Raw genomic sequence first — 71,416 nt, forward strand, 5'->3', positions numbered from 1 at the left:
GTTGTTGATCCATCCTCAGTTTTCTCCTATCACAGCCATTAAACTCTGTAACTGTTCTAAAGTCACCATTGGCCTCATGGTGAAATCCCTGAGCGGTTTCCTTCCTCTCCGGCAACTGAGTTAAGAAATGTGCCTGCATCTTTGTAGTGACTGGGTGTATTGATTCACCATCCAAAGAGTAATGAATAACTTCACCATGGTCAAAGGGATATACAATGTCTGCTTTTTAAATGTTTACACATCTACCAATAGGTGCCCTTCTTTGCGAGGCATTGGAAAACCTCCCTGGTCTTTGTGGTTGAATCTGTGTTTGAAATTCACTGCTCGACTGAGGGATCTTACAGATAATTGTATGTGTGGGGTACAGAGATGAGGTAGTCATTCAAAAATCATGTTAAACACTATTATTGCACACAGTGAGTCCATGCAACATATTATGTGACTTGTTCAGCAAATCTTCAGTCTTGAACTTCTTTTGGCTTGCCATAACAAAGTGGTTGAATAGTTATTGACTCAAGACATTTCAGCTTTTCATTTTTAATTATTTTGTAAACATTTCTAAAAACATAATTCCACTTTGACATGATGGGGTATTGTGTGTAGGCCAGTGACACAACATCTCAATTTAATCTATTTTAAATTCTGTCTGTAACGCCCAAAAAATGGAAACAGTCAAGGAGTGTGAATTCTTTCTGAAGGCACTGTATATGAGAAGCATATAAATGGTAAAATACAGATATATTTTATTTAACAAAATGCAGCAGAAAGATCTCATACAGCAAAGACTCTTCCATCCGTTTACGCAGAAACTGAAAATAATTATAAAAAAGACATCTTCTAATCTAGCCTATAGTAGCATTTCAAATAAGATTCATCGTTTCAGATCCACTGTTGCAGCTTTCTTTAAATACAATACAGGATATGATATTATTAGATTTACTTTTGTGGTTCAAAAAGCTCACAAATGCAGAATATGTGTCGGGACGGAATTCAATCGTAACGTTTTAGACTTCAGCATGATTGAATTCGGGTCTCAGGTCAACTCATCAGTTAAGTCTCTGGGTTAGAAGTCAGCGTTTCGGGTAAGGGGTCTAGGGTACGGGACTGAAATAAGGGTTCATAGACAGGTTGAGGTTAGGATGAGGGTCGAGGTTAGGATGTGGATCAGGGTTAGAGATCAGGGCCAGAGGTTACAGGTCAGGGGTTAAGGCGTCCGCATGCTTCCAGAACAGTTCGGAACAGTTTGTACATATATTATGACGCCATTTTGCGATGTTTTTGTTTGTTTTGGACTTCCGAAAGGGTTTTTCAACTGTTCAGGAACACTTCATTTTTTCACGAGGCAAGCCGGAGTTGGTAGCCGGAGTCTGGTATTCGGAGTCTGGTATTCGGAGTCTGGTAGCCAGAGTCGGTAGCCGAAGTCTGGTAGCCAGAGTCGGTAGCCGAAGTCTGGTAGCCAGAGTCGGTAGCCGAAGTCTACACCCCCTCGTCGGAATTGTTCAATGAAGTGCCTGTTGTCATTCAACTCGAGACGACTTGTTCTGATGCAGATCTTTTCACTTGAGAAATACTGCACCAAACATCTTAGTTAGATGTAAAATTGCGCGACTTAGATCTCCTACAAACAGTACTATTGCCGCTTTCTTTTTAAACAAAGGTCTTTTAAGGGATTATGCGAGCACCCTCATTCGAACTAAAGCATGCTGACGCCTTTAGCCTAAGGACAAAGGTAAGGGACCATGACAGAGAGAGGGCCAAGGACAGACCCAGTTCCATGTCCAAGTACAAGCCTCGGCTCAGAGAAGAGGGTGGGCATAGATATAATCAGGGTTAGGATTAGGGTCAGGGTTAAGATGTCAGAAGTAAGCGTCAAATGACATCTTGTTCTGAGGACCTATACATTTATAATCAACTCAAATTAAAGCCTTAAATAACACATTTTGATGCGATAAAACAGTAAAACCTTTAAATCTTACAATCTTTTCTCCATAATGTTTACAAGTTATTTACATATTTGAACAGACTGCTGGTTGGTAGATGTGACCTTTGGACTGTTGAACTTGTTATTGTTGAACCCTTCAGAGGCCTTTGACCTAAAGGCCAGGACTAGAGTCTGAATCTTTCCCGTCTGTCTGTTGTTCACTCTGTCTGTCGGTTCCTATCATTCAGACCACATCTATGGCCAGGCTGAGCACAGAGCTGCAGGGAACATTGATCCTCTGAAGGATTTCTTTGCAATTGAAAAATTCTACATTCAAACTTCACTGGTTCTTCAAGTTGTTCCCAGAGTGGTTCAGTCAGTAGTCTGACCTGGACATTACAGAAGCCCCAATCCAGGGCAAGTCACACGGCAACACAGACCATTTTTGATGCAGCTTATAGACAAGCAATGTTTCCATGATGTATGGACCATATTGGCAGCCATTTTGGATGTTCTCATTCATAATGTTTCATTTCCTGATGCACATTACTTCCTCTCCCAGAGTTCATCACTTCCACTCCCTCCGTGTCCTACACATGCAACACGGCAGACTGGATCGTTGTCTTAGTTGGGATGCACCCCCACAACAAATCCAGGTGTCATGGGGATCATGGGGGTGGCGGGGTGAGAGCCAGGGGTCATGGGCAGAGACCTGGGAGTCATCAGGGGCACATCGTCAGGGGAGCGTCTCAGGGTTAGGGTGTAGTCTGGTGGACAGGTCAGTCGCAGGGTGTCCAGAGTGTTGTAGATGTCCTGTGTGTCCAGCATGTCAAGAGCCTCCAATGTGTGGTGTATGTTGTGTGTGTCGTGTATCTCCAGGGTGTTGTGTTGATGCAGGGCCTCAGCCTCCAGCTGCTTCAGAAGCCCCTGTTTGTGTGGGGTACAGAGATGAGGTAGTCATTCAAAAATCATGTTAAACACTATTATTGCACACAGAGTGAGTCCATGCAACATATTATGTGACTTGTTCAGCAAATCTTCAGTCTTGAACTTCTTTTGGCTTGCCATAACAAAGTGGTTGAATAGTTATTGACTCAAGACATTTCAGCTTTTCATTTTTAATTATTTTGTAAACATTTCTAAAAACTTAATTCCACTTTGACATGATGGGGTATTGTGTGTAGGCCAGTAACACAACATCTCAATTTAATCGATTTTAAATTCAGGCTGTAACACCAAAAAAATGGAAACAGTCAAGGAGTGTGAATTCTTTCTGAAGGCACTGTATATGAGAAGCATATAAATGGTAAAATACAGATATATTTTATTTAACAAAATGCAGCAGAAAGTTCTCATACAGCAAAGACTCCTTCCATCTGTTTACGCAGAAACTGAAAATAATTATAAAAAAGACATCTTCTAATCTAGCCTATAGTAGCATTTCAAATAAGATTCATTGTTTCAGATCCACTGTTTCAGCTTTCTTTAAATACAATACAGTATATGATATTATTTAGTTTACTTTTGTGGTTCAAAAAGCTCAAAAATGCAGAATATGTGTCGGGACAGAATTCAATCGTAACGTTTTAGACTTCAGCATGATTGAATTCGGGTCTCAGGTCAACTGATCAGTTAAGTCTCTGGGTTAGAAGTCAGCGTTTCGGGTAAGGGGTCTAAGGTATGGGACTGAAATAAGGGTTCATAGACAGGTTGAGGTTAAGATGAGGGTCGAGGTTAGGATGTGGATCAGGGTTAGAGGTCAGGGTCAGGGGTTAAGGCGTCCACATGCTTCTGAAACAGTTCAGAACAGTTTGTGCATATATTATGACAACATTTTGCGAAGTTTTTGTTTGTTTTGGACTTTGGCAAGGGTTTTTTCAATTGTTCAGGCACACTAATTTTTTAGCGAGGCAAGCCGAAGTCTACGCCCCCTCGTCGGAGTTGTTCAATGAAGTGCCTGTTGTCATTCAACTCGAAACAACTCGTTCTGATGCAGATTCTTTCACTTGAGAAATACTGCACCAAACATCTTAGTTAGATGTAAAATTGCGCGACTTAGATCTCCTTGGGAAAAAAAACGTCAAAATTAATGAAAGATTTCTTGACTATTTTGGGGAAGTGGCTATGGCATCTCAAAATGGACAAACAGTACTATTGCCGCTTATTTTTCATTTTTCAAACAAAGGTCTTTTAAGGGATTATGCGAGCACCCTCATTCGAACTAAAACATGCTGACGCCTTTAGCCTAAGGACAAAGGTAAGGGACCATGACAGAGAGAGGGCCAAGGACAGACCCAGTTCCATGTCCAAGTACAAGCCTCGGCTCAGAGAAGAGGGTGGGCATAGATATAATCAGGGTTAGGATTAGGGTCAGGGTTAAGATGTCAGAAGTAAGCGTCAAATGACATCTTGTTCTGAGGACCTATACATTTATAATCAACTCAAATTAAAGCCTTAAATAACATATTTTGATGCGATAAAACAGTAAAACCTTTAAATCTTACAATCTTTTCTCCATAATGTTTACAAGTTATTTACATATTTGAACAGACTGCTGGTTGGTAGATGTGACCTTTGGACTGTTGAACTTGTTATTGTTGAACCCTTCAGAGGCCTTTGACCTAAAGGCCAGGAATAGAGTCTGAATCTTTCCCCGTCTGCCTGTTGTTCACTCTGTCTGTCGGTTCCTATCATTCAGACCACATCGATGGCCAGGCTGAGCACAGAGCTGCAGGGAACGTTGATCCTCTGAAGGATTTCATTGCAATTGAAAAATTCTACATTCAAATTTCACTGGTTCTTCAAGTTTTTCCCAGAGTGGTTCAGTCAGTAGTCTGATCTGATCTGCACATCACAGAAGCCCCACTCCAGGGCAAGTCACACGGCAACACAGACCATTTTTGATGCAGCTTATAGACAAGCAATGTTTCCATGATGTATGGACCATATTGGCAGCCATTTTGGATGTTCCCATTTATAATGTTCCATTTACTGATGCACATTACTTCCTCTCCCAGAGTTCATCACTTCCACTCCCTCAGTGTTCTACACATGCAACACGGCAGACTGGATTGTCATCTTAGTTGGACTGGAGAAACTGTCCTCCTCCATCTCTGTCTGTGGTTATACGCGTGTGGTGGAGTGTGTGTGTGTGTTGGGGTGTGTGTGCGTGTGCATATGGGGCAAGTGTGTGTTACTGTAAGGACTAAAGCCCTGCATGGGCTGCATCCCCACAACAGATCCAGGTGTCATGGGGGTCATTGGGGTGGTGGGGTGAGAGCCAGGGGTCATGGGCAGAGACCTGGGAGTCATCAGGGGCACATCGTCAGGGGAGCGTCTCAGGGTTAGGGTGTAGTCTGGTGGACAGGTCAGTCGCAGGGTGTCCAGAGTGTTGTAGATGTCCTGTGTGTCCAGCGTGTCAAGAGTCTCCAGCGTGTGGTGTATGTTGTGTGTGTCGTGTATCTCCAGGGTGTTGTGTTGATGCAGGGCCTCAGCCTCCAGCTGCTTCAGAAGCCCCTCCCCCTGCAGCTGGTGTGTGATATCAGCATTGATGATTTCATGGCGTGGAGGTGGGCGTGGCGGCCTGCGATGTTCCATCTTGCGCTTGTCTTTCTTGTAAAGCAGAGCAGCGAAGGCCAGGATGTTGAGGAAGAGGAGTGAGGCTCCCACTGCGATGGTAACGCTCAGCTCAGTGGAGTAGTCCTCCAAGACGGGGTGGGGGACCTGCAGCTCCTCCCCCTGCAGTGCCGGAGCCTGGGGCGTGGACGGGGGGTTGGGGTGGCGCGTGCTGCCCAAGCCCAGGCCTTTAGACAACCGCTTGGTGTAGGAGTGAGGAGTTGTGTCCTGGGGAGGGCTGTGGGTTGCAGAGGACACGTACTGCAGCAACTCGTTGATGTTGTGGAGGTGGGGAACCAGCTGCAGCCAGAACGCTGTCTTGGTGGCTCTGGAGGTGGAGAAAAGTTTTGGGGTTTGGTTTTGCAGCAGAATCATCATCCATAAAAAGAAAAACTATATTTCACAAGGAATCTGACAAAATATACACAATAACATAAGATAACATCATACATTATAAATTATAGTTATTATACATTAAACAGATAGAAGGGGAAAGTGGCAAGTGCTGCTAGCATGAAGTGCTAACATTGCAAAGTTTAACAAGATATGGCAGCAGCAAGAAAGGCAGGCAGGGAAACATCTACCTGTAGTGGTCTGTGATGATCTGATCTACCTGTAGTGGTCTGTAATGGTCTGTGATGATCTGATCTACCTGTAGTGGTCTGTAATGGTCTGTGATGATCTGATCTACCTGTAGTGGTCTGTGATTATCTGATGTACCTGTAGTGGTCTATAATGGTCTGTGATGATCTGATCTACCTGTAGTGGTCTATAATGGTCTGTGATGATCTGATCTACCTGTAGTGGTCTGTAATGGTCTGTGATAATCTGATCTACCTGTAGTGGTCTGTAATGGTCTGTGATAATCTGATCTACCTGTAGTGGTCTGTAATGATCTGTGATGATCTGATCTACCTGTAGTGGTCTGTAATGGTCTGTGATAATTTGATCTACCTGTAGTGGTCTGTAATGGTCTGTGATAATTTTATCTACCTGTAGTGGTCTGTGATAATTGTATCTACCTGTAGTGGTCTATAATGGTCTGTGATTATTGTATCTACCTGTAGTGGTCTGTAATGGTCTGTGATCATTGCATCTACCTGTAGTGGTCTGTAATGGTCTGTGATTATTGTCTCTACCTGTAGTGGTCTGTAATGGTCTGTGATTATTGTATCTACCTGTAGTGGTCTCTGACACGTGGCTTCAGGCCGATGTGCAGGTAAAGCTGTTCTTTGGGGGTATACTTGGCCCAGGCCACCTCCTCAAAGCGGTTGGGTTTGGTGTGGATGAACTTGGTGTCCTGGGGCACTGGCTGGTTAGGATCTCTGAGACAGAGAAGAAAAACACAGTCAGGAAAAGTTATCTTAAAGGTTAATCATGGTTACTTTACCATTCATTAGGGGAAAGTAAGAGATGTTTCTTAGCGAAAGAGTTATACAAGACAATATCTCACCCTGTCTTGGCGAAGTTGGTCCAGTATGTCATGACCACGGCGCTGAGCATCACATCATTTTTAGAGAAGTTACAGTTGAAGAGGTCTGTGGGTCCAATCAGCGGCAGACCGAACACATATGGCACCTCATCTCCGTGGGCGGAGTCAGCCCAGGCGGGCGACACGTCACTCTGACAGTGGTGGTAGAAGGAGTAGAAGTATGTTGGCGATCCATACTGGGCATGGAGGTCTGCTGTGGCCACCGCCGGCGCCACCCACTGGTGATCAGTGAACAGAGCGACTAGCGTCTTCCGCCGGGTTTCAGAGTTCTCCCGGTCGGCCCAGTCTGTGTACATGAACTTAATGCTCTCTCTCAACGTGTCCTACCGCAAGGATAAAAAAATACCTTGTCAATAAAGCACATGGGAGCATAGATGGATTGCAGTATGCAGAGTCTATTTTTACTTTTTGCTGAACATATTCTTTGCCCTCCAGCAACTGAATAGAAGCACTGGATGTGGATAGACATTTTCCTGCAGCCTACCTTCCCCTCTGGGTAGCCGTAGAGACTGTCCACGAAGTCTGACACGGCAAAGTCAAAATCGTCGCCGGAGACGCCATCCTCACCATTGACCATCCCGTCAACGAACTTAAGCCCCTCCCCCTGGTTCACACCCAGCATGATGTCATAGTTGAGGAACTCCCCCTGTGTGTGAAGAACAGGGTTGTCAATAACAATATTATGCAAAACAGAACATTGTACTGTCTACACTCGGTTTGTTGTTTATATTAAAACATTTTCATTAAATCGATTTTAATCCGAACTAAGTTTTGTTGCTAAGGATTCCACGACGTGGTTAGCCGTTACGGCTGGGACTGCAAGTTTCTGTTCCTTTTTTTGCATGGATTCCGCGAGTGCTAGCTGGCTGTACTACAGACACCTGTCGTCGTCATGGGAAAGACACATTGTTATCTTTTCATAAAACAACTGGTTGCAGTAAAGAGCCAATCTGGATACTAAGGAGATCCTGAGGGAAATCGGCGAGTACCAACAGCTTTACGCTATGGAGGAACAACATACTCCATCATGGAAAGATCCGACCACCTCACAAAATAACTTTAACCAGAAAAAAAAGAAAAACAAATTAATCTACAGACACGGACGATTTACTTACCATTGAGGTAGAGGCTAGTGCTCTGGCTGGAATCCATGCAACACTGGAAAAGTTGTGTGAGGAGGTAGCAGGGCTGAGGGGGAGTTTGGAGTTCAGCCAGAGTGAAATTCTCACGCTCCAAAGAGAAAACAAGACACTCACAGCCAAGGTAAAAATCCACGATTCCAACATGGATTGTCTACTCAGGGAAAACAGGGTGATGAAGGAGTCGCTAGTAGACATACAAAGTCGTAGCATGCATGAGAATCTATTTTTTTCTGGGATTCCTGAGGACGCATCCAATAATCCAGAGGGCGTGATCAGAAAATTAATGCAATCCGCCTCGAAACTTCCTACAGAGACTGTAAACAAGATGGCTTTCCACCGAGTACACAGACTTGGAGCTCGGAGCGACAAGACCAAGAGTCCCCGACCGATCATCGCAAAATTTGAACACTACCAACAAAAGGAGCTGATCAAAAGCAGGGGAAGGGAGCTGAAAGGGACCAAATTCAATCTCAATGACCAATTTCCAAGGGAGATAAACGAACATCGTAAGAGACTGTACCCGGTACAAAGACAACAAAGGATGGATGGTAGGCGTGCCTTTATCATTGTGGACAAAGTCTTTATAGATGGACAGCTATTCCCAGACAGCTCCATAACACCGTGGCTGTACTAAATTCTACAGGGACTTCAGGTTACGAAAAAAAAGAAGGTATGGAAACTGTAAAAATATCAGAACATTATGAAGTGGATATGAACATACACATACTCAATTACATGCTTGCTTACACATACGGACTTATACATACACACACACACCTGATCTCGCTCTCTTCGCACTCTCTCTTTCTCTCTTTTCTCTTCTCTTCTCTCCCTCTATTGTCGAGAACTGTTTATAATTTAATGTGTTTATTGTTTGTCTATCTTTTTATGTATTTGTCTACAAGTTTATATATGTTTACAACAAGCAAGGGGAAGATATCAGAATAGGGGCATTGGGGAATAATAACATATTGTACGGAATACATTTGTACTGTAGTGAAGCCATCTCTAGAGTAATGCAAGGTCTCTTTCATGATCATGTGAAACGTCGATTGCTATGGAAATGCTGGATGTGTTTTTCAATGATGTTAAAGGTAGTTATGATGCAAATATGATGGTGATACGATATGGATTACAATTATCATCATGAGTATTAAGGCTATACGCTACATGTTACACCCATAGACACTCAACCATGCAAATTGGCAGTTATTATTTATTTGGACATCACACATTATAGTCTTACTCTTATACAGACATCGTACACACTCTCACTATATCACATCCAATATCATACACATCAACCTACTCAGATTTGCTACACACATAATATCTTGTCACAATATTCTAACATCTGTGGCATTGGCTCACAGGCAAGGGAATAAAACAAATATTGCTAGAACCTATTTCTTGAATTCTAAATATCAGACATTTGAAAGCTCTAGTTTTGACCTTTATAATACCTCTGATGGCAGTAACTTTACAAGCACTAATTATGGTCAATTTAGACTGAGAATAGTATCTAGATATGGTAAGGGGTGAAATAAGTATAGCCAGTTATAACTGTAATGGTTTAGCAGATTATAAAAAAAGAAGATCAGTCTTTACATGGCTAAAAGAAAAGGAATATACAGTGGGGCAAAAAGGTATTTAGTCAGCCACCAATTGTGCAAGCTCTCCCACTTAAAAAGATGAGAGGCCTGTAATTTTCATCAAAGGTACACTTCAACTATGACAGACAAAATGAGAAAAGAAAATCAAGAAAATCACATTGTAGGATTTTTAATGAATTTATTTGCAAATTATGGTGGAAAATAAGTATTTGGTAAATAACAAAAGTTTATCTCAATACTTTGTTATATACCCTTTGTTGGCAATGACACAGGTCAAACGTTTTCTGTAAGTCTTCACAAGGTTTTCACACACTGTTGCTGGTATTTTGGCCCATTCCTCCATGCAGATCTCCTCTAGAGCAGTGATGTTTTGGGGCTGTCGCTGGGCAACACGGACTTTCAACTCCCTCCAAAGATTTTCTATGGGGTTGAGATCTGGAGACTGGCTAGGCCACTCCAGGACCTTGAAATGCTTTTACGAAGCCACTCCTTCGTTGCCCGGGCGGTGTGTTTGGGATCATTGTCATGCTGAAAGACCCAGCCACGTTTCATCTTCAATGCCCTTGCTGATGGAAGGAGGTTTTCACTCAAAATCTCACGATACATGGCCCCATTCATTCTTTCCTTTACACGGATCAGTCGTCCTGGTCCATTTGCAGAAAAACAGCCCCAAAGCATGATGTTTCCACCCCCATGCTTCACAGTAGGTATGGTGTTCTTTGGATGCAACTCAGCATTCTTTGTCCTCCAAACACGACGAGTTGAGTTTTTACCAAAAAGTTATATTTTGGTTTCATCTGACCATATGACATTCTCCCAATCCTCTTCTGGATCATCCAAATGCTCTCTAGCAAACTTCAGACGGGCCTGGAAATGTACTGGCTTACGCAGGGGGACACGTCTGGCACTGAAGGATTTGAGTCCCTGGCGGCGTAGTGTGTTACTGATGGTAGGCTTTGTTACTTTGGTCCCAGCTCTCTGCAGGTCATTCACTTGGTCCCCCTTGTGCTTCTGGGATTTTTGCTCACCGTTCTTGTGATCATTTTGACCCCACGGGGTGAGATCTTGCGTGGAGCCCCAGATCGAGGGAGATTATCAGTGGTCTTGTATGTCTTCAATTTCCTAATAATTGCTCCCACAGTTGATTTCTTCAAACCAAGCAGCTTACCTATTGCAGATTCAGTCTTCCCAGCCTGGTGCAGGTCTACAATTTTGTTTCTGGTGTCCTTTGACAGCTCTTTGGTCTTGGCCATAGTGGAGTTTGGAGTGTGACTGTTTGAGGTTGTGGACAGGTGTCTTTTTATCTGATAACAAGTTCAAACAGTTGCCATTAACCTGTTGGGGATAGGGGGCAGTATTTACACGGCCGGATAAAAAACGTACCCAATTTAATCTGGTTACTACTCCTGCTCAGTAACTAGAATATGCATATAATTATTGGCTTTGGATGGAAAATACCCTAAAGTTTCTAAAACTGTTTGAATGGTGTCTGTGAGTATAACAGAACTCATATGGCAGGCAAAAACCTGAGAAGATTCTGACCAGGAAGTGGCCTGTCTGACAAGTAGTTGTTCATCTTGGCTCTTTTTATTGAAGACTGAGGATCTTTGCTGTAACGTGACACTTCGTACGGCTCCCATAGGCTCTCAGAACCCGGGAAAAAGCTGAATGACGTAATTCAAGGCCCAGGCTGAAACACACTAGCGCATTTGGCAAGTGCTCTATCAGAGGGCCTTTAGACTGAGGCTCGTGCATGAGGGGATAGCATGCTTTTACTTTCTCTCTCGTTGAATGTAAACAGGCTTTGCCGGTCGGAATATTATCGCTTTTTCACGAGAAAAGTGGCATAAAAATTGATTTTAAACAGCGGTTGACATGCTTCGAAGTACGGTAATGGAATATTTAGACATTTTTTGTCACGAAATGCGCCATGCTCGTAACCCTTATTTACCCTTTCGGATAGTGTCTTGAACGCACGAACAAAACACCGCTATTTGGATATAACAATGGATTATTTGGGACCAAACCAACATTTGTTATTGAAGTAGAAGTCCTGAGAGTGCATTCTGACGAAGACAGCAAAGGTAATAACATTTTTCTTATAGTAAATCTGACTTTGGTGAATGCTAAACTTGCTGGGTGTCTAAATAGCTAGCCCTGTGATGCCGGGCTATCTACTGAGAATATTGCAAAATGTGCTTTCACCGAAAAGCTATTTTAAAATCGGACATATCGAGTGCATAGAGGAGTTCTGTATCTATAATTCTTAAAATAATTGTTATGTTTTTTGTGAACGTTTATCGTGAGTAATTTAGTAAATTCACCGGCAGTGTTCGGTGGGAATGCTAGTCACATGCTAGTCACATGCTAATGTAAAAGCTGGTTTTTGATATAAATATGAACTTGATTGAACAAAACATGCATGTATTGTATAACATAATGTCCTAGGGTTGTCATCTGATGAAGATCATCAAAGGTTAGGGCTGCATTTAGCTGTGGTTTGGGTTTATGTGACATTATATGCTAGCTTGAAAAATGGATATCTGATTATTTCTGGCTGGGTACTCTGCTGACATAATCTAATGTTTTGCTTTCGTTGTAAAGCCTTTTTGAAATCGGACAGTGTGGTTAGATTAACGAGAGTCTTGTCTTTAAAATGGTGTAAAATAGTCATATGTTTGAAAAATTGAAGTTTTTGCATTTTTGAAGTATTTGAATAACGCGCCACGGGATTACACTGGCTGTTGAGTAGGTGGGACGCAAGCGTCCCACCTAGCCCATAGAGGTTAATACAGGTAACGAGTGGAGGACAGAGGAGCCTCTTAAAGAAGAAGTTACAGGTCTGTGAGAGCCAGAAATCTTGCTTGTTTGTAGGTGACCAAATACTTATTTTCCACCATAATTTAAAAATAAATTCATTAAAAATCCTACAATGTGATTTTCAGGATTTTCTTTCTCATTTTGTCTGTCATAGTTGACGTGTACCTATGATGAAAATTACAGGCCTCTCTCATCTTTTTAAGTGGGAGAACTTGCACAATTGGTGGCTGAGGAAAAACAAAAATAACTTGAGGAACTTATTCAAGAACGATCTAATGTAATCTATTACAAAAATAAAGCAAACTGGATGGAATATGGACAAAACTCTTCCTGAATCTCCAATACAGGAACACTAACAAAAATAATTTGCAGAAACTCTTTACTGAAGACTTAGTCATCTATGATTCTCCGAATGATATTTTAAAAGAGGAAGCTAATTATTTTAGGCAGATGTTCTCTTTTCCGTCTCATCCTTTCCCATTGAATGAAGATTATGGTAAGGAATTCTTTCCAAATAATATAAGAAATGGAAAATTAACAAATGTACAGAAAGATCAGTGTGAAGGCCAAATTACAGAGAAATAACTTTTTGAGGCTATTAATTCATTTTAGTCTGGAAAATCCCCAGGGCTTGATGGCATACCGGTAGAGGTATATCAAGTATTTTTTGATATACTAAAAGCTCCATTGTTTGATTGTCAGGTACTCAGCAGAAAGGTCTGATTTCTCTATTATTAAAACAAGACCCAGATGGCAGATATAAAGACCCAGTCTATCTAAAAAAACTGGAGGCCCCTTACACTTCAATGTTGTAATGCAAAAATACTAGCAAAATGCATAGCACTCAGAATTAAAAACAGTTTTACCAGGTATTGTTCATCCTGATCAGACAGGTTTTTTACATGGACGATACATTGGAGATAATATATGACAACTACTAGAAATAATAGAACATCATGAAACATATAAGAAGCCAGGAATGGTATTTATAGCGGATTTTGAAAAGGCATTTGATAAAGTAGGACTGTATTTTATTTATAAATGCCTAGTTTTTTCAATTTCAGTAATTCTCTTATAAAATGGGTTAAAATAATGTATAGCAACCCCAGGTGTAAAATAGTAAATAACGGCTACTTCTCAGAGAGTTTTGAATTGTCAAGAGGAGATAAACAAGGGTGTCCGCTGTCACCATGTCTATTCGTTATGGCCATCGAAATGCTAGCTATTAAAAGCAGATCCAATAACAACAATAGAGGATTAGAAATCCAAGACTTAAAAACAAAGGTGTCCATGTAGGCTGATGACTCAAGTTTTATATTAAGTCCGCAAGCTAGATCCCTGCAATGTCTCATTGAAGATCAAGATAACTTTTCTGTACTCTCTGGACTAAAACCTAATTATGACAAGTGTATAATATTACGTAGTGGACACTTAAAAAATACAACTTTTACATTACCCTGCAGTTTACCTTTAAAATGGCCTGATGGTGAAGTAGACATACTCAGTATTCATATCACAAAATATATAAATAAGCTCTCCAAAATGAATTTCAATAGAAAACTTGTAAAAATAGACAAGCTCCTGCAACCATGGAGAGGTAAATACCTGTCTATTTATGGAAAAAATGCCCTGATTTACTCCTTAGTCATATCTTAGTTTACTCACTAACTTATGGAGCTGCCTACTCCTGATGATTCATTTTTCAAATCATATGAGCAAAAAATATTTTGCTTTATCTGGGATGCTAAACCAGATAAAATAAAACGTGCCTATCTATATAATGAATATGAATTGGGTGGGTTGAGATTATAAAATATAAAAGCACTTTTATTTGAACCCTAAATGGTTCTCAAGTAAATTACTAAGAAAAGCTCATCCATTGTTTAAAAATTGCCTTTTTGCCTTTGTGCAGATTGCCATGTCTTATTTTCGATTAATTGAAAATTATACTTTTTTCAAAGTATCTCTCTTTTTCAAACAAACATTGCAGAGCTGGCTACAATTTCAATTTCACCCCCCTGAAAAGATAGAACAAATATTACAACAAATATTATGGCTGAACTCAAATGTGCTGGTTGATAAAATAACTGTATTTATGGGAAATATGTTTGAAAAGGGTATTTGTTCTTAAATGATATTGTAAATTGGAATTGTAGAGTTATGTCCTTCATGGAGTTATCAGAATTGTACGGAAAGGTCTGCTCAATCCAAGAGTACAACCAATTGATTACAGCATTGCCCCAAAAATGGAGGAGGCGGGTGGCTGCGGGAGGAGGTAGGGAACTGGTCTGTCTGCCCAATATAAAGGATCAAAACTGGCAAAAGAATAAAAATAGCATAAATAGGAAAGTATACCAGTTTCATTTGAGGACCAGGATGTTGACAACTGTGCAATACAGATTGCAAAATAGTTGGGAAGAGATTTTTGATGTACCGATTCCATGGTAGAGGGTGTATGAGTTGATATATAAAACAACACAAGATTCAAGACTTTGTGCTTTTCAGCTAAAATTATTGTATAGAATTCTTGCCACCAACAAAATGTTGAATATTATATTTCGGGCATAAAATCATCGAAGCTCTGCAGATTTTGTTGTGAGGATACAGAATCAATAGACCATTTATTTTGGTATTGCCCTCAGGTAGCCTGTTTCTGGGCTCAGGTTCAGGAATAGGTGAAAATGCATAGCATTGATCTAAAATTGACTCTAGAAATAGTACTGTTAGGAGATCTGGAGAGACCGGGTCAGTCAATTACTAATATACTAATACTCTTAGTAAAAGTATTTATCTTCAACTCGCAATCTGTGGATTGTATTCGATTAGATAGATTGAAATTGTCCGTTAAACATCACAGCATAGTTGAAAGATATGTGTTGTGTAGAAACCTGAAGTGGGTGGCCAGCAGAGATAGATGGGATGGGCTGAGGGAAGCTGAAGGTTGGTATGTGGAATTGGAGACAAGTGGGAGTGGAGTTGCTGTGTGAGAGATAGAATGATGGTCAAAGATGAAAGTTAAAAGGCTGATGCTGTGCAGGTGTGTGTACACATGCATATACACACACTCTCATTCAAATAAACACATACAAGAACACACACATAAATGTAATAGTGCCAGACATGCACACAAACATATACAGTTGGCATTGCTGTTATGATTTTAGTTGCCCTTGATGTCCTTTGTTTTAATTATTATTTTTTATTTTTTGCATTGTTGTTTGCTGTTTTCTTCAGTTTTTTCCTTTTTTCTCTTTAGTTCATTCTCTTGGTTGTTGGTGCATTGGGGGGTTCTTGGGGGTGGGAAATGGAATTAATTGTATTTTTTCTTTTTCTTCCTGGGGGGGACTGTGGGAGGGGTCTCGAATGGTTGAGGGACAGCTATTGGGGACCTGTGGGGGGGATCTTGGAGGGTTCGGGTTCACTTTTTTGGCCTAGTGGTAGATCGGACAACGTGCCCTTGAGCAGGGCATTGACCCTGGATGCTTCTGTGTGTCGCTCTGAATGGGAATCTGTTGGATGACTGGTATGATGTAGTTGTTGAGCGGCTTCACTGCAAGTATATTGTATGTCTTTGAATATTCAATAAATAAATAAAATATATATATATATATTATGTATCCTTAACCCTCATCTCAGAACCCAAAATGAAATCTTGCCAAAACAAATAAACCATATAACTTGTAATACATGTATAATCTACACTGTAATATACAAAACATTAAAAACACCTTCTCTTTACAAGACATAGACTGACCAGGTGAATCCAGGTGACAGCTATGATCCCTTATTGATGTCACTTAAATCCACTTCAATCAGTGTAGATGTGTATGAGTGCCGTTCAAAGGGTGAATGGGCAAGACAAAAGATTTAAGTGCCTTTGAACATGGTATGGTAGTAGGTGCCAGGCGGTTTGTGTCAAGAACTGCAACTCTGCTCAACAGTTTCCTGTGTGTATCAAGATGCAACTCAGTATTAGGAAGGTGTTCTTAATGTTTGGTATACACAGTGTATATAAACCATAGAGTGTTTTATATTTTCTCACCTGCTCCATGAGTATCTGGGGGTCATCAGGGATGACATCACCGTCGATGACAGGTCCGAAGGCGGTGTGGTATTTAGCTGGGGTGATGTTCTGTTCCAGCAGCTCCTGGTAGGTCTTCCCCTGCAGGCAGGCAATCAGCTCTGATGAGTCCTCCAGGCTGCAGCCCACTTTGTCCCCCAGCAGCCTTGCATACTTCCCTGGCTGGTAGTTGACCGCCCAGCTGGACAGGGCTGTCCCACTCTGGATGATCGCCTTCTGGAACAGATCTGATAAACAGCATGCTGACAGAGGTTAGAGGTCAGAGGTTATAGGTCAGGAATTGGAGGTGACTCTTTGAGAAGTGTGACCAGGCTGACAGAAGTTAAGAGGTCAAGGGTAAGGGTTCAGAGGTTGGGTTCAGGGGTTAGAGGTTACTTACCCTCAGAGTAGTGGGACAGAGTTAGCAGGCTGACACAGGAAGCTCCAGCCCCGGAGCCAAACACAGTGACTCTGTCTGGGTCTCCGCTGAATGCAGCAATGTTCTCCTTCACCCAGCGCAGAGCCTGGATCTGGTCCAACAGACCATAGTTGCCTTTAGCTGCCTGGTCACCCGTACTGAGGAAACCTGAAGAAATAACACATAAAAAATACTCACAAATATAAAAGGAAAGTCTAGTAAATATCAAGAGTAAAATTATATTTAAAAATAACACATCAAACAGGAATATCTTATTTAAAAATACTTTTCATCAAAGATATGAACAGCAGGATGTAAATATGGGCTAGGAACTAAAGGGAAACACTACTTCAAAAGGAAACACTAGGTTTGATTCCTTACAATTCTGGGACTACATGTAGTCGGCTCACTGGGGATTGGCTACTACGGCAGATACTTATAAATCTCTCATTAATGATTTTAATAAATCAATAATAACAATTATTACAGTATGCTGTTACAACCTAAGCCTAACGCTAACCCAGTATGTGGCTGCAGTTGTTAAGCCTTACTGTAGACAATATTCATTGTCTTAACACAAGAAAAATCTTGGTGAGATTGACAGACATGTTTTGCAGTGTAGCCAAACCCTGAGGACTCAGTGACTAATGATGTCATGTGACCATGGCTCACCACCAGTCAGACCTGGGGTAGACCTGGGACACCAGAACATCTGCGTGTCACTGAACACATGCACAGACGCAGACGCAAAATGAGTGTGTCACTAATTCACACACCACACTAGGGACATGAGTGTGTCACTAACAGACATATACAGGATGAGCTGAAGCGTGTGGGTGTCACTGAGGGCTGTGCCACAAGATACATGTGACCTTAAATGATCATGTCAGATCACTTCAACCCTCCTCTCCCCCCTTCCTCTTCCCTTTTCCTCCTCCTCCCCTCCCCCTCTTTTCCTCCTCCTCCACTCCCCTCTTTTCCTCCTCCTCCCCTCCCCCTCTTTTCCTCCTCCTGCACTCCCCTATTTTCCTCCTCCTCCCATCCCCTTTTCCTCCTCCACTCCCCTCTTTTCCTCCTCCTCCCATCCCCCTCTTTTCCTCCTCCTCCACTCTCCTCTTCCTCATATCCCCTTTTCCTGCAACACTCCCCTCTTTTCCTCCTCCTCCCCTCCCCTCTTTTCCTCCTCCTCCACTCCCTCACTCCCTCTTTCAGTTTATACTTTCCTCCCCCCTCCTCTCTCCCCCTTCCCTCACCCTCTCTCCCATTCCCTTCACCTCCTTGCCTCTCACCCTGCCTCTCTCCTCTCATCCTTCTCTCATAAGCTTAATTGAACTCCACCTACTGTGAGCCATAAACACAGAGCTGATGGCTCCCCTCTAACCAGGCGTATATATACACACACACACACACACACACACACAGCCACACACACACACACACACACACACACACACACACACACACACACACACACACACACACACACACACACACACACACACACACACACACACACACACACACACACACACACACACACACACGAGATGAATCTGGCTGTGTACAGGCTGCTAGCTTCCCAGTGTCAACACAGAAATGTGACATTTCAACCAGTGAGAGAGTAACAGAAAGGTGATTAGGCGGAATTTAACGACGTGATGATGGTGATGATGATGACGACAATGATGATGATGATGATGATGGTGACTAACCCAGTACTCCCAGTCTGTAGTTGATTGTGATGACGATGACGTTTCCATAGCTAGCCAGGACACTGCCGTCCATCATGCTGCCGCTCCCCTCTGAGTAGGAACCTCCGTGGACGTACACCATCACTGGCCGCAGACTGCCCTCATCATGGATGTCTGGAAACAAACACACACAAGCCATATTTTCAGAGCGCTAAACAGCTCTTGCAGATAGCAAAGAAACATGTGGGTGCATGCATAATATAAGTTGAGGTAGATGCAGTGCATGTGTGTGTGTGTTTGTACATACTACATACCTTCCTCAGTAGGGACGTATATATTGAGGTAGAGGCAGTCTTCACTCTGCTGTGCCAGGTATGCGCTGGCTATGTCCAGGTTGGCAGAGTACCAGAGAGGTAACATCTCTGTCAGCAGGCTGTGTTCCTCTACAGGCTGGGGGCAGACAGGGGAGAACTGGGTGGCGTTTCTCACCCCCGGCCAGGACAGGGGGGGCTCAGGGGGCTGGAAGCGTCTCTCCCCGGTGGGGGGGCGGGCGTAGGGGACCCCCAGGTACTGGACCACAGGGCCCAGCAGGTCAGAGGGCATGGGGGTCAACTGACCCCTCAGTCTGCCCTGGGACGTGGTGATGACTGACTGGCTAGCAGCAGGGGGGAGGGACAGGATAAGGGAGAGGAGAGGGGGGAGGATGCCCCTCAGTTTGGACAGGGACAGGAGCATGGAGAGTACACACAGTAGAGAGGAGGGGAGAAAGAGGAGAGGGGTGGGGGGAGACGGGGGAGACATGTGGGAGGGACGGTGGGAGCGTTGGTGTTCGGATTAGATCAGGACTCCGACTCTGAGTCTAGCACACACTCAAACAGCGATGGTCTCAGAATATGTCTTTCTCCTCCCTGGGTCAGCCACTCACCTCCCAGTTCTCTCCGCACAGTCACACTGCTCTGCCTGGAGGGAGGGAGAGAGACAGAGACAGACAAAGATGGAAAGACAGACCTTGAATTATATATACAGTTGAAGTCGGAAGTCTACATACACCTTAGCCAAATACATTTAAACTCAGTTTTTCACAATTTCTGACATTTAATCCTATTAAAAATTCCTTGTTTTAGGTCAGTTAGGATCATCACTTTATTTTAAGAATGTGAAATGTCAGAATAATAGTAGAGAGAATTATTTATTTCAGCTTTTATTTCTTTCTTCACATTACCAGTTAGTCAGAAGTTTACATACACTCAATTAGTATTTGGTAGCATTGCCTTTAAATTGTTTAACTTGGGTCAAATGTTTGGGTAGCCTTCCACAAGCTTCCCACAATACGTTGGGTGAATTTTAGCCCATTCCTCCTGACAGAGCTGGTGTAACTGAGTCAGGTTTGTAGGCCTCCTTGCTCATTTCTGCCCACAAATTTTCTATAGGATAGAGGTCAGGGCTTTGCGATGGCCACTCCAATACCTTGACTTTGTTGTCCTTAAGCCATTTTGCCATAACTTTGGAAGTATGCTTCGGGTCATTGTCCATTTGGAAGACCCATTTGCGACCAATCTTTAACTTCCTGACTGAGGTCTTGAGATGTTGCTTCAGTATATCCACATAATTTTCCATCCTCATGATGCCATCTATTTTGTGAAGTGCACCACTCCCTCCTGCAGCAAAGCACCCCCACAACATGATGCTGCCACCCCCGTGCTTCACGGTTGGGATGGTGTTCTTTGGCTTGCAAGCCTCCCCCTTTTTCCTCCAAACATAACGATGGCCACTATAGCCAAACAGTTCTATTTTTGTTTCATCAGACAAGAGGACATTTCTCCAAAAAGTACGATCTTTGACCCCATGTGCAGTTGCAAATCGTAGTCTGGCTTTTTTTGGCGGTTTTGAAGCGGTTGCTTCTTCCTTGCTGAGCGGCCTTTCAGGTTATGTCGATATAGGACTCGTTTTACTGTGGATATAGATACCTTTGTACCTGTTTCCTCCAGCATCTTCACAGGGTCCTTTGCTGTTGTTCTGGGATTGATTTGCACTTTTTGCACCAAAGTACGTTCATCTCTAGGAGACGGAACGCGTCTCCTTCCTGAGCGGTATGACGGCTGCGTGGTCCCATGGTTTTTATACTTGCATACTATTGTTTGTACAGATGAACGTGGTACCTTCAGCCATTTGGAAATTACTCCCAAGGGTGAACCAGACTTGTGGGGGTCTCCAATTTTTTTTCTGAGGTCTTGGCTTATTTCTTTTGATTTTCCCATGATGTCAAGCAAAGAGGCACTGAGTTTGAAGGTAGGCCTTGAAATACATCCACAGGTACACTTCCAATTTACTCAAATGAAGTCAATTAGCCTATCAGAAGCTTCTAAAGCCATCATTTTCTGGAATTTTCCAAGCTGTTTAAAGGCACAGTCAACTTAGTGTATGTAAACTTCTGACCCACTGGAATTGTGATGCAGGGAATTATAAGTGAAATAATCTGTCAGTAAACAATTGTTGGAAAAATGACTTGTGTCATGCACAAAGTAGATGTCCTAACCCACTTGCCAAAACTATAGTTTGTTAACAAGACATTTGTGGAGTGGTTGAAAAACTAGTTTTAATGACTCCAACCTAAGTGTATGTAAACTTCCGACTTCAACTGTACATTGAGACTCCTCTTAGCATGTGGGCTGAACTGGGCAAATTCTTTCTTCTACTGCCAGTTGAAAAAAAATGCATGCAAGTTTTGACACAGCCCATAGTGCAAATAAAGGCAGACTGTTAAGTATAGATATGAAGACCTAATTAGAAAAACATCACTGGCCAGAGAGAACAAGCTCTACAACCTTTCAGGGTGCAGAATGATAGAAACTGACATGCTCTCCTCTCATGCACCAACTACAGAGTAAGTGAGAGTAATCTTGGTAGCATTTTACATTGGACTTCAGGCTACAGCACAGAATAAACTGGTAATAACATGGCAATAGCATGGTGTAATTATGTTATTGTTTCAGAGGAATAATCTTTTCTGCCTACATTCAAAATCAACATGCCAACAATCTTAGAGCTGGCAGCATAGTATGTGACAACAACCTGTCGTCAATTAAGGTGGGAAAAACAGATATAAAATACCCCAATGTTACTCGATAGCTACTTCCTCATTGTTATTATTGGTTTCTAAATCTCAGCCCTTGCTATTAAATTCAACCCCCCCACCCCATGTGCATTAACATTTTTAGGACAAGTCATTTTTCTTATTGTATTGGTCTTTCCATTCATGACAATACATGTCATTTGAATTGAATTGATTTTAGGGGGGGTAATATTTGTGTACCACAAATAACATCTAAATGTATCACTTAGCTGAGACTGGTAGGCCTACTGCAGCTGCAACGTCCTATGTCTGGGCCTGTATCAGCTGCATATGGCTGAATATTTTAATCAGAGCCCATTCCTCTCCATTCGCTGCAGTGACACCCCCCAGGTGCTACAGTGGCCATGACACAGGTTGTGCAGCTTAGATCATGACGCTTTGAATCCGGACATATCTAAAGAAAGCAACCTTATCCTTCTGCTATCCAGCTATATTATCTATCTACAGCTTATAGTGAAATACATTTTATAGCGGGTTTTAGTCACAACATTTTCACTGTGATACGCAACATCCGATGAATAGTAATGAGTGTTGTAGCCTACAGGACACCAAACACACACACACAGAAGAACAGGGTGATAAATGAGACTCACCGACACACACGTCATAGCTCCATTGGTCTGTTCATGTGGCTGCTGCGGTAAAAATGTCCGCTGGCAGAGCATTTCATCCTTCACCGCAAAGAAAAGAGAAGAAGGAGAGAGGACAGAAGAGCGGTGAGAGAAATCCCGGGACCGTGTGTCACTGGACTGCAGAGCCTCGTGCGCCAGCGACGTGCCTGGGGTAAATTCCGCCGTGAGCTCCCGGGAATAGCCTATGTATTTATTGTCCGAACCCTGCAACAACTGAATACGGTACTAGACGTGGTTATTGTTAATGAATAACAAAAACACGATGTTCACATCTCCCTCTCCCTTCCCCTCTCTGTCTTTCTTTCTCTGTCTCTCCCTCTCAAAAGATGCTAATGGAAGTGTTGAATTGAGCCTGCAGCCAATAGATTCCTGCACCCTCATCAGCTTGGGCACACACACACACACACACGCACACACACGGGACAGGCTATCAGTAATCACAGCACAGCTCATCTTAGCTTCTGGATCCAAGTTGGGAGAACTGTGTCTCAGGCAAGATGGAACATAAATGGGATGGGATAACTTCATAATACCTTTCTTCTATTTGATACAAGATGAATGAAAAAAGGAAACCGCACACTGTTCTTGATAGTATCACTGATATTTAATAAGCTTACGTATCGGCCTAACGGCCTTCGTCAGAGCTTTTGTGAATTTTCAGAAAACTGAAAATTTTATGGACGTGTTCGGTACGTCTTGTCTATACACTTTTGTAATATTTGTGAAATGCATATTGTTATGTTTGGTAGCACTTATTTATTTTTCCTTTGCCTCCAACCCCTTTCCATACGTGGAACGGATGTGGGTGGGGCTAGGTCTACATAGAGGTGCTGTTTTCTGAAAATTCACAAAAGCTCTGACGAAGGCCGTTAGGCCGATACGTAAGCTTATTAAATATCAGTGATACTATCAAGAACAGTGTGCGGTTTCCTTTTTTCATTCATCCTGTTTCAACTGTTGCCATGCACCTGTAACAAGATTGCTCAGATGTGCGAGTGCCTTTTGAATCTTCTATTTGATACAAAAAAGAAAAGATAAAGCAGCCTTTGCCAAAACCACACATTTTCTCGATAGCAGCACCATGATAAAATACATACTGTATGAATGTTGTTTTTTAAATCACACAAACAGCTTCATGACAAACAACCTTCAAAAAAACAATCAAATTACTGAGTCACAAGATAACATCACATTAGTGTGTTCTGTCTCCACCTATGTCTGTGTTCTTTCCTGGGGCCATTCCAGCTGGACTGTGTGACACATGACTCACCCAATTACCTCAAATCCTTAGCCCTCAATGTCAGCTCAGTTTAACCCTAACTGTAACCACTGATGCCACACAACAAAGACAATTCTCCCTTTGCCACCCCAAAGTGGATATGTGAAATGGCCCATGGAGGTATTTTCGGGTCCAAAAAGTTGGACCTGGACCCGAGGACAAACAGAACCGGACCAGAATGGACCTGATAATTTAAGAAAAAGGGGGACCCAGACCCAAACGGACCCGAGAACGATCAGAAACAACGACATCCAGACCGATTGGACCTGAGTGACAAAAAAATGTGTGTCAGCCAAGTTGCTCTTCTTGTTAACAAATAGGTCCTAGATCCCTGCTGTTTGTTGTTTTCAATCTTCCCTTTGACCTGCCCTGTCTGGAACTGCGAGTAGTAACAGCATAACCTATGTTGCTAGCTACCATAACAAAGACCAAAGCCAGCGGGAGTACCATTGAGGACAGTGGTGTCTGTCACGGATTCCCCCAGTGCTGCTGCTCATTCCGTGCACCATGTCCGGAGGTCTACATCACCGGCTCTAGGCGTCACTGAACTGTTTCATTACGCACACCTGGATCCCATTTCCCCTAATTAGTAATTGTATATATGTGCCCTCTGTTCACCATTGTCTTGTGGGTTATTGTTCCTATGTCCGTTGGTCTTGTGCAAACCTGTGCTTTGTTGTTTCGGCTTTCGTGCTGCGTGTATTGTGTACTCGTTATTACAGGTCTCGTCCCATCTATTGTTGTGCACTTGTTATTACGGCTCTTGTCCCGTGTATTGTTATTACGGGTCTCGTCCCGTGTATTTATTAGAGGTTTAACCTCGCCCTTTTGTTTGGGTTACATGCCTGTGTTTTTGTATACGTGTTTGTTTTGGGCTTTGTCCCTGTGCCTTTTCATGGCATGTTGTATTTTTGGGTGAAGTATTAAAACCTATTACGTATTCCTGCACCTGGCTCCAATCATTTATACAACGTGACAGAATAACCGACCCTAAATGGAGAAAGCGGGAACAGCCCATTCGACGCCGCCGCAACTTCGGCAGCTGCAACTGGCACGTCCGACACCGCCGCAACTTCGGCAGCTGCAACTGGCACGTCCGACGCCGCTGCAACTGGCCCGTCCGACGCAACTTCGGCAGCTGCAACTGGCCCTTCTGATGCCACCGCAACTTCGGCAGCTGCAACTGGCCTGTCCGACACCGACATAACTTCGGCAGCTGCAACTGGTCCATCTGACAACAACACAACTTCGGCAGCTGCAACTGGCCCTTCTGATGCCACCGCAACTTCGGCAGCTGCAACTGGCCTGTCCGACACCGACATAACTTTGGCAGCTGCAACTGGTCCATCTGACAACGACACAACTTCGGCAGCTGCAACTGGCCCTGACCAACCCGTACCGCGTCCTTGTGGTCGTCCACAAGGTCGTCCCGCTGCTGGTGTTGTGCACTTGTTATTACAGGTCTTCTCCCGTGTATTGTTTTTACGGGTTTCATCCCGTGTATTTATTAGAGGTTTAACCTCGTTCTTTTGTTTGGGTTACATCCCTGTGTTTTCATATACGTGTTTTTTTGGGGCATTGTCCCGTGCCTTTTCATGGCATGTTGTATTTTTGGGAGGAGTATTAAAACCCCCTATTACGTATTCCTGCGCCTGTCTCCAATCATTTATACAACGTGACAGTGTCTATCACAGGTGAAGGATCTTTTAAACAAACAAAAATAGTTATACAAGCAGTTGTTACAACAACAAGAAAATAGCTTCAAGTGTTTTGTCCAAATACAGGTGGATTCAACTAATAAAAGAACGGGCAACCTGACCAGAGAGGTCCTGAACCTGATGAACAGTTTGCAGTTTTCAAAGGGTCAGCTCGAGATGAAACAGGAGAACGGCAAGATGACAGCAATCATTACAATGACGGATAAATCAGACTCGAGGGACAATCAAGGTGGAACAACATGGTTGTGGATGGAATTGCAGAATCTCCATGAGACCTGGACAGAGTCTAAAGACAAAGTGAGGGAAATGATCTCTGAGAAATTGAAGATGGACCACAGGAAGATTGAGATGGAACGCGCCCACAGGACTGGAAAACCCACCACCGGCCCAGGTGACAGGTCCAGGCCGATAGTGGTCAAGTTCCTGAGGTTCAAGGACAAGGTAGCTGTTGTGGATAGAGCCAAGAACTTGAGAGGACCGTATATCTTTCACATGTGCTCCCTCTCTGGCCTCTAGGTCACCAGGATGCTCGTTATGGTGCACACCTGTCACCATCGTTACGCGCACCTGCGCATCGTCAGACTCACCTGGACTCCATCACTTCCCTGATTACCTTTCCTATATATGTCACTCCCTTTGGTTCCTTCCCCAGGCGTCATTGTTTCTGTTTCATTTCTGTGTGCCGTTAGTGTTTCTTGTTTTGTATTATGTTCCATTTATTTTATTAAAACACTCACTCCCTGAACTTGGTTCCCGACTCTCAGCGCACATTGTTACAGAATGATGCCTCACCTAAGTGAAGCATCAGGGATTGTTTTTCTGTTTCGGTGGGAATGACGTCGGTCCGGGAGCCGCTACAGGCTCGCATGCCTCAGCCGGTCTGTCAGGTTCCTGCGCCCCAGCTGGCGACAGGTTCCCGCGCATCAGCCGGGGTGACTGGTCCACTCCTGATCCCCTGGATCGTCCCTTTGGTTGGTGTCCTGCGGCTGGAGCTGAACGCACCAGGGTGGGGGGAGCGTCACATATGTATGCTCTCTCCGGTGCTCTAGGTCGCCATGCTCCCGCTTCTCAGCCGGACTGACAGGTTCCGCTCCTGATCCCCGGGATCGTCATTTTGGTCAGCGTCCTGCGGCTGGAGCCGTGCATCGGGGAGGGGTACTGTCAGGTGTGCTCCCTCGCCGGCCTCTAGGTCACCAGGCTGCTCGTTATGGCGCACACCTGTCACCATCGTTACGCGCACCTGCGCTTCGTCAGACTCACCTGGAGTCCATCACTTCCCTGAATACCTTCCCTATATATGTCACTCCCTATGGTTCCGTCCCCAGGCATCGTTTCTGTTTCATGTCTGTGTGCTGTTAGTGTTTCTTGTTTTGTATTATGTTCCATTTATTTTCTTAAAACACTCACTCCCTGAACTTGCTTCCCGACTTGCTTCAGCGCACATTGTTACAATATCTTTATCAACGAGGACTATCCTGAAGCTGTGCGCCAGAAGAGGAAAGAACTCATCCCAGCCATGAAAGCTGCCAGAGCGCGCGGGTACATTGCTTACATCCACTATGACAGAAGCCTGGAAGGGATGAGAGAGCCAAGCCTATGGGTTCGTAGCTTCAACCCCACAGCACACACACACACCAATTGATTAATGGACTGCTGAATATATTTTTTTGTATCTTGCTTTGTCTTCTCTTTTCCATATTATGACTAGCTCTGATAAGCTACCCAGGAAAGGGCTGAAAATACCCCATATTAAGACATGTAGCCTTCGATATAAGGTTCATGAAATCAATAACTTGCTAACATCAAATAACATTCATATATTAGCAATTTCTGAGACTCCGATAATTCATTTGATGATACAGCAGTAGCAATACAAGGATATAAGATTCATAGAAAAGATAGAAATGCTTATGGGGGAGGTGTTGCTGTATATATTCAGAGCCATATCCCTGTAATGCTTAGAGAAGATCTTATGTCAAGTGTTATTGAAGTGTTTTGGTTGTAGGTTAACTTAGCACATCTAAAGCCTTTTCTTTTGGGGTGTTGCTATAGGCCACCAAGTGCTAACAGTCAGTATTTAAATAATATGTGTGAAATGCTTGATAGTGTATGTGATGTAAACAGAGAGGTCTACTTTCTTGGGGACCTGTATATTGACTGGTTTTTATCAAGCTGTCTGCTTCAAAAGGAAGCTTCTTACTGTAACCAGAGCCTGTAATCTGGTTCAGGTTATTAATAAATGTACCAGGGTGTCTACAAACACTACAGGAACAAGTACATCCACATGTATCAATCACATTTTTACTAATAGCTGTATCCATACCCATTGGATGCAGTGATCACAATATAGTGGCTATATCCTGAATTCTATATCAAAGAATATCTAGTTAACAGAAGAAAAGAAAGAGAAAATCAGGACAGAAGAAAAAGGATATCAAAGTGAAACAGTTCTCTAAAGACACAGGAGACAATAATACAAGAAACAACACTTCTGTAGCTTGTCAACTATGTGTCTGTCTATCCCTGTTCTCTCCTCTCTGCACAGGCCATACAAACGCTTCACACCGCGTGGCCGTTGCCACTCTAACCTGGTGGTCCCAGCGCGCACGACCCACGTGGAGTTCCAGGTCTCCGGCAGCCTCTGGAACTGCCGGTCTGCAGCCAACAAGGCTGAGTTCATCTCAGCCTATGCTACCCTCCAGTCCCTAGACTTCCTGGCGCTGACGGAAACATGGATTACCACAGATAACACTGCTACTCCTACTGCTCTCTCTTCGTCTGCCCACGTGTTCTCGCATACCCCTAGAGCATCGAGCCAGCGGGGTGGTGGCACTGGAATCCTCATCTCTCCCAAGTGGACATTCTCGCTTTCTCCCCTGACCCATCTGTCTATCTCCTCATTTGAATTCCATGCTGTCACAGTTACCAGCCCTTTCAAGCTTAACATCCTTATCATTTATCGCCCTCCAGGTTCCCTTGGAGAGTTCATCAATGAGCTTGACGCCTTGATAAGTTCCTTTCCTGAGGATGGCTCACCTCTCACAGTTCTGGGTGACTTTAACCTCCCCACGTCTACCTTTGACTCATTCCTCTCTGCCTCCTTCTTTCCACTCCTCTCCTCTTTTGACCTCACCCTCTCACCTTCCCCCCCTACTCACAAGGCAGGCAATACGCTTGACCTCATCTTTACTAGATGCTGTTCTTCCACTAATCTCATTGCAACTCCCCTCCAAATCTCCGACCACTACCTTGTATCCTTTTCCCTCTTGCTCTCATCCAACACTTCTCACTCTGCCCCTACTCGGATGGTATTGCGCCGTCCCAACCTTCGCTCTCTCTCTCCCGCTACTCTCTCCTCTTCCATCCTATCATCTCTTCCCTCTGCTCAAACCTTCTCCAACCTATCTCCTGATTCTGCCTCCTCAACCCTCCTCTCCTCCCTTTCTGCATCCTTTGATTTTCTCTGTCCCCTATCCTCCAGGCCGGCTCGGTCCTCCCCTCCTGCTCCGTGGCTCGACGACTCACTACGAGCTCACAGAACAAGGCTCCGGGCAGCCGAGCGGAAATGGAGGAAAACTCGCCTCCCTGCGGACCTGGCATCCTTTCACTCACTCCTCTCTACATTCTCCTCTTCTGTCTCTGCTGCTAAAGCCACTTTCTACCACTCTAAATTCCAAGCATCTGCCTCTAACCCTAGGAAGCTCTTTGCTACCTTCTCCTCCCTCCTGAATCCTCCTCCCCCTCCCCCCCCCCCCTCCTCCCTCTCTGCGGATGACTTCGTCAACCATTTTGAAAAGAAGGTTGACGATATCCGATCCTCGTTTGCTAAGTCAAACGACACCGCTGGTCCTGCTCACACTGCCCTACCCTGTGCTTTGACCTCTTTCTCCCCTCTCTCTCCAGATGAAATCTCGCGTCTTGTGACGGCCGGCCGCCCAACAACCTGCCCACTTGACCCTATCCCCTCCTCTCTTCTCCAGACCATTTCCGGAGACCTTCTCCCCTTCCTCACCTCGCTCATCAACTCATCCTTGACCGCTGGCTACGTCCCTTCCGTCTTCAAGAGAGCGAGAGTTGCACCCCTTCTGAAAAAACCTACACTCGATCCCTCCGATGTCAACAACTACAGACCAGTATCCCTTCTTTCTTTTCTCTCCAAAACTCTTGAACGTGCCGTCCTTGGCCAGCTCTCCTGCTATCTCTCTCAGAATGACCTTCTTGATCCTAATCAGTCAGGTTTCAAGACTGGGCATTCAACTGAGACTGCTCTTCTCTGTGTCACGGAGGCTCTCCGCACTGCTAAAGCTAACTCTCTCTCCTCTGCTCTCATCCTTCTAGACCTATCTGCTGCCTTTGATACTGTGAACCATCAGATCCTCCTCTCCACCCTCTCCGAGTTGGGCATCTCCGGCGCGGCCCACGCTTGGATTGCATCCTACCTGACAGGTCGCTCCTACCAGGTGGCGTGGCGAGAATCTGTCTCCGCACCATGCGCTCTCACCACTGGTGTCCCCCAGGGCTCTGTTCTAGGCCCTCTCCTATTCTCGCTATACACCAAGTCACTTGGCTCTGTCATATCCTCACATGGTCTCTCCTATCATTGCTATGCAGACGACACACAATTAATCTTCTCCTTTCCCCCTTCTGATAACCAGGCGGCGAATCGCATCTCTGCATGTCTGTCAGACATATCAGTGTGGATGACGGATCACCAGCTCAAGCTGAACCTCGGCAAGACGGAGCTGCTCTTCCTCCCGGGGAAGGACTGCCCCTTCCATGATCTCGCCATCACGGTTGACAACTCCCTTGTGTCCTCCTCCCAGAGTGCTAAGAACCTTGGCGTGATCCTGGACAACACCCTGTCGTTCTCCACTAACATCAAGGCGGTGACCCGATCCTGTAGGTTCATGCTCTACAACATTCGCAGAGTACGACCCTGCCTCACACAGGAAGCGGCGCAGGTCCTAATCCAGGCACTTGTCATCTCCCGTCTGGATTACTGCAACTCGCTGTTGGCTGGGCTCCCTGCCTGTGCCATTAAACCCCTACAACTCATCCAGAACGCCGCAGCCCGTCTGGTGTTCAACCTTCCCAAGTTCTCTCACGTCACCCCGCTCCTCCGCTCTCTCCACTGGCTTCCAGTTGAAGCTCGCATCCGCTACAAGACCATGGTGATTGCCTACGGAGCTGTGAAGGGAACGGCACCTCCATACCTTCAGGCTCTGATCAGGCCCTACACCCAAACAAGGGCACTGCGTTCATCCACCACTGGCCTGCTGGCCCCCCTACCTCTGAGGAAGCACAGTTCCCGCTCAGCCCAGTCAAAACTGTTCGCTGCTCTGGCACCCCAATGGTGGAACAAGCTCCCTCACGACGCCAGGACAGCGGAGTCAATCACCACCTTCCGGAGACACCTGAAACCCCACCTCTTTAAGGAATACCTAGGATAGGATAAAGTAATCCTTCTAACCCCCCCCCCCTTAAAAGATTTAGATGCACTATTGTAAAGTGGTTGTTCCACTGGATATCATAAGGTGAATGCACCATTTTGTAAGTCGCTCTGGATAAGAGCGTCTGCTAAATGACTTAAATGTAAATGTAAATGTAATCCTGGAAATCCAAAGTTCCAAAAGCTGGGCCTAAAATAGTGTATAACAGATAATACAAAAGATTTTGCTGTGACTCATATGTGGATGATGTTAAAAGTATTTGTTGGTCTGATGTGATTAATAAGGAGCATCCAGACGCTGCACTTGATTAATTTATGAAATTGCTTCTTCCAATTATTGATAAACATGCACCTGTTAAGAAACTGACTGTTAGAACTGTTAAGGCTCCATGGATTGATGAGGAGTTGAAAAAATGTATGTTTGAAAGAGATGGGACAGAAGGAGTGGCTAATAAGTATGGCTACGCATCTGACTTACTGCAAATGTAGAAATGATGTGTCTAAACTCAACAAAAAGGAGAAGAAACTGTATTATAAAGCCAAGAGCACTGATATAAAGACTTGAGTACTTTAAATGAAATTATGGGCAGAAAGACAAATTCAACTCCATCTTTCATTGAATCAGATGGCTTATTCATCACAAAACCATTTGATGTTGACAATTATTTTAATGATTACTTCATTTGCAAAGTGGGCAAAATAAGGCAGGAAATGCCAACAATAAACAATGAGCCATCGTATTCATGCATAAAAAAACAAATGAAAGAAAAGCATTACAAGTTTGAATTTTGTAAAGTTAGTGTGAGAGAGGTGGATTTTTTTTGTTAACGATCAATAATGACTAACCTCCTGGCATTGATAACTTAGATGGAAAGCTACTGAGGATGGTAGCTGACTCTATAGCCACTCCTATCTGTCATATCTCTAATCTGAGCCTAGAGGAAAGTCTTTGTCCTCAGGCCTGGAGGGAAGCTAAAGTAATTCCGCTACCCAAGAGTGGTAAAGCGGCCTTTACTGGTTCTAACAGCAGACCTATTAGCTTGCTGCCAGCTCTTAGCAAACAGTTGGAAAAAATTGTGTTTGACCAAATACAATGCTATTTCTCTGTAAACAAATTAACAACAGACTTTCAGCATGCTTATGCATGCTGACACAAATAACTGATGATTGGTTGAAAGAAATTGATAATAAGCTTGTGGGAGCTGTACTGTTAGATTTCACTGCAGCCTTTGATATTATTGACCATAACGTGTTGTTGAAAAAACATGTGTTATGGCTTTTCAACCTCTGCCATATTGTGGATTTAGAGCCATCTATCTAATACAACTCAAAGGGTTTTCTTTAATGGAAGCTTCTCTAATGTCAAACGTAAAGTATGGTGTACCGCAGGGCAGCTTTCTAGGACCTCTACTCTTTTCTATTTTTACCAATGACCTGCCACTGGGATTAAACAAAGCATGTGTGTCCATGTATGGTGATGACTCAACCATATACGCACCAGAAACCACAACTAATCAAGTTGCAGTCTATTTTGGAATGGGTGGCCAGTAAGAAACTGGTTCTAAACATCTCTAAAACTAAGAGCACTGTATTTGGTACAAATCATTCCCTAAGTTCTAGACCTGACTTATCAATGACCCCAGCTCAGTTAATCCCTACCATTGTGTCGCTGAGTCATCATAATGCTTTAGCAAATGTACATTATACCAGGGGCAGTGGTAGACACAATGTAAGTCACCTAATTGATATCCCTCTAGCTGCCCCTGCTGATCCTAGAGCTATTGTATGCAGCAATCATGTGTCTATGAACCAGATGTATGCTGTTAGCACTGAGGCAGTGTGTAGGAAGTTGCAGCTCACCCTGCACTAACATAAATAACATGAGAATATCTACTTCTGCTAAGCTTCCCAGTAAAGCAATGAAAACAAGCAAGCATCCCAGAAAAGTGCTCAAAATAGCCCACATTAACACATGTAGCTTAAGAAACAAGGTTCATGAAATGAATAACTTGGTTGTAACAGATGACATTCATATTCTGAATATGTCTGAAACTCACTTAGACAACACCTTTGATGATACAGTGGTAGCAATACAAGGTTATAACATTTACAGAAAAGATAGAAATGCCAGTGGTGGAGGTGTTGCTGTTAATATTCAGAACCACATTCCTGTAAAAATGTGAGAGGATCTCATGTTAAATACTATTGAAGTAATATGGCTACAGGTTCATCTGCATCACCTAAAGCCCATTCTTGTGGGAAGCTGCTATAGACCACCAAGTGCTAACAGTCAGTATCTGGATAACATGTATGAAATGCTTGATAGTGTATGTGATATCAACAGAGAGTCAACCTACCAGGGTAGTTACAAACAGCACAGGAATGAAATCATCAACATGTATTGATCACATCTTTACTAAGAAATGTGCTTGAAAGCAGTATCCAGATCCATCGGATGTAGTGATCACAATATAGTAGCCATATCTAGGAAAACCAAAGTTCCAAAGTCTGGGCCTAATATAGTATATAAGAGGTCATACAATAAGTTTTGTAGGGATTCCTAAGTTGTTGATGTAAATAAAATGTGTTGGTCTGTGGTGTGTAATGAGGAGCGAACAGATGTTGAACTTGACACATTTATGAAATTGCTTATCCCAGTTACTAATAAGCATGCACCCTTTAAGAAAATGACTTTAAAAACGGTTCAATCCCTGTGGACTGATGAGGAATTGAAAACTTGTATGGTTAAGAGGTATGAGGCAAAAGGAATGGCAAATAAGTCTGGCTGCACAACCGATTGGCAAACGTACTGCAAATAGAGAAATCATGTGATTAAACTGACGAAAAATATGAAGAAACTACACTATGAAACAAAGATATATGACATAAATATTGATAGTAAAAAGCTTTGGAGCACCTTCAATGAAATTCTGGGGAAAAAGGCAAACTCAGCTCCATCATTCATTGAATCAGATGGCTCATTCATTACAAAACCGACTGATATTGCCAAATACTTTAATGATTTTTTCATTGGCAAGATTAGCAAACTTAGGCATGACATGCCAGCAACAAACACTGACACTACACATCCAAGTATTTCTGACCAAATTATGAAAGACAAGAATAGTAATTTTGAATTCCGTAAAGTGGTGGGAAAATGATTGTCTATCAACAATGACAAGCCAACGGGGTCTGACAACTTGGATGGAAAATTACTGAGGATAATAGCAGACGATATTGCCACTCCTGTTTCCCATAGCTTCAATTTAAGCCTAGTAGAGTGTGTGTGACCTCAGGCCTGGAGGGAAGCAAAAGTCATCCCGCTACCTAAGAATAGTAAAGCCCCCTTTACTGGCTCAAATAGCCAACCAATCAGCCTGTTACCAACCCTTAGTAAAGTTTTGGAAAAAATTGGGTTTGACCAGATACAATGCTATTTTACAATAAACAAGTTGACATTTCAGCATGCTTATAGGGAAGGACATGCAACAAGCACAGAACTTACACAAATGACTGATGATTGGCTGAGAGAAATGTATGATAAAAATATTGTGGCGGCTGTTTTGTTACACCCCCTGCTATATTGTGGATAAAGAGTTACCTGTCTAACTGAACACAGAGGGTGTTCTTTAATGGAAGCTTTTCCACAATAATCCAGGTAGAATCAGGTATTCCCCAGGGCAGCTGTCTAGGCCCCTTACTTTTTTCAATCTTACTAACGACACGCCACTGGCTTTGAATAAAGCTATGTATGTGTCTATGTATGTGGATGACTCAACACTATACACGTCAGCTACTACAGCAACTGAAATGACTGCAACACTTAACAAAGAGCTGCAGTTAGATTCAGAATGGGTGGCAAGGAATAAATTAGTCCTAAATATTTCAAAAACTAAAAGCATTGTATTTGGGACAAATCATTCACTAAACCCTAAACCTCAACTAAATATTGTAATAAATAATGTGGAAATTGAGCAAGTTGAGGTGACTAAACTACTTGGAGTAACCCTGGATTGTAAATTGTCATGGTCAAAACATATTGATACAACAGTAGCTACGATGTGGAGAAGTATGTCCATAACAAAGCGCTACTCTACCTTCTTAACAGCACTATCAATAAGGCAGGTCCTACAGGCTCTAGTTTTGTTGCACTTGGACTACTGTTCAGTCGTGTGGTCAGATGCCACAAAGAGGGACTTAGGAAAATTGCAATTGGCTCAGAACAGGACTGCACGGCTGGCCCTTGGATGTACACAGAGAGCAAACAATAATATGCATGTCAATCTCTGCTGGCTCAAAATAGAGGAGAGATTGACTTCATCACTTCTTGTATTTGTGAGAGGTATTGACATGTTGAAAGCACCGAGCTGTCTGTTTAAACGACTAGAACACAGCTCAGCACCCATACATACCCCACAAGGCATGCCACCAGAGGTCTCTTCACAGTCCCCAAGTCCAGAATAGACTATGGGAGGTGTACAGTACTACATAGAGCCATGACAACTAAAAATAGACCTTATGGAACAGTGGGGACTGTGAAGCAACACAAACATAGGCACAGACACATGCATACACACACATGATAACATACCCATGTACAGTTGAAGTCGGAAGTTTACATAGACTGAGGTTGGAGTCATTAAAACTCATTTTTCAACCACTCTACAAATTTCTTGCTAACAAACTATAATTTTGTCAAGTCAGTTATGACATCTACTTTGTGCATGACACAAGTAATTTTCCAACAATTGTTTACAGACAGATTATTTCACTTATAATTCACTGTATCAGAATTCCAGTGGGTCAGAAGTTTACATACACTAAGTTGACTGTGCCTTTAAACAGCTTGGAAAATTCCAGAAAATGATTTGATGGCTTTAGAAGCTTCTGATAGGCTAATTGACATCATTTGAGTCAATTGGAGGTGTACCTGTGGATGTATTTCAAGGCCTACCTTCAAACTCAGTGCCTCTTTGCTTGACATCATGGGAAAATCAAAAGAAATAAGCCAAGACCTCAGAAAACAGTTGGAGACCTCCACAAGTCTGGTTCATCCTTTCCAAATGCCTGAAGGTAACACGTTCATCTGTACAAACAATAGCACGCAAGTATAAACACCATGGGACCATGCAGCCATCATACCGCTCAGGAAGGAGATGCATTCTGTCTCCTAGAGATGAACATACTTTGGTGTGAAAAGTGCAAATCAATCGCAGAACAACAGAAAAGGACCTTGTGAAGATGCTGGAGGAAACTGGTACAAAAGTATCTATTTCCACAGTAAAACGAGTCCGATATCGACATAACCTGAAAGGCCGCTCAGCAAGGAAGAAGCCACTGCTCCAAAGCCGCCATAAAAAAAGCCAGACTACGGTTTGCAAATGCGCATGAGGACAAAGATCGTACTTCTTGGAGAAATGTCCTCTGGTCTGATGAAACAAAAATATAACTGTTTGGCCATAGTGACCATCGTTATGTTTGGAGGAAAAAGGGGGAGGCTTGCAAGCCAAAGAACACCATCCCAACCGTGAAGCACGGGGATGGCAGCATCATGTTGTGGGGGTGCTTTGCTGCAGGAGGGACTGGTGCACTTCACAGAATAGATGGTATCAGAGAACAAAATTATGTGGCTATATTGTAGCAACATCACAAGACATCAGTCAGGAAGTTAAAGCTTTGTCACAAATGGGTCTTCCAAATGGACAATGACCCGAAGCACACTTCCAAAGTTGTGGCAAAATGGCTTAAGGACAACAAAGTCAAGGTATTGGAAAGTACAATCCTATAGAAAATTTGTGGGCAGAACTGAAAAAGTGTGTGCAAGCAAGGAGGCCTACAGACCTGACTCAGTTACACCAGCTCTGTCAGGAGGAATGGGCTAAAATTCACCCAACTTATTGTGAGAAGCTTGTGGTAGGCTACCTGAAACATTTACCCAAGTTAAAGAATTTAAAGGCAATGCTACCAAATACTAATTGAGTGTATGTAAACTTCTGACCCACTAGGAATGTGATGAAAGAAATAAAAGCTGAAATAATAAATCATTCTCTGCTATTATTCTGACATTTCACATTCTTAAAATAAAGTGGTGATCCTAACTGACCTAAGACAGGGAATCTTTACTAGGATTAAATGTCAGGAATTGAGAAAAACTGAGTTTAAATGTATTTGGCCAAGGTGTATGTAAACTTCAACTGTACACATGGATTTTGTGGTAGTAGAGTATGGGCCTGAGAGCACGCAGTGTGTTGTAAATTCTGTAATGAATGTATTGTAAGTTTTTTTAAATCGCATAACTGCCTTCATTTTGTCGTACCCCAGGAAGCTAATGGGGATCCATAATAAATACAAATACCTCAGCTGAGTCTGGTAATGAATGGTGTGGCTGTTAAACAAGTTCAGGAGACTAAATTACTTGGTGTTACCTTAGATTGTAAACTGTCATGGTCAAAACATATAGATTCAATAGTTGTGAAGATGGGGAGAGGTCTGTCCGTAATAAAGAGATGCTCTGCTTTTTTGACACCACACTCCAAAAATCAAGTCCTGCAGGCTCTAGTTTTGTCTTATGATGATTATTGTCCAGTCGTGTGGTCCAGTGCTGTAAGGAAAGACCTAGTTAAGCTGCAGCTGGCCCAGAACAGAGCAGCATGTCTTACTCTTTGTAATCAGAGGGCTGATATAGATACTATACATGCCGATCTCTCTCGGCTAAGAGTTGGAACAACTGACTGCATCACTTCTTTTTATAAGAAATATTGTGATGAAAACCCCAAATTGTTTGCATAGTCAACTTACACACACACAGCTCTCACACACACACTTACCCCAACAGACATGCCATCAGGGGTCTTTCCACAGTCCCCAAATCCAGAACAACTTCAAGAAAGCATACAGTATTATATAGGGCTATTATTGCATGGAACTCTGTTCCATCTGATATTGCTCAAATGAACAGCAAACCTGGTTTCAAAAAACAGATAAAGGATCGGCACAACGCCTCCTCCGTATTTGACCTAGATAGTTTGTGTGTATGTATTGATATGTAAGCTAAGTGTGCCTTTAAAAAAAGAGCCATTCATGTCTATGAATGTTCTGTATTATGTAATGTTTCACGTTTTATGTGGACCCCAAGAAGAGTAGCTGCTGCTGTTGCAATAGCTAATGGGGATCCTAATAAAATACAAAATATGTTGGCTAAGCCTTCTATAAGTCAATAAATTCCTTATGAACGTAAAATAAATATGCTGTAGGCTATTCAGAGCCGTGGTTGGGTCCATTCGGGTCTATCAGCTGTAGTTACATAGACCCGAAAACCGATAACAATCAAACTGGACCCGCTCGAGTCCCGGTTATTCGGGTTCGGGTGGACCCATAAAGACCTCTACTCTGCAGTCATTCATCACATCAACTGGCGGCTACAGACATTTATTTTCCTTCACGTGTTCCATCCATCCTCTCAGGAAAACGAAACAAACTGGGTATGCATACATCAGCCCAATACAGTTCAGTGCATGAGGGTAAGTTTATAAATCCACAAATCCCTAAAACGGGTGCCTAGGAGGACCGTGCCGCCCTTGCCATTCAGTCAGATACTGTATGTCTTCCAATATAAAGCCTGCATCAGGTGTCTGCTGTGAGTAGGGCTGCAAAACTACCGGTAAGTTACCAGAATGTTGTAATTTTGTTAATTAACAGTTAACTTATCGAAGTTGCCATAGATTATCTAAAAAATATTCATATAGTATGAATTTTTTTATCTGTGCCCATATTGTCCCCCCCCAAAAAATTGATATTTTACATGTGATAAGGCCACACAGAGGGCCAGCAATAATTAGACACCTGTGATAATCTGAAGTAACCAAAAAAGGCCACTAGATGTAATGTGATAAACCCCCCCCAAAAAACATAAAAGTGACCAAAAGGCTGGTAGTTTACTGGGAAATGTAAAAAGTTACCAGTAATAAACCCTCCCTTTGCAACCCTACCTGTGAAGCAATGTGAGGACTAGCTCTCTCCTGTGGTCTTTTTAGTAACCCTCGTCTCATCTGCAGGAAACACAAACACACAGGTAGTGGAGCAATGCTGCCCTCTGCTGGATCATAAAAGTAGAGGCAGTTCTAAATGTGTTTTATGGAAACCACAATTTCAACAGAAGCAACCATGTATGCAATATTAGAAAACTACTTTATTTAAGTACAGAGTAAAAAAAAAAATTTGACTTGTTCAATAAGGATGTTCATTACCTGATGCAAAATGTTTTGCTATGCTGTGAATCAGAATCATCTTTATTCACCAAAGACATTTGCATGTATGTATTTGACTCAGTAAAAAGCTACTGCTACAAATGTTTTGGTAGGCTGTGCCCTACTGAACACAACCTTGTATTCATTTTATGTTTGCGACATTAGGATAGACAAGAATAATAGCAATAAAAACATCATGTTAGAATTGGTGTTAATAATCAGTGTTTAGTGGACATAGAGGCTGGGGTTGGCTATAAAGTCATTGATCTTCTGGGCTGTGTGGTCTAACTCTGTGGTGTTGCTGTACTTCAGCAGGTTATAGGAGCGGACAAAGTAGTGTCTCAGGTAGCGCTGGCTCACACACTTCAACAGCTTCCTGGCTACACGCAGCACACACTCCTTTACACAGCGCCAGTCACGCCCACATGGAAACTTCTCACAGCACCAGAACAACAGAGTCTGCAGAGAGAGCGAGAAGGATAAACGCAGAGAGAGACGACTATGTACACCACAAATATATAACTTTTAACATCTGAAAGGGTGAGAGTTGATTGGTTAACTGAGGCTGTATGATGAGGGGGCAGTCCTTTGGCAGGGACATTGCGTTGTGATTGGGTACCTGCAGGTGGAAGGCTGTGATGACAGGCTTGGTGCCGGGACACCAGGTGTCCTCCTTCAGCTGTCTGACAACACGGTAACACTTCCTACGGCAACCACCGTCCTCATCAACGGCCACTAGCAACGCCTGCTCCGCCCGTGAGAACGACAACAGCCAGTGGTAATTAGACGTTGCCATGAGGTTAAACCCAAACGACTGGAGAGACAGATGGAGAGAAAGTAAGTTAGGGTGTAGAAGGGTATAAGGGTAAGAAAGCATGTTTCCCAGCTGAGACCTTGATGCAGCGAGCTCTCTCTGTGGTTGGCCAGCGGTGCAGAAGGCGGGGCCAGCGGGCCTTCTTCGGCCAATAGTTGATCAGCTCCACAGTGGGAACAAGTTCTGCCTCCATTACACCCTCCGCCGTCTCTATGGCAACACGCACTACCGAACCCACAGACTCCAAGATGCTGACCTTACCTGCATTCGCTCACACTCACACACACACACACACACGCACGCACGCACACGATCAGGTTAGAATGTGTGCACTTTTGCTACGAGGGAAGCCTTTGGCCTGGTCAGTTTATAGATTTTACTCTGGCCCAACACCTATCAACACTGTGGCCAGTGTGTGTGTGTATGTTGCTTGTAGAGGTATTCAATGTGACGGAAAGCTTTTCCAGTGTATGGGAGGTCTGATCAGCCTAATACACGGACTGTCCTGCCCCGCCACACACTCACCACTGAAGCTGCAGGTCAGTATGGCGGTCTCTAGTTGTTCTCTGAAGAGACTGACCACCTTGGCCGGTACAATGTCTCCCTCAACACACACTTTGGCATCCTGTAAAACAGTGGTCACCAACCTTTGGAGTGAAGATCACGTTCGCAGTCAAAAACATGACTTTAAACAAGCCTATACACATTAACCTAATAAAAACAGTTTTGTAAGAATGAGGTTTGTGCAGTAGGCCGAACACATCACAGCATGTTGGCTATATGCTTGGCCTGCCAGTTGTTTTCTTCTCAGACCATATTATGTTTCAAAACTCAACCTTTGATAACAAAATAGATCAGTTGGTGTATAACTTGCGAGGAACAACTGAGCATACATTTTTATAATTAGCTTTTTTATTTGATTGGACTGATGATACCTGCGTCTGATGGTCAGACTCAGCAGAGGGAGGGAGAGAGCAGGGTCTGCCTCTTAAGGTCTCTCCTTTCCTCCAGTGAGACTGACCAGAGAGGGGAGCACAGTCTTCCACCTGATGGGGAAACTTGAGTCGCACCGCTTATGCACAAATTAATGTTGTTTCTATGACCAGAAAAATAAAAATAATTCTCAATATTAAAATAGACATGACAAGCTGCTAATAATAAAAATACAGGCCTATCGATACACTTGGATACTCATTCATTGCAGCTGCAGTGCGAGTGGAAGCCAATTTTATGTTTTGTAAGTGTTGAATAAAAACAAATGTTGACAGTGCTGAATAAAAACTTAAACATTAACTCACTCAAACAGCAGCTCTTTGATGTATTCTTCGACAGTCTCTCTGGTCATGGTTTTTAAAAGTTACGAAATCTCACATAGGCTAGTATCAAACTTTGCGGTGGGGTCGGGGAAGCTGTCGGCACTGTAATTTCAGCTGTTCGATTGGCCAGCGCAGTAGCCGCACTTGATTTAGCCACAGCTCTCCTGGTCATTCAGGTAGGCGGAGTTTAACAAATTAAATGGTTCAAAATGGGAACACTTTGCCTACCCAGTACGCAGGGCTTCTGAATGAAGTGCACCTACCACCAATTGCGCAAGACAAATACAAATAAGAAGATTTAGGACATTTAACTGGCTAACTATTTTCACTGCTCTATGATATCCCACCTGCCAGTCCTGGGCGGGGCTTGTGAAGCTCTCCAGCTCCAGCCATTGGTGGAGTTTCTCTGGCTCGCGGACAGGAGTGGGGAGAATGGAGCCAGTCAGAGAATAGTATCTCCACTGACGAGCCACATGCTCATGATATCCAATCAACCCCCTCACCGGAACACTGACCAAAACCAGGCTGGAAGTCAGGACCTACACACACACAACCACACACAATCATCAGATCCCTCACAGACACACAGAATATGAATACACCAAGCACAGTGGGCCTTACCTGGATGGCTGGGTTGAAGGAACATCTGCCTCTCAGGAGGGCTGCCCATTTAGACACCATGGCAGGCTGGTCCTGTACACACACACACACACACACACACACACACACACACACTGAGATGGGATCCCATAATTCTGTAGATTGACAGAAATACCGAAAGCCCATCTGTGTAAGATATTAAAGTCGTTGTGTTACCTTGATGTTCTCGTTGTTGACTCCAGCATGGGCGATGGACTGGAAGCGTCCGTCTTTCTTGCTGACCTCAGTGGTCAGATCTCTGAGCACAGTCAGAACCTCCTCAACACGCCTGCCGACTGTACGGTGCCGCAGGTCCACCTCACACACACACACACACACAACCACAATTACACACATACACGATAATCAACACACAGGATAACCACAACACCCACACACTACGTAGCAGCATATGAGCCTCACTCGATTCAGAAGGTAGTGGTCCAGCCCTTCCTCAGAAAAGTCTGGCATTTTGTCCCTTTCCTCTTTTCAACTGAAACCAGTTCAGCTCTGATCTCTCCACCAGAACTCACCAGACAGACTAACGATTGCATGACCCCTTTTCCTAGCACTATGGTCCGGCTGTCAAAAACATTCCACCATCGATCTCCCATCATTGATTTTCGATGCTAAAGAGCTTCGATGAGCCTTTGGGCCACCATGGTCCAAACAACATGATCATAGCTGGCACAGCTCTGAACGTGCAGTCTGAGAAGCCCAAATAAGTGAAAGTAATAATCAACAGTGGGATCTTTATGACCCAGCAAAGTGCCAGGCAGCAGGAGCTCCAGTGCCTCAGGACCCAGTAGCAGTAGAACTCTGGCTGAGGTCAATAGGGTCCTGTCCATGTGGAATGAATGGGAGAGGGCTTAAAAACTTAGTCACATGGCTCATAGTTAGTCATATCTGTAAGAGGTCAGAGAGAAGTCTCACCAGAATGAAATAATATACGTCAGTACTTCTGACCATAAGAGCTCCTACATAAAGAACACAAGAAAGGTAATTTTCTGGTTTCCTTTAATAATCATCAATACATTATGTACAAAGCCAGCCAAATAATACCCTACTGACCAAGGAAATCCTAAAATGTATTTTAAGTCATTAAAATAGCTAAAGATTACATCAGGTATTTAACAGAAAAACACCATAGAGAAATACTAGAAGTGACAAAACATTAAGAGTGGATCCTCCAAAGCCCTGATCAGTTTGTCTTCTCAATGGAATAACCTGGTCAGTCTGCCCATCACTACAAAAACAGCTGACCATCATATTACTGACATCTGTGCGTGCGCGCACCGAGGGCAGTCCTAGCAGTTCACTCACAGGTTAAAATGTCACTAAAGGAACCGTGAGCTGGTAATTTAATCACTGAACACAAAAACTAAACACAAAAAGTTTAACATTAGAAAGGGTCGACAAAACTTTGAAAGTGTGTTCCTTCTTTCATTTATCTTCAGTCATTGTCCAGACAGCTGTCTGACCAACGTGTAGAAGCTAGGAGTAACCACACTGTACACTCCAATCTGTCCAATGGGTCGTCACTAGCTTCCATAGCCACGAAGTCATAATTATGGCTAAACCCCACCCATTTGTACAATTTCTTCTTCAAATTTGATTTGAAACATACACCTAACCTTAACCTTATGCCTAATCCTAAATGAAGACCAAAAAGCTAATTTATGTAGACAATTTTTACTTTGTAGCTTTGAAATCTGACCGTGGCTTTGGAAGCATGTGGAAACCCAGACAACTAGAGCACTGATGGGAGGGGCTGGGGGAGGGAATGATTGTCCAGGGAAAAGGGGCTGGCAGGATCTGACGCTGTTCCTTCTCTGTAACCACAACAACCCGCACTTCTGTCCGCCTGGTGATGTTTCCATGGGGAGCCTTTCGCCTCATGTGATCCACCCCAAATAAAAGTTACTGCGGAATAAAGAGAAAAGTCTAAGTTACAATGTCATCACTCTGTTCATCATGCATCTAATGTGTGTGAATGTTGGGTGAATGTTAGGATGAAGGTTGGGAGTTCTTACACTGAGGAAGCTCTTGCCGCGTGGTTTCCTGTCCTCATCTTCGTCATCAGACACGTGTGGCTTCGCTATGGCCATCTCCTCTTTACTCGCCGCTATCATCTTACATTTCTAAACACATATACACACAGATTGATTTTAAAAACATACACAAATCATTGTGATGTGAACAGTCAGAGTAGTACAAGAGAACCACCCAAAAAAAGTATAGTCTTCTGTTTCTAACCTCAAATACATAACTACATAAACCAGACTAGGAGTCTGAACTAAAGTTGAATGCTTGCTGTAATCCATATGGGGAGTCTACATACACATTGCATTAAGTAGATCTTTGTTATAACATACATTGCAAGTGAAGCCTCTTGTAAGTCTTACCTCAGTGAGCTCCTTGATGCTGTAGATGTTGGCCTGCTGAGTCACCTTCCTCTTCACCTCCTCTATGTGGTCCAGGTTGAGGGGGGGAAGGGTTGTTTGGGGAACCTGGCTAGGAGGGGGCTTGTTGGTGATGGTGGGGAGGGGGGCCATCTGGGGCTTGTTGGTGATAGTGGGGAGGGGGGCCATCTGAGGCATGTTTGACATCTGGGCCATATTGGTGAGAGCTGCAGTCATGGTGGCAGCTGTCATACTGGCCATGGCAGCACTCATGGCCATATTTGACATATTGCCCATATTGGGCATATTCATATTAGGCATACTCATGTTCATGTTGGGCATGTTCATGTTGGGCATGTTCATGTTGGGCATGTTCATGTTGGGCATGTTCATGTTGGGCATGTGAATGTTGGACATGTTGGGCATGTGAATGTTGGACATGTTGGGCATGTGAATGTTGGACATGTGCATGTTCATGTTGGGCATATTGGGCATGCCCATGCCGGGCATGTTGAGAGGCAACGGCAGGGGAAGAGGCAGATTCAGGGGAGTTGGGGCTGGGTTGGGCAGGGGCAGCTGGAGGATGGCCTTGGGTCTCAGACTCTCTGGGATGGGCACACCTGCTTTAGCACACATGGCTGCTGCATTGGCCTTCGCTATCTCCAGGAGCTGGTCTTTGTCTGTGAATAGAGAAAGGGGAGAGTAAAGAGAGAGGAGGGAACAGACATCTGTCAACAGCAGAATTTCAGACTACCTTCTCAGACCTAATCTGTTCTAAGGTGCCTAGAACAGCCACCATTAAACTGAGGGTACTAAACAATAATAGTACATTGGATATTATACCCAGGGTTGGGTAGTAACGAATTACATGCAACTGGGATTACGTAATCCGATAACAAAAATGAAGTAATTGATCAACTGATTAATTTTGAAAAGCATATACGACTGATTACTTTTGGGATTATGTTCTAATATGAAGAGGAAAATTTGATTAAAACTCGTCGCTTTCATTTAGCACACCATCAAGACTTCTCACATGCTCTCAGAGATTCTATTGATCGCCCATCAAGGGTGGACAGCTGCTTTTGTGATTGAATTAATAGATAAGGCTTCCAAAACATTTACAACTGGCCCACTGGTCAAGCACACTCATCTGGACCCGTTTCCCAAACTTGGTCCTGGAGCTCCCCCTGGGGGCACGTTTTGGTTTTTGCTCTAGCACTACACAGCTGATTCAAATGACCAACTCATCATCAATCTTTAATTATTTGAATCAGCTGTGTAGTACTAGGGCAAAAACCAAAATGTGCACCCTGGGGAGACCCCAGAACAGAGTTTGGGAAATCCTGATCTGGACAAGAGTTCCTGATTGCTGCTTTGAAACAGTGCAGTTTCACTCTCTCCAACTCCTTTGTGAAATGCTTTCGGATTGCAGAATATTTCAAAATGTACGCATAATCGCAGGGAAAACAGTATCGAAAGCAACCACCATTGTTACTGAAGAGAAAAAGATCCCAGCTTTCTAGTCTGAATTGTATTCAATATTGAACAATGGGCACTCACGTCAGCCATTCAAGGTGGGTGCATAAACCTATACATAAAATGTACTGTTATACAGTGCCTTCAGAAAGGATATACAACTCAACTTTTTCCACATTTTGTTGCGTTACAAAGTGGGATTAAAATGGATTTAATTGTCAATTTGTGTCAACAATCTACACCAAAAATGTGAACATTTGTAAAAAATTAAATAAAAAACATTTATAAAAAATAAAACACTATTTCTTGATTAGGTAAGTATTCAACCCCCTGTGTCAATACATTTTAGAATCACCTTTTGCAGAGATTAAAGCTGTGAGTCTTTCCGGGTAAGTCTAAGAGTTTTGCACACCCGGGTTGTAAAGAAATGTGTGAGATGTTATTGGCCTACAGTCAGTGTCCATATTTCATTTACTATTCCATTTAACCCATATGAACATCTTTGCAAGGCATTGGAAAACCTCCGTGGTCTTTGTGGTTGAATCTTTGTTTGAAATTCACCGCTCAACTCAGGGACCTTACAGATAATTAATTGTGTGAGTGGGGTAAAAAGGATGAGGTAGTCAATCAAAAATCATGTTACACTATTGCACACAGAGGGAGTCCATGCAACTAGAGAACCACATTTTTCCTCCTGAACGTATTTAGGTTGAATACTTATTGACTCAAGACATTTCAGCTTGTATTATTTTTTTTTAAGTAAAAAATTCTAAAAGCATAATTCCACTTTGACATTAGGGGGGTATTGTGTGTAGGGCAGTGACTAAAAATCTAAATTGAATCCATTTTAAATTTAGGCTGTAACAACAAAATGTAGAAATAGTCAAGGAGTGTACAGTTCTTAAGGCACTGCATATTATAATTTTTTTTCACCTTTATTTAACCAGGTAGGCCAGTTGAGAACAAGTTCTCATTTACAACTGCGACCTGGCCAAGATAAAGCAAAGCAGTGGACACAAACAACACAGAGTTACACATAAACAAACGTAGTCAATAACACAAAAGAAAAATCCGTATACAGTGTGTGCAAATGTAGAAGATTAGGAAGGTAAGGCAATAAATAGGCCATAGAGGCAAAATAATTACAATTTAACATTAACACTGGAGTGATAGATGTGCAGATGCTGATGTGCAAGTAGAAATACTGGGGTGCAAAAGAGCAAGAAGATAAATAACAATATGGGAATGAGGTAGTTGGGTGTGCTATTTACAGATGGGTTGTGTACAGGTACAGTCATAGGTAAGCTGCTCTGACAGCTGATGCTTAAAGTTAGAGAGGGAGATATAAGACTCCAGCTTCAGTGATTTTTTCAATTCGTTCCAGTCATTGGCAGCAGAGAACTGGAAGGAAAGGCGGCCAAAGGAAGTGTTGGCTTTGGGGATGACCAGTGAAATATACCTGCTGCAGTGCATGCTACGGGTGGGTGTTGCTATGGTGACCAGTGAGCTGAGATAAGGCAGGGCTTTACCTAGCAAAAACGTATAGATGACCTGGAGCCAGTGGGTTTGGCGACAAATATGTAGCGAGGGCCAGCCAACGAGAGCATACAGGTCGCAGTGGTGGGTAGTATATTGGGCTTTGGTGACAAAACAGATGGCACTGTGATCGACTGCATCCAATTTGCTGAGTAGAGTGTTGGAGGGTGTTTTGTAAATGACATCGCCGAAGTCAAGGATCGGTAGGATAGTTAATTTTGAATTGTAGATGCTTAATGCGAGTTTGGAAGGAGAGTTTACAGTCTAACCAGACACCAAGGTATTTGTAGTTGTCCACATATTCTAAGTCGAAACCGTCCAGAGTAGTGATGCTAGACGGGCAGGCGGGTGTGGGCAGCAGTCGGTTGAAGAGCATGCATTTAGTTTTACTAGCATTTAAAAGCAGTTGGAGGCCACAGAAGGAGTGTTGTGTTGCATTGAAGGGCCAGATGTATACAGAATGTTGTCGTCTGCGTAGAGGTGGATCAGAAAATCACCAGCAGCAAGAGCGACATTGATATATACAGAGAAAAGAGTCGGCCCGAGAATTGAACCCTGTGGCACCCCCATAGAGACTGCCAGAGGTCCGGACAACAGGCCATCCGATTTGACAGACTGAACTCTGTCTGAGAGGTAGTTTGTGAAACAGGCAAGGCAGTCATTTGAGAAACCAAGGATATTGAGTCTACCGATAAGAATGCGGTGATTGACGAAAGCCTTGGCCAGGTCGATGAAGACGGCTGCACAGTACTGTCTTTCATCGATGGCGGTTATGATATATTTTAGGACCTTGAGCGTGGCTGAGGTACACCCATGACCAGCTCTGAAACCAGATTGCATAGCGGAGAAGGTACGGTGGGATTCGAAATGGTCGGTGATCTGTTTGTTAACTTGGCTTTCGAAGATTTTAGAAAGGCAGGGCAGGATGGATGTAGGTCTATAACAGTTTGGGTCTAGAGAGTCTACCCCTTTCAAGAGGGGGATGACCGCGGCACCTTTCCAATCTTTGGGGATCTCAGACGATACGAAAGAGGTTGAACAGACTAATAATAGGGGTTGAAACAATTTTGGCGGATAATTTTAGAAAGAGAGGGTCCAGATTATCTAGCCCAGCTGATTTGTAGGGATCCAGATTTTGCTCTTTCAGAACATTAGCTGTCTGGATTTGGGTTAAGGAGAAGCAAGGGGGGCTTGGGCAAGTTGCTGCAGGGGTTGCAGAGCTGTTGGCCGGGGTAGGGGTAGCCAGGTGGAAAGCATGGCCAGCCGTAGAAAAATGCTTATTGAAATGATCGATTATCGTAGATTTATCGGTTGTGACAGTGTTTCCTAGCCTCAGTGCAGTGGGCAGCTGGGAGGAGGTGCTCTTATTCTCCATGGACTTTACAGTGTCCACATTTTGGGGGAATTAGTGCTACAGGATGCAAATTTCTGTTTGAAAAAGCTAGCCTTAGCTTTCCTAACTGACTGTGTGGTTCCTGACTTCCCTGAAAAGTTGCATATCGCGGGGGCTATTCGATGCTAATGCAGAACGCCACAGGATGTGTTTGTGCTGGTCAAGGGCAGTCAAGTTTGGGGTGAAGCAAGGGCTATATCGGTTCTTAGTTCTACATTTTTTTAATGGGGCATGCTCATTTAAGATGGTGAGGAAAGCACTTTTAACCTCTTCACTATAGGGGGCAGTATTTTCACGGCCGGATGAAAAACGTACCCAAATTAAACGGCCTACTACTCGGGCCCAGGAACTAGAATATGCATATTATTAGTAGATTTGGATAGAAAACACTGAAGTTTATAAAACTGTTTGAATGATGTCTGTGAGTATAACAGAACTCATATGGCAGGCAAAAACCTGAGAAAAATCCGAACAGGAAGTTTGACCTCAGATGGCTGTAGTCATTTCAAATGAAGTTCCATCTAAACTACAGTGTCTGTGCTGTCATATTGCACTTCCTAAGGCTTCCACTAGATGCCAACAGTCATTCGAACCTCTTTATGAGGTATCTACAATGCAATTTGATTGAATAACTTCCGGAAGAATATGTGGTCAACCTGGGGTCATTGCCTTACCTCGCGCGCGCTCATGAAGGATTAGCCATTTTTCTTTTGTAATGAATCTGCTATTGTCCGGTTGGAATATTATCGCAATTCTACAATTATAACACCCTAAAGATTGATTGTGAACATGGTTTGACATGTTACTACAAACGCTGAGGGAACTTTATAACTTTTCGTCGACGGTGGAAAGATGCATTTTGGAATGGGGATCTGGACGCGCCATCAAAACGGATTTATTTAGACAAATTATGGACTTTATCGAACAAATGAACATTTCTTGTGGAAGTGGGAGACCTTCCGAGTGCATTCAGCCGAAGATCAGCAAAGGTAAGATCATATTTTTAACACATTTCAGCATTTTGGGGATGCTGTGGCTGGACTGCTAACTAAATAGCATGGTGCTCAGTACTCAGAATATTGAACAATGTGCTTTCTACGTAAAGTTATTTTGAAATCTGACACAGCGGGTGCATAAAAGAGTACTGTATCTATCATTCTTAAAATAATTATGTATTTTGTCAACATTTATGATGAGTATTTTTGTAAATTCACTGGGAATTTTGGGGTGAATACATTTTCTGAAAGTCACGCGCAAATGTAAAATGTTTTTTTTTTTAAATATAAATATGAACTTGCTGGAACAAAAAATGCATGTATTGTCTAACAATGTCCTAGGAGTGTAATCTGATGAATATCGTCAAAGGTTAGTGCATAATTTTAGATGGTTTTGTGCTTTTGGACGGCTAACCTTGCTTTGAAAATGGCTGTCTTTGCTAAGAAAATGGCTGTGTTGTTTTTTGCTGTGGTCGTATCCTAACAATCTAATGTTTTGCTTTCGCTGTAAAGCCTTTTTGAAATCGGACAACGTGGTTGGATTCAGGAGAGGTTTATCTTTCAAATGGTGTAAAATAGTCTTATGTTTGAGAAAATTGAATTGTTGTATTTTAGTTGTTTTTGTATTTTGCGCCATGCGATCCCATTGGCTGTTGGCTAGGGGTTCCGCTGGCGGAACGGATGTAAGAAGTTAAAGAGCAACCAGGCATCCTCTACTGACGGAATGAGGTCGATATCCTTCCAGGATACCCGGGGCAGGTCGATTAGAAAGGTCTGCTCGCTGAAGTGTTTTAGGGAGCATTTGACAGTGATGAGGGGTGGTCGTTTGACCGCGGACCCATTACGGACGCAGGCAACGTGGCAGTGATCGCTGAAATCCTGGTTGAAGACGAAAGAAATGTATTTAGAAAGCAAGTTGGTCAGGATGATATCTAAAAGGGTGCCCATGGTTACGGATTTAGCGTTTAGGGTTCCTTGATAATTTGTGTGAGATTGAGGGCATCTAGTTTAGTTTGAAGTACGGCCGGGGTGTTAAGCATATCCCAGTTTAGGTCACCTAACAGTACGAACTCTGAAGATAGATGGGGGGCAATGAATTCACATATGGTGTCCAGGGCACAGCTGGGGGCTGAGGGGGGTCTATAACAAGCGGCAACAGTGAGAGACTTGTTTCTGCAAAGGTGGATTTTTAAAAGTAGAAGCTCGAAATGTTTGCCACTGCGCCCCTTTGGGAGTTCTATCTTGTCGGAAAATGTAGTTGGGGATAGAAATTTCTGGATTTTTGGTGGCCTTCCTAAGCCAAGATTCAGGCACGGCTAGGACATCAGGGTTGGCGGAGTGTGCTAAAGCAGTGAATAAAACAAACTTAGGGAGGAGGCTTCTGATGTTAACCTGTTATGGCTAGGGGGCAGTATTTTCACAGCTGGATAAAAAACGTACCCGATTTAATCTGGTTACTACTCCTGCCCAGTAACTAGAATATGCATATAATTATTGGCTTTGGATAGAAAACACTCCAAAGTTTCTAAAACTGTTTGAATGGTGTCTGTGAGTATAACAGAACTCATATGGCAGGCAAAAACCTGAGAAGATTTCATGCAGGAAGTGGCCTGTCTGACAAGGTGTCATTCTTCTTGTCTCTGTTTATTGAAGAGTGAGGATCTTAGCTGTCCCGTGACACTTCCTACGGCTGCCATAGGCTCTCAGAAGGCGGCAAAATACTGAATCGTGGCTTTGCAGGCTCTGGCTGAAACAAAGTAGCACGTTTGGGTAGTGGCTGGTTACAGTACTGTGAGACTCAGGCTCGTGCCCGCGTCGACCGAAAGCTTTGTTTTCTTTCCTCTGTTTAGCTAAATGGACATTCCCGGTCGGAATATTATCGCTTTTTTACGAGAAAAATTGCATAAAAATGGATTTTAAACAGCGGTTGACATGCTTCGAAGTACGGTAATGGAATATTTAGATTTTTTTTGTCACGAATTGCGCCATGCGCGCGACCCTGATTTACCATTTCGGATAGTGTCTGGGACGCACGAACAAAACGCCGCTATTCGGATATAACAATGGATTATTTTGGACCAAACCAACATTTGTTATTGAAGTAGCAGTCCTGGGAGTGCATTCTGACAAAGACAACAAAAGGTAATCAAACTTTTATAATAGTAAATCTGATATTGGTGAGTGCTAAACTTGCCGGGTGTCTAAATAGCTAGCCCGTGATGGCTGGGCTATGTACTTAGAATATTGCAAAATGTGCTTTCACCAAAAAGCTATTTTAAAATCGGACATATCGAGTGCATAGAGGAGTTCTGTATCTATAATTCTTAAAATAATTGTTATGCTTTTTGTGAACATTTATCGTGAGTAATTTAGTAAATTGTTAGAAAATTCCTCCGGAAGTTTGCGGGGGGTATGCTAGTTCTGAACGTCACATGCTAATGTAAAAAGCTGGTTTTTGATATAAATATGAACTTGATTGAACAAAACATGCATGTATTGTATAACATAATGTCCTAGGGTTGTCATCTGATGAAGATCATCAAAGGTTAGTGCTGCATTTAGCTGTCTTCTGGGTTTTTGTGACATTATATGCTAGCTTGAAAAATGGGTGTCTGATTATTTCTGGCTTGGTACTCTGCTGACAATCTAATGTTTTGCTTTCGCTGTAAAGCCTTTTTGAAATCGGACAGTGTGGTTAGATAAAGGAGAGTCTTGTCTTTAAAATGCTGTGAAATAGTCATATGTTTGAAAAATTGAAGTTTTTGTATTTTTGAGGAATTTGTAATTCGCGCCACGCCTATCATTGGATATTGGAGCAGGTGTTCCGCTAGCGGAACGTCTAGATGTAAGAGGTTGCATGAAACCAAGGCTTTTACGGTTACAGAAGTCAACAAATGAGAGCGCCTGGGGAATGGGAGTGGTGCTGGGGGCTGCAGGGCCTGGGTTAATCTCTACATCACCAGAGGTACAGAGGAGGAGTAGGATAAGGGTAGAGCTAAAGGCTATAAGAACTGGTCGTCTAGTGCGTTCGGAACAGAGAGTAAAAGGAGCAGATTTTTGGGCGTGGAAGAATAGAGTCAAGGCATAATGTACAGACAAGGGTATGGTAGGATGTGAATACAGTGGAGGTAAACCTAGGGATTGAGTGACGAGAGGTTGTGTCTCGAGGCACCAGTTAAGCCAGGTGAGGTCACCGCATGTGTGGAGGGTGGACAAAAGGGCTATCTAAGGCATATTGGGCAGGGCTGGGGGCTCTACAGTGAAATAAGACAATCACTAACCATAACAGCAATAGACAAGGCATATTGACATTAGGGAGAGGCATGTGTAGCCGAGTGATCATAGGCTCCAATGAGTAGCAATAGGTAAGTCAGGGAGCCGATTCAGTAGTCGCTACTACGTTAATATATCAACAACATGGCTAGCTATCAGTAATAATGGGCTATATTTAGTTAGGAATCTAGCTAATCACTTCATCAGTTGTGGAATTAGCCCCAAATGAATTAACCTATGTGATATTACTGCCCCAAAAGATTTAGACAAATTAATGTACATTTAAAATATATATATATATAATAATTTATTTTTTAAATTATAATTGCCTAGTTGTCAAACCACACATTCATGACAATCACTGATTTAGGCAAGACTTTATGAGACGATTGAAACTGAAACGTTTTACACGGAGTACTGTGACTATGCTCTTGCACATAAAATAGAACATGTGAATTCTAGGTTTTTTAAGCTATGCTGCCACACTAGTTCCAATTTGGAAATAATCATGTTACTAAATAAAAAAAATGCTAGATTAGATTTGATAAAAATGTAAAGTTAAAATATGTCTGGGTGTTTAGGGCCCTATTAAAGCCACGTTGCGGTAAACGCGGACGGAATCCAGACATTAAAATGGAATTCAACAATATAAAATATGTATTGAACTTATTAGAAAATGTATTTATTTGCCCAAGTTAATCATAAGACATTAACAAATGATTATCCTGAAACAGTCTGAAATGGCCCGTCTGTGTGAGTTGTGCGGTGCGTGCATGTGTAGTCTACACTGTGTAGCCGTTTGCGATAATGCTAATGACAACAGTCTACTGGTAAATTGAATGCCGTTCCCAAAAACCTTCTCAATTAAATGTTAACAACAAAGTAGCCAATGCCTGCCTGGCAGAATGATATGATATTTTGCATAAAATGAGTTACCATTTATTTAGCCAAATCTGCAATCACATGAGCGCTACAGAAACACTGCTAACCAAACAATGGTCTCTGGCTGGCGCACTTGCATTAAAGGGCTACTACACCCACAATTATTTTATTTTTTTTAAATATTAAAAAATAAATGAAAATCTGACCTCAATAGTGGTCTCCTGATGTGGTTTAAGCATTGTTGTGGACTTAGAACATACAATTTCGGCAATTTTTTTTTTTACAAAACAAACCAGAGAAAAACAAAACGAAGAACACTGAATTTTGGAAAAAACAGAACAAAATCAGGCAAAAAAATAAAACCAATTTTATAGGGCGCTAAGTGTTAGAAGTTAAAGTAATCCAAAAGTAATCAATGTAAATCGATTGTTACTATTTTGAGTAATCCACCCAACCCTGATTATACCATAGGTGTAGTCTTACCCAGCTCAGTGAGACGAGGAGGGGTCTTGCTGGCACTGCGGCGGCCTCGAGATGTGGAACGGCGCTTGCGGAGGATGAGGATTGGCGAGTGGCTTGGTTCCCGTTTCCATCGGTCTCGTCGGTCAAACGAGCGATTCCGCATGACGGGTCGACGCCGCCGCGACCCAGAGCGGGACCTTCTCCTCCGGCCTGGAGAGCGAGACTTGGAGCGTTTGCTCCTGTCTGCGGACTTGGACCTCTTCCTTCTGGCCGGGGAGCGGGACTTCGAGCGCTTGGTCCTGGTTCTGGACTTGGAACGTGACTTCCTGCGCCGTACCGGTGACTTAGACCGTGATCTCCTGCGCCGGGCCGGACTTCTGGACTTCGACCACTTCTTCCGTCTGGTAGGCGGGGAGACAGACTTCCTTTTCCTGGCTGGGGACTTGGAACGTCTCCTTCTGGAGGCAGACTTGGACTGAGAGGGAGAGATGGACTTGGACCGGGAGCACCTCCATGAGGGAGAGGTGGACATCTTCCTACCGGCAGGTGATCGGGACTTCCTAGTAGGAGACGCTGACGTTGAGGACTGCCGTTGTTTTGAAAATGTCTTCTTAATGGGAGATTTAGGTGAGGACCTGGAGCGGCGATCAGCAGGAACCGTCTCTGGTGAAACAGACCTGGAGGTAGCATGCTCATCTGGCTCTTCATCAGAGGAGCTTGTTGGGCTTCTTGCCCCCGTCGGCTCTTCTTCTGCAGAGTCATGGTCTTCAGATGGAATCTCAGAGGTGCTCTCTTCAGCATGCCCAGCCACTGGCTTGCCCTGTGTGGTAGATCTGGAGGCAGCAGCCAAAGCGAGGGGCTTCCAGGGCTCTGCTGCAGCTACAGCTTCCCCAACAGGCTTAGTGGATGCTTCATTATTCACAGTAGTGCCTGCAGTATGCTTGTCAGACATTTTTGGAGACTTTAGGTCCTTGGCAGTAGACCTGGATCTTGAGCGTTCTGGGGATACGCTCTCAGATTGCCTGTCGCTTGAGACAGACTTGGATTTGTCACTGATGGGTGATTTTGACATTGAACGCTTGTTTATTTTCTGGGATTTGGATTTAGGAGTATGAGACTTGGACTGGTTACGCGGCGATAGTGATCGTGATGTTGATGGTTTACTGCGTCCTGGGGATCTGGACTTTGTCCTGCTCCGCTTCGGTGATCGAGAACGTATTTTCTTAACTGGTGACCTGGATATCCTGCGGCTCCGGGAGCGGGACTTGTTGTCCTTGCCCCGTGGGGATTTGGATCGTGAGCCTTTCCTGTTCCTCTTCAGGATCACGACAGAGCGGGAACGAGTCCGCCTGCCTCTCCTGACTGGAGACCGGGACTGTCGTGTCCTTGGGGGGGACTTCTTTCTGCGAGACGGGGAGCTGCTCTGGGAATGCCGTCCTCTCCTCATGGACCGGGAGCGATGGAGCCGTCTAGATCTGGAGCGTGAACGGCGAGTCTGCCTCACAGGCGAGCGGGACCACGGACGCCTACCTCGACGAGGGGGGGGGGTTCTGGTCCTCGACCTTCTGACACAGCCATGTGACCTGGACTCAGACCGCCGCCCTCGTCTGGGAGATGGAGACAGTTTGCGTCCTCTCCTAGGGGATTTAGACAGAGACTTGCGTCCTCTTCTAGGGGACAAAGGAGAGGACTTGCGCCCTCTCCTAGGGGACAGAGAAGGGGACAACTTACGCCCTCTCCTAGGGGACAAAGAAGGGGACAACTTGCGCCCTCGTCTAGGGGACAGAGGAGACAACTTGCGCCCTCGTCTAGGGGACAGAGGAGACAACTTGCGCCCTCGTCTAGGGGACAGAGGAGACAACTTGCGCCCTCGTCTTGGGGACAGAGGAGACAACTTGCGCCCTCGTCTTGGGGACAGAGGAGACAACTTGCGCCCTCGTCTTGGGGACAGAGGAGACAACTTGCGCCCTCGTCTAGGGGACAGAGGAGACAACTTGCGCCCTCGTCTAGGGGACAGAGGAGACAACTTGCGCCCTCGTCTAGGGGACAGAGGAGACAACTTGCGCCCTCGTCTAGGGGACACAGAAGGAGACTTGCGTCCTCTCCAAGGGGACAGAGGAGATGACTTGCGTCCTCTCCTGGGGGACAGAGGAGACATACGTCGTCTCTTAGGGGACAGCGAAGGAGACTTGAGTCCCCTCTTGGGGGACTTGCGTCCTCTCCTGGGGGACAGAGAAGGGGACTTGCGTCCTCTCCTGGGGGACAGAGAAGGGGACTTGCGTCCTCTCCTGGGGGACAGAGAAGGGGACTTGCGTCCTCTCCTGGGGGACAGAGAAGGGGACTTGCGTCCTCTCCTGGGGGACAGAGAAGGGGACTTGCGTCCTCTCCTGGGGGACAGAGAAGGAGACTTGCGTCCTCTCCTGGGGGACAGAGAAGGGGATTTGCGTCTTGTCCTTTTGGGGGACTTGGACTGCTTCCTCTTGGGAGTCATGCTTTTTGAGCCAGATCGAGACCTGCCCCTGCCAGACACAGGCTGACCAGACAATTGCGCGGGGCTTCGCGAACGACTGTGACTTGAACTGGACCGCTTAGGGCTTGGCGAACGACTAAGACTCGATCTAGCCATCTTAGTGTCTGTCAGCGACCCTGACCTTGACCTGGAGGTAGCCTGGTTCTTCACCTTTGACCTCTGCTCTGGGTTGGTTTCCTCCTTCTGGCCATCCTGCTTGGGGATGATGTCAGGAAGCTCCTGGGTGTGGCTGAAGCTCCCGTCGCTCCGTGGATCTTCTGGCTTTATGACAGAGATGGTTTGGTTCTCCCTGTTAGCAGGGGGAACCTTCTCTTCTGCCTTTCCTCCTGCATCCGCAGACTCATCTGAGGGTTGACATATCACTTTCAGAGATTCCTCTTTTTGGGCCGAAGTTATGCATAGGGAGGGAACTCTCTCCTCTTGCCTGGCCTTAGAGTGCATGGGAACAGCCTGCACTACCATGCCAGCTGGCTTCCCCTCAGACTCAGAATCTGTTCCTGACATAGATTCGCTCTCCGATAGGGAGTGTGAAGAAGAGTTCTTCTCCTGCTTTTCTTCCCCTTTTCTCCTCCTTTTTCTCTTCTTTTTCCCAGCATGTCTTTTGTGTTTTCTGGCTTTAGCATCACCTTCTACCTCAGGTATAGCTGTGTGGACAGGTACACAAGCATCAGTAAAAAAAAAAATCACTTGGCATCGGTTTGTTTCCTACACCCGGCCCAAACTCCTTACCTGTGATCAAGTCCTTTGCTGCCTCCTCTTTCGTGTCTACTGCTGTATCAGAGGCCACTGGGCCAGAACTCCTCAAGCTAAAAACAGAAAATATATTGATTATAGCAGCAAATATAATTAATACTATAATCACAATTGTCCCAATGGTATAGAGCCAAACAAACAAGAGCCTATTGGATGAACATTTCTGCTGCTTTACCTCCTATATTCCAGTGTGGAAACCATCTAAAGGTGACCAGACAACACCCTGTTCTGCCTAGCACTTGGCTGCATTCAGTACATAAAAACGTAATAGAACGTTCAATTGAACAGAAACGATGCTGTACTGAAGTCAGTTAAAAAACAGGGAGGGGTTGGGTTGTAGCTTCAAAATGCACCTCTTCCCTTTAAATACATAAATCATTGCTCCAAGCCACATCCCGGCACACCCACCAAACGGAGCAAATGTATCACAGAGTCTGTTCAAGAACACACAAGGTTTTGGGGAAATGTGTTGTTCAGTACAAGCAGTTCCGCAACGTAGCAAACGTTCAAGCAAACTGAACACAGCCCTGGTCGGGTTGTAATGGGCGAAATCTAGCAGAGTTATGGTTCTCATGGGATGAGTCAAACCATGTTCTGGTTCTAATGGGAGGAGCCTCACCCTGCTCTGGTTCTGATTGGCGGCTTTTCTACGTCGGACTCTGGGGCCGACTCTGAGCTTGTCTCTCGCTCTCCCTTGCCACGTTTCTTCTTCTTCTTCTTGCTCTTGTGTTTTTTGTGCTTCTTGTTCTTCTTCTGCGGCGTCTCACTTCCTTCCTTTGCAGATGTTTCCTCCAGAGTGTGTTCTTGCTCTGCAGCCTCGTCCCCGCCTGCACAGATTAACCAATTACATTACAATTTAAAGATTAGCCAACCACATTCTTTGGTCACAGATTAACCAATCACATTTCTTTGTTATGCTAGATTCGGAATATGGGGAGTTCACATGGACAACGTGTGAAATCAATTCCTAATGAAAGGGTGGCCAGGAAGAGGCATGGCAACCTCTGGTGTGTGTGTCATTGGCATATCATGATCTAGCCAATCCAGCATGAACTTCCAGCATCATAGATAGTTTATGTTTTAGGTTGAGCAGATGGACTATTGAAAGCATGGTAAAGAAACCTTCAACAAACCTTTACTTGCGCATACTTCCTTAATTCTCAATTTGGAAGTATGCTAATTGTTAAGAATACTCAGAAAAATATTGAATCCACAGAAAGAGGGTATCTTAATATCTTTCTGAATATTTCCTTGTTTTTCAGAGTTCCACCAGCAACCACAAACATCATTTTATAATACACTGGTACCTTCCAAATGATAATTAAGGAAGTATCACCAAGTAAAGGTCAGTTGAAAATTTATCAGTCCATGAATTTCCCAAATTTAGTTATAACCATCTATGTGAGAATAACTATCCCTCACATTACAGGGATATTTCTGCAAATCATGATCACAAACCTGGCTGGGTGTCAACTGCACACTCCATTTTATCAGCTTTGTTGGGATGATTGATGGCCTAAAAACCGCTGGCCCCTGGCAGTCCACCGTTCTCTTGGCCCTCTGTCACTATTGGGAAAAACAGAGCAGTTATTCCAGGGCACTCAACAGGTTGTTTCAGAATGTCAAGACAATACAGATTAATTACATGAAATACTAACGTTACCGTTAAAAAAAACTGCTATGAGTGTCCACAGGGTTACACTAAGTATAGGTACACAACAAAAATAAAAACACACTCTCTGCAGCAGCATTACATAACCAATGACCCACTTACAGAGGCAGGCAACCGTTTTGTAATCGCCTATCTCAACTGGCAATAACACTTGATAGTTAACCAGGCAGGTCACTAGCTACGATTTAGCTTAGCTAACTACATAGCAACCAAAGTAGGTAAGTATCGTCAGCTCGCTAATGCCACCTAGTTAACTTCATATAGCTAGCGTAGCTCGCTAATGCTTTCTAGTTATCAACGAGGGTCCAACAACAAGTTGGATAGCTTTAGCTTAACTACTTTTAATAATTGTGTGAAAATTAAAATGCAATCTGGCTAGCCACTTCAGGTTAGCTAACAAAGACACGCCGTAATCAGCACCCGGCCTCACTCGACAAACGTTAGCCACCTTGCTAGCCGTCTGTAGATTATTTGTCTTGACTCATCTAAAAAATATATATATATCTGTAGACAACCGATAGTTTTTGTATAACACACATTTACACCGTTTTCTTACCTAGCTATGTCTCCAATGTCTTGAATTTAAATTATTAGGTACTCCAGGAAAGCCTGTTGTATGGCAGACGCCATCTTTCTAGGACGCCATGACAGTTTGGGGGACCCCGTAATCCCAGAATGCCCTGCTGGGCGGCAAATTGCGAGCGGAAATAATCTCCATGACAACTCAGAGGTGACAAGTCCTCTGCGTTTAACATAAAAATCTTATTTTTAAAAATAAACACACCTACTACTTAATCTTCTTTCTGTTTTTATATCAGAGGCATAGAAAACAGGGACCATAGAAATGTAAACTTGATCTAAACACTTTATCTTGAGACAGGTAGTAAGGTTTTTTTTCTCTACAAGCCCAAGGGTTAGTGCTATCACATATCCTTGGGCTTGGGAAGTTCCTACCCTAAACGCTAACCCTAGACTTAACCCATACCCGAACCTTAACCCTTATGTAACCATTTTACATTTCAACTTAAATGGGGTAGGGTTCCAATGATCTCTGATAGCAAGGACCCAGCTTGTAGTCCTAAAAAACAGAAATTAGTTACCTCTGGTTCATTCAGCCATTCCTATTAGAAAATGAATGGAAAAATAATAGAGTTTTGGGATAAACGCTGAGTATAAACTCTGAGGTTATTTTAGGTTGAGGAGATCTTATACTGTTTGTTCTATGAGATAATATCAGTCAGTTAACGTGACCTTTATGAAAAATTAAGCCTTTATGTGCTTTTTTAAATTACATAAATGCTTCAAATTTCACAAAAAGTGATGTTAGCTGATGAGATTTTCTCATAGAACAAAACGTATAAGATCTCCTAAGCCCTTGTTTACCACAGACCTTATTTTCTGCGTTTATCCAAAAACCCTACAAAAACATCCATTACTTTCCCCATATAGGCTTTGTCCAACGAACCAGTTAGTGCCTACAAAACAAAAAAATGACATAACTATTGCTCTCTATTGCATTGGGGCAGAGTAAAAAGACATGCAGCAGGTTGTGCGATACAGTCCCCGTCAAAAACAAAATATTTGGTTAGTAGAGCAGAGACCCTACTGAGTATTCCACCCCCCTTTGGCTGGGAATAAAAGTAAGGTTTTTTCGTGACTGCAACATTGATTGGAGGCAATGTAAGGGTTGGGGTAAAAAGCCAGCAGCAGGTGGTGCAACACACACCCCCTAAAAACGAAACGTACAGTGTCTTCAGAAAGAATTCACACCCCTTGACTTTTTCCACATTTTGTTGTGCTACAGCGTGAATTTAAAATAGATTAAATCGAGTTTTGTTGTCACTGGCCTACACACAATACTGCATAATGTCAAAGTGGAGTCAGGTTTTTAGAATGTTTTACAAATTGATAAAAAAAAGCACAGCTGAAATGTTTTTTTTTAATTAAACTAGGCAAGTCAGTTAAGAACAAATTCTTATTTACAATGACAGCCTACCCCGGCCAACACTGGGCCAATTGGGACTCCTAAACACAGGCAGATATGATGCAGGTTGGATTTGAACCAGGGACTGCAGTGACACCTCTTGCGCTGAGATGCATTGCCTTATAGCACTGCGCCACTCACTGAGTCAATAAATGTTCAACCCCTTTGTTATGGTAAGCCTAAATTCAGGAGTTCAGGAGTAAAAATTCCCATAATGAGTTGCATTGACTCAAACATGATTTTTGAAGGACTATCTCATCTCTGTACCTCACACATATAAGTATCTGTAAGGTCCCTCAGTCGAGCAGTGAATTTCAAACAAAGATTCAATCACAAAGACCAATGCCTCGCAAAGAAGGGCACCTTTTGGTAGATGGGTAAACATTTAAAAAGCAGAAATTGAATATCCCTCTGAGCATGGTGAAGTTATTAATACACTTTGAAAGGTGTATAAATACACCTAATACACCCAGTCACCAAAGATAAAGGTGTCCTTCCTAACTGTGAAACTGCTCAGAGATTTCACCATGAGGCCAGTGGTGAGTAAAACAATTACAGAGTAAATGGCTGTGATAGGAGAAAACTGAGGACAGATAGGTAGTTACTCCACAATACTAACCTAATTGACAGAGTGAAAAGAAGGAAGCCTGTACACAATAAGAAATATTCCAAAACATACAGTTGAAGTCGGAAGTTTACATACACCTTAGCCAAATACATTAAACTCAGTTTTTCACAATTCCTGTCATTTAATCCTAGTAAAAATTCCCTGTCTTAGGTCAGTTAGGATCACCGCTTTATTTTAAGAATATGAAATGTCAGAATAATAGTAGATAGAATGATTTATTTCAGCTTTTATTTCTTTTATCACATTCACAGTGGGTCAGAAGTTTACATACACTCAATTAGTATTTGGTAGCATTGCCTTTAAATTGTTTAACTTCAGACGGCTAGGGTAGTTTTTTCTCAATTTCCGCCTGACTGACGTGCCCAAATTAAACTGCCTGTTGCTCAGGCCCTGAAGCCAACACATGCATAGAATTGCTACCACTTGAAAGAAAACACTTTGAAGTTTGTAGAAATGTTAAAATAATGGAGGAGACTATAACACAATAGATATGGTAGGAGAAAATCCAAAGAAAAACCAACCAGAATTTTAGTTCGAGAGAGCCCATTCTCTTACAATGGAAAGTATAGGGAAATAATGAAATCTAGCTCTCAGGATGCAATTCCTATGGTTTCCACAGGGTGTCAGCAGTTTATGTTCAAGGTTTCAGGCTTGTTTCTTCTAAAACGACAAAGAAATATGAGTTTTAGTACTGGGACACACTGTTGGAAGTTCGTGTTTGGGCGTGCGATGAAGATCGACGCATTTGCTAATATCGGTTTCCTATTGAACATACTTATTTCCGTATGAAATATTATCGTTTGATTACATTTTAGGGGTCAATAGAAGGAGTCTGAGGAGTCAATAGAAATGTATTTTGACATGTTTTAATTAAGTTTAGCGGTAGATTTCCGGATTCCTTTCTCTGCATCTTGAACGAGTGGATTACTCAAATCGATGGCGCCAACTAAACTGACTTTTTGGGATATAAGGAAGGATTTTATCTAACAAAACGTCACTTCATGTTATAGCTGGGACCTTGTGGATGACAAATCAGAGGAAGATTTTCAAAAAGTAAGTCAATATTTAATCGCTATTTGTGAATTTATGAAACCTGTGCCGGTGGAAGAATATTTTGATGTGGGGCACCGTCCTCAAACAATCGCATGGCATGCTTTCGCTGTAATGGCTACTGTAAATCGGACAGTGCAGTTAGATTAATTCATCTAATAATTCAATAGTGAATTCATCTCCCAGTGTCTTGTGGAAAGCAAACTGAACCAGGTTTTCGTCTAGGATTTTGTCTGTGCTTAGCTCCATTCCTTTCCTTTTTTATCCTGAAAAACTCCCCAGTCCTTAACAAATACAAGCATGCCCATAACATGATGCAGCCACGACCATGCTTGAAAAAAGGAGAGTGGCACTCAGTAATGTTTAGATCTTTAGATCTGGTTTAGATCTTATCTGTCAGAAAGATATCATTGTCTCTGTGAATGGTTTGTCCTCTGACAAATCAACTGTCAATTTCGGTGTTCCTCAAGTTTCCGTTTTAGGACCACTATTGTTTTCACTATATATTTTACCTCTTGGGGATGTCATTCGAAAACATAATGTTAACTTTCACTGCTATGCGGATGACACACAGCTATACATTTCAATGAAACATGGTGAAGCCCCAAAATTGCCCTCGCTAGAAGCCTGTGTTCCAGCATAAGGAAGTGGATGGCTGCAAACTTTCTACTTTTAAACTAGGACAAAACAGAGATGCTTGTTCTAGGTCCCAAGAAACAAAGAAATCTTCTGTTGAATCTGACAATTAATCTTGATGGTTGTACAGTCGTCTCAAATAAAACTGTGAAGGACCTCGGGGTTACTCTGGACCCTGATCTCTCTTTTGACGAACATATCAAGACTGTTTCAAGGACAGCTTTTTTCCATCTACGTAACATTGCAAAAATCAGAAACTTTCTGTCCAAAAATGATGCAGAAAAATTAATCCATGCTTTTGTTACTTCTAGGTTAGACTACTGCAATACTCTACTTTCCGGCTACCCGGATAAATACCCTACTTTCCGGCTACCTAAATAAACTTCAGTTAGTGCTAAATACGGCTGCTAGAATCCTGACTAGAACCAAAAAATGTGATCATATTACTCCAGTGCTAGCCTCCCTACACTGGCTTCCTGTTAAGGCAAGGGCTGATTTCAAGGTTTTACTGCTAACCTACAAAGCATTAAATGGGCTTGCTCCTACCTATCATTCTGATTTGGTCCTGCCGTACATACCTACACGTACGCTATGGTCACAAGACGCAGGCATCCTAATTGTCCCTAGAATTTCTAAGCCAACAGCTGGAGGCAGGGCTTTTTCCTATAGAGCTACATTTTTATAGAATGGTCTGCCTACCCTTGTGAGAGACGCAGACTCGGTCTCAACATTTAAGTCTTTATTGAAGACTCATCTCTTCAGTAGGTCCTATGACTGAGTGTAGTCTGGCCCAGGAGTGTGAAGGTGAACGGAAAGGCACTGGAGCAACGAACCACCCTTGCTGTCTCTGCCTGGCCGGTTCCCCTCTCCCCATTGGGATTCTCTGCTTCTAACCCAATTACAGTGGCTGAGTCACTGGCTTACTGGTACTCTTCCATGCCGTCCCTAGGAGGGGTGCGTCACTTCAGTGGGTTGAGTCACTGACGTGGTCTTCCTGTCTGGGTTGGCGCCCCCCCTTCGGTTGTGCCGTGGCGGAGATCTTTGTGGGCTATACTCGGCCTTGTCTCAGGATGGTAAGTTGGTGGTTGAAGATATCCCTCTAGTGGTGTGGGGGCTGTGCTTTGGCAAAGTGGGTGGGGTTATTTCCTGCTTGTTTGGCCCTGTCCGGGGGTATCATCGGATGGGGCCACAGTGTCTCCTGACCCCTCCTGTCTCAGCCTCCAGTATTTATGCTGCAGTAGTTTATGTGTTGGGGGTCTAGGGTCAGTCTGTTATATATGGAGTATTTCTCCTGTCTTATCTGGTGTCCTGTGTGAATTTAAGTATGCTCTCTCTAGTTCTCTCTTTCTCTCTTTCTTTATCTCTTTCTTTCTCTCTCTCGGAGGACCTGTGCCCTAGGACCATGCCTCAGGACTACCTGGCATGATGACTCCTTGTTGTCTCCAGTCCACCTGGCCGTGCTGCTGCTCCAGTTTCAACTGTTCTGCCTGCAGCTAGGGACCCCTGACCTGTTCACTGTGATTACTATTATTTGACCATGCTGGTCATTTATGAACATTTGAACATCTTGGCCATGTTCTGTTATAATTTCCACCCGGCGCAGCCAGAAGAGGACTGGCCACCCCTCATAGCCTGGTTCCTCTCTAGGTTTCTTCCTTGGTTTTGGCCTTTGTAGGGAGTTTTTCCTAGCCACCGTGCTTCTACACCTGCATTGCTTGCTGTTTGGGGTTTTAGGCTGTGTTTCTGTACAGCACTTTGATATATCAGCTGATGTAATAAGGGCTATATAAATACATTTGATTTGATTTAATTTGTATTCAGGACAAAAAGCTAATTGCTTTGCCAGATTTTTTGCAGTATTACTTTAGTGCCTTGTTGCGAACAGGATGTACAGTTGAAGTCGGAAGTTTACATACACTTAGGTTGGAGTCATTAAATCTAATTTTTCAACAACTCCACAAATTTCTTGTTAACAAACTAATGTTTTGGCAGTTGATTAGGACATCTACTTTGTGTATGACAAGTAATTTTTCCAACAATTGTTTACATACAGATTATTTCACTTATAATTCATATCACAATTCCAGTGGGTCAGACGTTTACATACACTAAGTTCACTGTGCCTTTAAACCACTTGGAAAATTCCAGAAAATGATGTCATGGCTTTAGAAGCTTCTGATTTGAGTCAATTGGAGGTGTACCTGTGGATGTATTTCAAGGCCTACTCAGGGCCTCTTTACTTGACGTCATGGGAAAATCAAAAGAAATCAGCCAAGACCTCAGAAAAAACATTGTAGACCTCCACAAGTCTGGTTCATCCTTGGAAGCAATTTACAAATGCCTGAAGGTACCGCGTTCATCTGTACAAACAATAGTACGCAAGTATAAACACCATGGGACCACGCAGCCATCATACCGCTCAGGAAGGAGACGTGTTCTGTCTCCTAGAGATGAATGTACTTTGGTGCGAAAAGTGCAAATTAAACCCAGAACAACAGCAAAGGACCTTGTGAAGATTCTGGAGGAAACAGGTACAAAGTATCTGTATCCACAGTAAAATGAGTCTTATATCGACATAACCTGTAAGGCCGCTCAGCAAGGAAGAAGCCACTGCTGAAAAATCGCCATAAAAAAGCCAGATTACAGTTTGCAACTGCACATAGGGACAAATATCTTACTTTTTGGAGAAATGTCCTCTTGTCTGATGAAACAAAAATATAACCGTTTGGCCATAATGACCATCGTTATGTTTGGAAGATAAAGGGGGAGGCTTGCAAGCCGAAGAACACCATCCCAACCGTGATGCACTGGGGTGGCAGCATCATGTTGTGGGGGTGCTTTGCAGCAGGAGGGACTGGTGCACTTCACAAAATAGATGGCTTCATGAGGAAGGAAAATTACGTGGATATATTGAAGCAACATCTCAAGACATCAGTCAGGAAGTTAAAGCTTGGTCGCAAATGGGTCTTCCAAATGGACAATGGCCCCAAGCATACTTCCAAAGTTGTGGCAAAATGCTTAAGGTAAACAAAGTCAAGGTATTGGAGTGGCCATCACAAAGCCCTGACCTCAATCCTATAGAAAATATGTGGGCAGAACTGAAAAAGCGTGTGCGAGCAAGGAGGCCTACAAACCTGACTCAGTTACAGCAGCTCTGTCAGGAGGAATGGGCATGTCAGGAATTGTGAAAAACTGAGTTTAAATGTATTTGGCTAAGGTGTATGTAAACTTCCGACTTCAACTGTAAGACTCTTTGTATTCCTCGAAGCGAGCATCAGGCTTTTAGCTCATTTGGGAGTTCTGATTCACTAGGCATCTCACAGCTGGGTTTCCATTTGTAATTCATTATCGTCTGCAAGCCCTGCCACATACGACGAGTATTGGAACCGGTGTAATAGGATTCCACCTTCCTTCTATATTGTCCTTTTGCATGTTTGATGTCTCGTCGGAGGTCGTAGCAGGCTTACTTGTATGAGTCCTTGTCCGTGTCCTGTTCCTTTTAAGTGGTAGCTCTAGCCTTTAGCCCAGTACAGATATTGCCTATAATCCATGGTTTTTGGTTTGGATGCATTCGTGTAGTCACTGTGGGGACGACGTCATCTATGAACTTATTGATGAAGCCCGTGACTGATGTGGTAAATTCCTCAATGCTATCAGATGAATCCTGGAACATGTCCAAGTCTGTACGAGCAAAACAATCTTGTAGTCTCTCGTCTGCTTCATCGGACCACTTCTGTATTGAGGGTGTCACTGGTACTTCTTGTTTGACCTTTTATTTGTAAACAGGAAGAGGGAGAATAGATCCGTGGTCAGATTTGCCGAAGGGAGGATGAGGGAGGGCCTTGAATGCATTTCTGTGTGTAGAATTAAAGTGTTCTAGAGTTTTAGCGCCCATAGCGGCGTAGGAGACGTGTTGGTAAAAGTGAGGTTAAACGGTTTTAAGTCTCCCCGCGTTAAAGTCTCCACACACCAGAAACGCTGCCTGAGCGGTTTGTTTGTTTATGGCCCCATTCAGTTCGTTGAGTGCTGAAGTGGTGTTGGTTTGTGGAGGGATGTAGACAGCCGTGATAATTACAGATGATAACTCTCTTGGTAGATAAAAGGATCTGCAGCTTACCATGAGGTGTTCTATATCAGGTGAGCAAAAGCTAGAGATTTCCAACTCACTGGAAGCAGCGCACCAGTTGTTGTTCATGAAGTTGCACACTCCTCCCCCTTGGACTTGCCCGGGGCCGCCTTCGTCTGATTGTGCCGCTGCATGGAGAAACCACTGAGTTCTACATACTATAGACAGTCATCCAGCCACGTCCTCTGCAAGGCATATAATATTGCAGCTTTTCAACAAGCTCATCGATCTATTCTCAAGTGACTGGACATTTTCCAAAATGCACAGAGAATCTGATTGCTATTCTGCTTCAGCAGGCAAAGTGCCATTTTGTTGATTCTTCTGCTGCCAGTCTTTCAGGACACCGATTGCCCATGTAGTATTGTTCGTTGTGTTATTTTCATGTCTTCAATCCTCTATCTCATCAACTTCCTGGTCATTGACAGTTTAATGTCTCTTGGTTGAAAGTTGATCATCATCCTCGCAAAATAAATCAAAAGATATCAAAATCCTCCACTGTACCAGCTACTGTTAGCTATATTTTTCTTTCCAATAAACAGTTTCTGTCAGACTGCTCAAGGAAGCAGGAGGGTTGAAGTCAGGCGCAGGAGACACAAGTCCATGAACACTCGTCTTTAATAAATAATCCACACTTGCCAAAAACAAGTAGGGCAGGGCAAGGTAAAACAAATACCCATTAACAGCCTGAACACAGCGTAGGGACGCAGCCCAAAACACACTGCCACAAAACCCACAGGCAGAAGGAAAAAACACCTGTTCCCCAGACGTACAACCTGACGATATTAATCACGCACAAACACAGACATACCTTGCTAGACTAAATAACCCCCCCTACTAATAACTAAACCAAAACAGGTGCGTGCCTACCTAGACCTAACCAACAGAAAGTGAAACAAAGGATCGATGGCAGCTAGTAGGCCGGCGACGACGACCGCCGAGCGCCGCCCGGTCGAGGAGGGGCGCCACCATTCGTCGGTGTCGTGACAGTTTCTTTGATGTGTTCTTTTGAATTCATCATAGAATTCTATAGCCATTGAATTCTACTGTGCCAATATACCATGCATTATAGTGAAATAATGCACGCTCTAGAATGCCCTTCAAGCCAGTCAGAAACGAGTATTCAACAATGCCATGGTATAAAAGGTTGTATGTTTCAAAGGCAGCAATGAGTTTCAGGGCATGTTTGTTTTTAACAAATCTTAATGATTGCACAAAAATATGAAGCTCTTTTTCAAAAATCTATAATAAGTGGGTAGTATTCAAAAATCCACATTTGTGAATTGTAACGCAAGTTGTCATGGAGAGAAGACCAAGGCGCAGCAGGTATGTGAATACTCATCTTTAATTAAAATAAAGGAGTAAAGCATCCACTTAACAATACAAACAAAGTGACAACAGCTACAGTTCTGCAGGCTAGAAACGCAGTGCAAAAAACAACCACCCACAACCCCAAAGAAAAACACACACACCTATATAGGACTTCCAATCAAAGGCAACTATACACACCTGCCTTCAATTGGAAGTCCCAATCATCCACCCAACATTTAACCAACACAAACATGCCACGTCCTGACCCCAAAACTAAAACACTATCTCCATCTGCTGGTCAGGACGTGACATGAATAAAGAATTTGGCTAATACAAATAAATTGGCATGGGCTCGGTTTCCGATAGCGATGGAACTTAAGTTTACAAGTGTTTTAACAATGCATCTCTTCTACAATGGCCGAAAGATGTAACATTTCCCAAAACACCACGCAGAGCTAAGTGCGTCATTGAGGCATGTGTTAATACTGATAGGATCGAAAGAAAGGTAAGGCTGCTCTCGGATCAGCTTTCTCCATTCAAATCTTACCTTAACAGTAGAATTATTCCACAGGACCAGCCTCTAGAAAGATATTATGACCTATGGCTACAAATATTGAGGCGGCTTATTCTAATGCTTACCCTATAATAATGCCTAGATGGGATACAGCTTTTGTCAAATTGACATCAAATGTGTTTTTGCATTTTAGCTAACCCAAAACCTTTTTCTAACCTAAACCTAATTATTCTAACCTGGTACGTTAATTCTCCTAACCTGCTGCGTAAATTCTCCTAATCCTGCTACGAAAAGTCCATTTTGACAAAAGCTCTTCTTGACAAAACATTGGAATACCAAGCACTTATTTATGATAATTTCCACAATAATGTTGCAACAGACTGAGGATACCCTGTCTGTCCTTTTGAGTTTTGATGCAGAGTGTTTGCTGGATATTTGTAAGGGTATATACACTGAGTATACCAAATATTACGAATACCTTCCTAATATTTAGTTGCAGCCCCCCCTTTTGCCCTCAGAACAGCCTCAATTCATTGGGGCATGGACTCTACAAGGTGTCAAAGCATTTCACAGGGATGCTGGCCCGTTTTGACTCCAATGCTTCCCACAGTTGTGTCAAGTTGGCTGGATGCCCTTTTGGCGGTGGACCATTCTTGATACATACGAGAAACTGTTGAGCATGAAAAACTCAGCAGTATTGCAGTTCTTATCACAAACCAGTGCGCCTGGCACCTACTACCATACCCCGTTCAAAGGCACTTAAATCTTTTGTCTTTCCCATTCACCCACTGAATGAAACTAATACACAATCCATGTCTCAAGGCTTAAAAATCATTCATTAACCTGTCTTCTCCCCTTCATCTACACTGATTGAAGTGGATTTTAACAAGTGACACCAATAAGGGTTCATAGCTTTCACCTGGTCAGTCTGTCATGGAAAGAGCAGGTGTTCTTAATGTTTTGTACACTCAGTGTATTTTCACACTCAATATTTTCCTGTGTGCATCAAGAACGGTCCACCACCTAAAGGACATCCAACCAACTTAACACAACCGTGGGAAGTATTGGAGTCAACATGGGCCAGAATCACTGTGGAACTCTTTCGACACCTTGTAAAGTCCATGCCCCTACAAATTGAGGCTGTTCTGAGGGCAAAAGGATGGGGTGCAACTCAATATTAGGAAGGTGTTCCTAATGTTTGGTATACTCAGTGTAGGGTGAGATGGTGGTGCAATTTCTTATTTTCCCCAATTTCCCTTTTCCCTTTTTTGTGAACAAATTTGCAATGCACTTTCCGAACTGTGAAAGGCAGTAATACGCAACAAAGCGTCTAGTCTGCTGGAGAATTACATGAAGATGAAGATGATAATGTACTTGTTTGAGTGCCAAGGCTAAGCAACCAACTGTAGCCAAAAGTAGAGGAGTGAAGTCTGGGGAGCTGCATCTGCGACAGCCGAAAGTCGGACTCTAAAGTGGTTTTCCAACACCAAGGTTCAGATCAACATGGCAGTATTGCCATTGTTTATGAAAGTTTTTCTTTATAATGTCGAAACAAACATGTCTCCAACCCCATACCACACACTGAAATCATATGTGTGTTTACATTCAGGGCCGGATTAATGCAGAGGCTTACCAGGGCTGAAGCCACTGGGCCCAGGCCTGTGGGAGGCCCAAGAGGAAGCAAAAAATGTATAAATACAAGGAAATATATACAGTTTATATTATGTATATATTATATATGTAATATATATGTTATATATTTTTACTGTAGCTGCCAACCACAGGAGGATTCAGG

The 71,416-nt window shown here is 43.3% G+C and overlaps 3 protein-coding genes across 3 annotated transcripts; all 3 read right to left on the reverse strand.

The window, feature by feature from the left end:
* Positions 1 to 3,023: 3,023 nt before the first annotated feature.
* Positions 3,024 to 23,027, reverse strand: LOC106582232 (neuroligin-4, X-linked). The gene is made up of 9 exons (XM_082967111.1): positions 22,499 to 23,027; positions 19,087 to 19,732; positions 18,794 to 18,946; positions 17,064 to 17,249; positions 16,646 to 16,911; positions 7,513 to 7,674; positions 6,990 to 7,351; positions 6,715 to 6,861; positions 3,024 to 5,864 (listed from the first exon to the last, which is right to left on the reverse strand). The coding sequence occupies exons 2-9, from the start codon at positions 19,571 to 19,573 to the stop codon at positions 5,045 to 5,047; spliced, it is 2,583 nt and encodes an 860-aa protein (XP_082823237.1). The 5' UTR covers positions 19,574 to 19,732; positions 22,499 to 23,027; the 3' UTR covers positions 3,024 to 5,044.
* Positions 23,028 to 39,149: 16,122 nt separating this feature from the next.
* Positions 39,150 to 42,893, reverse strand: mab21l3 (mab-21-like 3). The gene is made up of 8 exons (XM_014165100.3): positions 42,422 to 42,893; positions 42,176 to 42,316; positions 41,981 to 42,052; positions 41,707 to 41,898; positions 40,569 to 40,668; positions 40,123 to 40,304; positions 39,849 to 40,043; positions 39,150 to 39,688 (listed from the first exon to the last, which is right to left on the reverse strand). The coding sequence occupies exons 1-8, from the start codon at positions 42,467 to 42,469 to the stop codon at positions 39,455 to 39,457; spliced, it is 1,164 nt and encodes a 387-aa protein (XP_014020575.2). The 5' UTR covers positions 42,470 to 42,893; the 3' UTR covers positions 39,150 to 39,454.
* A 105-nt stretch (positions 42,894 to 42,998) lies between these two features.
* Positions 42,999 to 60,067, reverse strand: LOC106582233 (uncharacterized). Its single transcript, XM_014165099.3, has 8 exons — positions 59,932 to 60,067; positions 59,162 to 59,269; positions 58,323 to 58,530; positions 57,680 to 57,756; positions 54,442 to 57,594; positions 44,404 to 45,080; positions 44,032 to 44,139; positions 42,999 to 43,921 (listed from the first exon to the last, which is right to left on the reverse strand). Exons 2-8 carry the CDS (start codon positions 59,187 to 59,189, stop codon positions 43,919 to 43,921), a joined length of 4,254 nt encoding a protein of 1,417 aa, XP_014020574.3. The 5' UTR covers positions 59,190 to 59,269; positions 59,932 to 60,067; the 3' UTR covers positions 42,999 to 43,918.
* Positions 60,068 to 71,416: the final 11,349 nt, after the last annotated feature.

This window comes from Salmo salar, chromosome 21, assembly GCF_965601325.2.
Source record: "Salmo salar chromosome 21, fSalSal1, whole genome shotgun sequence".
Classification (NCBI taxonomy): domain Eukaryota; kingdom Metazoa; phylum Chordata; class Actinopteri; order Salmoniformes; family Salmonidae; genus Salmo; species Salmo salar.

Coding starts and splice junctions, on each gene's coding strand:
- LOC106582232 (XM_082967111.1), bottom strand. CDS start 19,573: ATGTCTCCCCCGTCTCCCCCCACCCCTCTCCTCTTTCTCCCCTCCTCT. Junction 16,912..17,063: donor TCTGTCCCACTACTCTGAGG/GTAAGTAACCTC, acceptor GCTGTTTATCAG/ATCTGTTCCAGAAGGCGATC. Junction 7,675..16,645: donor CCCAGATACTCATGGAGCAG/GTGAGAAAATAT, acceptor CTTCACACACAG/GGGGAGTTCCTCAACTATGA.
- mab21l3 (XM_014165100.3), bottom strand. CDS start 42,469: ATGCCAGACTTTTCTGAGGAAGGGCTGGACCACTACCTTCTGAATCGA. Junction 40,044..40,122: donor AGAGAGCTCGCTGCATCAAG/GTCTCAGCTGGG, acceptor CTGTCTCTCCAG/TCGTTTGGGTTTAACCTCAT. Junction 39,689..39,848: donor TCACAGCCTTCCACCTGCAG/GTACCCAATCAC, acceptor CTCTCTCTGCAG/ACTCTGTTGTTCTGGTGCTG.
- LOC106582233 (XM_014165099.3), bottom strand. CDS start 59,189: ATGGAGTGTGCAGTTGACACCCAGCCAG. Junction 57,757..58,322: donor CCAATCAGAACCAGAGCAGG/GTGAGGCTCCTC, acceptor TTCTGTTTTTAG/CTTGAGGAGTTCTGGCCCAG. Junction 57,595..57,679: donor AGCAAAGGACTTGATCACAG/GTAAGGAGTTTG, acceptor CTGTCCACACAG/CTATACCTGAGGTAGAAGGT.